Here is a 70,161-nt window from a genome sequence, read left to right as displayed (position 1 = left end):
GTACAGTGCATGACATTCATCTGCATGGGGAAGGCAGCAATCCAGGGGCAATACTTTTCCTTATACCACTGTGGTTTCCCGTGTCATTCCTGGAGAATCCTACCCAGGGCCACCTCCCACAATTAGTATTATCTGGGCCACTTGAGTACTTTTAAGAAACAGTAAAATTTTCCCTCCCTGAACAGGAATTTCCTGGAGGTGTACTGATGGCAGAAGGAGAAGAAAAACTGATCTTCCTGTCCTCATGTGTCACCAATATTTAGTGTATTACTTCGTCTCCTGCTTCCTTCACTTGTTTCCACCTCTTCTGTTGAAAAGCCATGTCAAAAGATATCTGTCCACTAGACCAGCTGTTGTTCCCAGATTTCCTCCTCTAGGTGCTCTCTGGTCATTCAAGTGTCTCTCAACTGACTGGTTTCATGCTTTGAGTTTCAGGGAGTTGTCTTTCTGAAGTTCATATTAATATATCAGTAATCAGCATCCTAATTTTGTTTATATCTATCACAGAATTACACTTTCTTATGTCTTTGTCTAGAACTGTTCCTGTAAAGAAATCCCTTGGGGATGGGGGACATGTCAGATGCTGCTGGGACATCACAGGGAGCTGAGGAAAGAGCTGTGATGTTTATTAAACTGTTCCAATGTTCAATTTGTCTTTGTTGGCAAGAAGCCTTTCTATGCCTCTGAGTGTCACCAGTCCCTGAGCCCAAAGGACACAAACCTGATGACTTGTGGTTCCCACTGCAGGGGCTGCACTTGGACCTTGGCTCTGCACAGGAGAGCTCTTCATCCACTTTCCCTCTTTTCCTCCCTCTGGGCATGGAGGCAGCTCCTGACTTCAGCCTGTGACTCCTGTGTGTGCAAAGAGCAAATCTGGGCAAAATCGGGGCAGGGAGGGTTTGGGGGGACCTTGGGATCAGTGCTGGGCACAGAAGGAGTTTTCCATTGCTCTGAGACTCTCTGCTGTGCAAAGCAGATTTAATATCCAGCAGAGGAATGACTTTTGCTTTTGATGGAGCTGTGCCTTCCCTTGGCTTTGTTGGCTGGCAAGAAATGAACATCCCTCTGTGTCTGGGGCAGCTCCTTCTCCAAGGAAAGCAGGTGGGAGTTGGAGCCCAGGAGCTGAAACCTGCAGGTGCAGCCTGGGCTGGAGGGAGCTCAGATTTGCATAAGGCTGCTCTGAGTGCCAGGGCTTGGATGGGGGAAATGGCAGGGTGGGGGTAGGGACAGAGTCTGATGGATTGTCAGCCACAAAGCATCTTGATTCAGCTTCACCAACTTTAAGCCTGATCTATTTTAAGTTAATCAAAATGTTCAAGAGGAGAGAAGTAGAAGATTAAGACACAGAAAGAGAGAAAGACAGAATAGATACAGAGAAGCACACAAAGGTACCAGCTCCTGGATTCCAGTGGTGTTCAACTGGAAATTCCAAGAGGAGGTAGAGTCAAGATGTGTGCTTGCCTTGTGGTCAGCCTTAAATTCCCCTTGGTCTTCCTGGGCCCTTCCCCCAGGTGGGACCTGGGGTCATTTGGTCACTCAGGAGCTGGGCTGGGGCTCCAGAGGTGGCTGTGGAGCATTGCCTGTGCTGTGCCAGGGACTGGCAGACACTGCTGGGCTGGGATAGAGGCTCTGGGGGGATTGGGGTTCCAGGGCAGGGCAAGGCTGGGGTTCCAGGGCAGGGCAAGGCTGAACCTGTCCCTTCCTCCCCTACACATCAAATGTTTCCAGCCAACAATCTCCTCCAGTCTGTCAGGCAGTGCTGGAGGTGAAATCCCAGTATGGCCATTGGCGCCTGTAGGAGAAAGACAGTTCTTTTCCATAGGAAGGAAAGCACAGAGCCCCACTGTTTGGAAGGCAGGTGAGAGCCTCACTAGGCCAAGGCCAGCCAGACTTTTCAGAAATAGCAGATTTTGTCTGGGAGCAGTCTTTGGATTTAGGGAATTTTGCAGACAATCCCAATTTCGGCCATGGGCACCTGGAGAAGCAGGACAGTTCTTTCCCAAAGGAAGGAAAGCATTGAGCCTTCCCCAGTGTTTTAGGGACAGATAAGCAGTGACCCTTACCAAACAACTGCCTGCCAGATTTGTCCTGGCAATATGTCCATGGGAACAATCCCTGGATATAAGGAAATGGAGGTGAAATCCCAATTCAGGCCATGTGTGCCTAGAGAAGGAGAGTTCTTTTCCATAGGAAGGAAAGCCCCGAGCCCCAGTGCTTCAATAGCAGATGGGAAGAGACCCTCCAGGTGCCAAGCTGTCAGGCAGGCCCTGGAGGCCAAACCAGCCAGACCTGTTCCATGTTCCCTTGGTTCCTTGGGGCCCCACAGTGTCCCAGGGGTCTCCGTGGTTCCCCAGGCCCCACAATGTCACGGGACTCCTCTGTTCCATGAGGCCACAATGTAACAATGGACCTTTCGGCCCTGGGGATTGTGGTGTCACAATGGTCTCCTTTGGCTCCACAGGGTCACAATGGAACAATGATGACACGAGGCCCTGCAGTGTCACAATGGTCCCAATGATTCCATGAGGCCTTGCAGTGTCCCAGTGATCTTCATGGTTCCCCAGGCTCCATAGTGTCACGGGACTCCTTTGTTCCATGAGGCCACAATGTCACAATGGAAATTTCGGCCCTGGGGTTTGTGGTGTCACAGTGGTCTCCTTTGGCTCCACAGGGTCACAATGGAGCACTGATGACACGAGGCCCTGCAGTGTCACAATGGACCTTTGGTTCCATGCAGCCCTGCAGTGCCACAAAGGCCTCTTGGTTTCACGAGGCCCCACAGTGTCACCATGGTCCTCTTGGTTCTGTGGGGACCCCCAGGGTCACAATGGTCTCACTGGTGCCGTGAGGACTCCCAGTGTCACAATGCTTTGCTTATTCCGTGGGGCCTCATAGTGTCCCAATCATCTCCATGATCCCATGAGTCGCCTCAGTGTCACAATGGTCTCCTTGGTTCCATGGTGCCTCACAGTGTCACAATGGCCCCGTGTTTCCATGAGGCTGTGAAGTCTCTTCATGGTGTCTCCGTGACTCCATGAGGCCTTCCAGTGTCACAATGGACCTTTGGCTCCCTGGGGTCATGCAGTGTCACAATGGTCCCTTAGTCCCATGAAACCTCAAAGTGTCATAATGGTCTCCACAGTTCCATGAGGCCACACAGTGTCACAATGGTCCCTTGGTCTCACAGGCCCCACAGTGTCACAATGGTCCCTTGGTTCCATGGTTCCTGTGCTGGTGCATCCCCCCCTCCCCTTCTCAGGCCGCCCTGCCAGCTGAGAAATGCTCGCTGGCCTCGGCCTTGGCCAGCAGCCCCTGGGCTCAGCTCCTCTGGAGCTCAGCACAAACACGCTCTGCTCCAGCACTGCTGCTGCCCAGCCCGCTCCTGGCTGCTTTAGGAGCAGCCCTGGGAACTGTTTCTGTTCCCTCAGTGGCACAACATCCCTGTTCTCAGCCTGCCAAAGAAAGCTGCTGATGCCAAGTGTGGCCAGGGTGAAACATGGCTGGGACTGCAGCCCCTCTCTTGGGGCCCTACAAACAGCGCTCCAAAAGGAGCCCTTGGAGCTCTCCTGGGCCAGCGACTCCCTCTGAGTGGGGCCTCTCCGAGCCGGGAACTCTCCTGTTTGCTGCACTCGGGGATCCCCAACAACGAGGGAGCCTGGGCCGATCCCCCCACTCCTCCAGGCTCAACCCTTCCCTGCTGGGGAGATGCCAAAGCATCCCCAGGGAGCATTTCCCTGCCCTCAGGGGAATTTCTCACAGGTGACTTGCACTGACTCTCTGTGTCTGTGTGCACACAGGAGTGCCTGTGCTGGGGAAATGTGGCAGAAATGCTGCTCCATGAGGGCTTGGAGTGCCTTGGACAGCTGAGCCAGTCAAGCCTGTAAGTGAGGTTAAATCACAAGGTCTAAGTTAAGTTAAACACTGCTAAGAGTTGTCCTTTTGCTAAGTTTTATATAAGTTATAAGCTGAGTTAAATATTTTTAAATGTTATTCCTCTGTTAAATTGCTAAGTTGTAGGTTATAAGTTAGGTTAAATACTGTTAAGCTCTTTTCTTTTGCTAAATTGTGACTGTGAAGCTATCATTTAAGGTTAAGGTGTAAGTTAAGTCCTGTTAAGTTTGAACTCTGTTAAGCTTTTAGGCCATATTCCTTTTATCCTTGCCCTCACTGCCCTTTTGTCACACACACACACACACACACACACACACACACACACACACACACAGAGACAGTTCTCGATTCATTTCTGGTTTGATTGCCTGGATTTTGTTTGGTTTTGTTGTTGCTTTGTTTCCTTGCTGTGCCTGAAGTGTCCAGTCAGGAGCAGAGTGACTCTTGCCAAGGAACTTTGTGCTGCTGTCACTTTAATAATAAATTTGGTTTTTGCTGGGGATTTTTTCAGCGCTCCCAAGCCCTCGTTGGTCACAGGGTGAAGGAGCCCTGGCCGAGGCTCTGGCCCTGGGGGACACGGGGACGCTGCCGGGGGATCCCTGTCCCCCTGTCCCACCCCCACAGCCCCGGCCCCCATCCCCATGTCAGGCTCTGGGGTCGATCTCGTGGAACATCCTCTGGGGGAGGCTGCGGCACCGGGGGTGGGGGGACCCGGGGGGACAGGGGACCCCGCTGTGCATGAGCAGAGTTGGACTTCTCTGGGGGAATTGGGAGGGGAATGGGGCAGAGTGACCTCCCCAGTGACCTCACACAGCCCCTGTGCTATCACACAGCCTCTGTGATGTCACAGAGACAACTCTATGATGTCACCCTGTGATGCCATACAACAGTGCTGTGCTGTCACAGAAGACTGTGATGTCACAAAGTCACTGTGTGAAGTCACAGTCTGTTCTGTGATGTCACAACCTGCTCTGTGATGTTACAACACTCTCTGATGCCACAGAGCCACCCTCGATGATGGCAGAGTCTGCTCTATGGCCTCACACCCTCCTCTGGGACATCACAGCCAGCTCTGTGATGTCACATCCCCCTCAGTGATATCACAAAATTCTCAAGATCTCAGTTACATTGAAACATTGAAGTTTCTTGAACTTTGAAGAGATCCCTGTTAGGGACACTGAGAAAGTGTCCCCAGGTTCCAGTCAGAGCAGAACACTGGAGGCACTGATGACAGCTGGGGACAAGCAAGGGGAAGGTGCCTCTGGTGCTGAGCAAACCTGGATGTGTTTCAGGAATGCAAAGGGCCCAGGCCTGAGCCCCAGACCCTGGCAAGGCAGATCCTGGCCCTCCCTCATTGCTCAGGGCTCTTCCCGGGATGGGCACTGGGGTGTGGGGATGTGCAGTGCCAAGGGCAGGACCATGGGGCGGCCCCTGCCAGGCTGCTGAGCAGGGACAAGGAGGCACTGAGGCCCCAGGGCTGCAAGGGTCACTTGTCCCCTCGTGGCCTCAGGCCCAGGGCCAGCAGCCATGGCCAAAGGGCTGCACAGGTTGGCTCTGTCAGGGCCTTGCAGCTGCTGCACATCCCTGAGCCCTCTGCAGCCCAGGCTGTCCCACGGTGTCCCTGCCCTGCGCCTCTGTCCCTGCAGGCTGTCGTCACCCCCGGCTGCCCCACCTCGCTGGCCCTTCCTTTGCTGGCAGCTCTGCCTCCTGTTGCCCCTGCCTGGGCACACAAAGCCTTGGGCTGCTCCAGGCTCATGCTGGGGACGTGTTGCACCACAGCCCTGCCCTGGGAGGGAAATTCCTTTCTCCTCCTGTGTCCAGTCTGGACTTCCCCAGCTGCATTTGTGGCATAATTTCTCTCCCTGCCTAATTCCCGCTATGGAGAAAAGCTCCACCATTTCCACATCCACCCTTCAAGCCCTGCCAGGCCACTCCTGATCTGTCGTCAGTCTCTTCACAGCTGAGCCCAGGCACATCAGCCTCCATACATGGGTTATGTCCTTGAGGCCTGAAAAACCCAGCTCAGGAGATCTCTGGGCCCTCTCCAAGGTGTTTGCAAAGGAAAACATTCTGCTCATATCACCAGAGGCCAAGGCCAGGCAGAACTCTCTGTCCTGGCAGCTTTTGTCTGGGAGCAATCCTAGGATAGATGGAATTTTGGCGGCCACATTCCAGTTCCTGCCATGGCCCCGTGACAAGAGGGTCAGTTCTTTTCTGCAGGAAGGAAGGCACAGAGCCCCAGTGCTTCTGAGGCAACTGAGATGCGACCACCAGAGTCCAAGGCCAGCCAGAGCTGGCAGGTTTTTTTCTGGCAGATACCCTTGCATACAGGAAATTTTTTAGGGGAAGTACCAATTTTGTCCATGGGTGTCGAAAAAGAGGGACAGTTCTTTTCCATAGCAAGGAAAGCACAGAGCCCCAGTGGTTCATGGGCAGATGAGAAGCAGCCCTTGACATTCCAAGATCAGCCAGACCTGTCAGGTGGCCCCTAGGAGTCCAAGCCTGCCAGACCTGTTCCTTGTTCCCCTCATTCCATGGAGCCCCACAGTGTCCCAATGGTCCCTTGCTTCCAGGAGGCCCTGAGGTGTCACAATGCCCCCTTGGTGACACCAGGCCCTGAAGGGTCGGAATGGTCTCCATGGTTCCACAAGGCCCCACAGAGTCATGGTGGTCTCTGGGTTCCATGGAGCCCCACGGTGTCACCATGGCCCCAAAGTCCCAATGGACTCCATGGTTCCACCAGGTCCTCACTGTGCCACCATGGTCTCCACAGGAAGGGAACAACCCAGCCCCAGCGTTGCAGGGGCAGATGAGCCACAGCCACCAGAGGCCAAGGGCAGCCAGATCAGATGGTGCTGGCAGATTTTGCCCTTGGATATAGGGAATTTTAGAGGTGGAATGCCAGTTTCAGACCTGGTTGCCTGGAGGTGAAGGACAGTTCTTTTCCATAGGAAGACAAGGACGGAACACCGGTGTTTCAGGGGCAGATGAAAGGTGACCATCAGAGGCCAAGGGCAGCCAGACCTCTCTGTTTGGGTATATTTTGTCTGAAAGCAACCCTTGCATGTAGGGAATTTGGGAGGTGGAACCCCAGTTTTGGCCATTTCTGCATTGTTAGATGGTTCTTTTCCATAGGAAGGAAAGCCCAGAGCCCCCGTGTTGCAGGGGCAGAAGCAGAGAGAGAAAGCTCCTGGGAGGCCGAGCCAGACAGACCTGTTTGTCCTGGCAGCTTTGTCACTGAGAAATCCTTGGACCTAGGGAATTCTGGAGGAGGATTCCAAACTTCGGCCATGCGCATCTGGTCGAGATGGATGGTTTTTCCCATAGGAAAGAAAATCGTGGAGCCCAGGTGTTTTGGAAGAAGATGAGAGGTGGTCACCATAGGCCAAGAGAGCCAGACCTGTCTCTCCTGGCACCTTTCATCTGGGGGAAATCCTTGGATATTCAGAATTTTGAAGGTGGAATCTCAGTTTTGGCCATGGGCACCTGGGCAGGAAGAAGAGTTCTTTTCATCAGAAAGGAAAGCACAAAGCCCCAGTGTTTCAAAGGCAGATAAGGATCATCTCTTTGGAAACCAAGGCCAGCCAGACTTGTCTCTCCTGGAAGCTTTCACCTGGGAGAAATCCCTGGATATAGGGAATCCTGGAGGCAGATTCCCAACTTTGGCCATGGGTGCCTGGATGTGAAAGGTGCTTTTTTCCCATAAGAAAGAAAAGCACAGGGTCCCAGTGTTTCACAGGAAGATGAGAGGTGGCCCCTGGGTGGCCAAGCCAGCCAGACCTGTCTGTCCTGGCAGATTTCATCTGGGAACAATCTTTGCATAGAAGCAAACTAAGAAGAGGAATCCAAATTTTGGCCATGGTCACCTGGAGGAGAGGGACAGTTCTTTCCACAGGAAGGAGAGCACCAAGCCCCAGTGCTCCAGGGGCAGATGAGCAGCAGCCCTGGACATGCCAAGGTCAGCCGGACCTGTCAGGTGGCCCCCAGGTAGCCCAGCCAGCCAGGCCTTGATGCCTTGAGAGGCCACCTAGAGCAGAGGCTGGACAGTGTTACAGGAGTAAAGTGGGGATTTATTAAAAAGGCCTTCAAAGGATTCACCTGGGCAGTACAAGGGCATGGCTGAGGGTACACCCAGGATGGATGCCAGGTCACGTGTTTACACACTTTTGTAAGATTTGGTTCCTTTCCATATTGAGGTTAATTGTCCAATTACACCTTCAGATTATGCAGCCCCACCCTCCCAGTCTGCTCTCCTCAATTTGCTGCTCTTTTCACTTTTTGGGCCCAAAGCTGCAGCGGCGTCTTTGGTTCTCGGGCAGGAAAAGGATTGTTTTGTCTGACTACACTGTAAGAAAACTTGCTGACACTCTGCATGAAGTTCAGAGTTACAGATACAGGACAGAATTGGGAAAATATGGAAGCTAAAACTTAAGGCATCAGCCTGTCCCATGTTCCCTTGGTTCCATGGGGACCCACAGTGTCACAATGGCTCCTCTGTGACACTCTGGGCTGCACAGTGTCACCCTGGGCCCTTGGATCCATGGGAGCTTCCCAATGGTCCCCTCTGATTCCACGAGGTCCCCAAAGTGTCACAACTGACCCATGGCTCCATGAGGTTCCCCAGTGTCACCAGGGTGTCCTTGGACCTGCCTTGTCACAACTGACCCACAGCTCCATGAGGTTCCCCAGTGTCACCGTGGTCGCTGTCAGAGGCTGGATGAGATCAATGTCCCCAGACACCTTGGGCTGAGCTGTCAATCAGTCACTCTGCTGGGACAGCGCTGACCCAGCTCTGAACACCTGAGATATCAGAAGTCCCAGCTGGGGGGAGGCCCATGAAGGCCCAGGGGCTTAAAACCAAGGAGCACAAGGTCAGCCCCTGGTATGGACTCTGCCTTCTCCTGGGGTTTGTGTCTCGCCCACACTGGAGCCCCAGGAGCTGGGAGTCACATGTGTGTCTTTCTGTGGAGCTTCTGTCTTCCTGCCTCTCTCTCTCTTTCCTCTTCTTCTAATGCTCTTTATATGGAACATTTTTGGGTACCTGAACAACTTCAGTGTTTAGGGCTTTCCAGGCTAAATGGGCTGAGTGAATGAAGTTACAGCTGTGACAAGTGATTTAATTTGGATTGGATTTGTATTAAACGCTTTTCAAAAGTTTCTTGTTCTTTTGTACTTTGCCAGTAAAATTTTGGTGGTCCCGAATGGGCGCTGAGGGGCACTTGGGGGTCCCGGAGGGTCTGGGGGACACTGATGGGACAGATGGGGGCGGTACCGGGGTTCTGTGGAGCGCAGGGCATGACGGGCGTTGTAGTCCCGGCTTTAATGGGGCTCTATGGGGCCGCAGAGCATGACGGGAGTTGTAGGCAAAAGAAAAGATGGCGCAGGCCTCAGGCCCCGCCCCCAAAGCCATGATCCCTGGCGCTGATTGGTTGGAATCGTGATAGGCGGGTGCCTCGGGAAATGGGAGGCGGAAGGGGCGGGAACAGCCCATTCAACCCCTCCAGTCCCTCCCAGTACAGCCCAGTTCATCCCCAGGAAAGCCCAGTACAGCCCCACTGCCCCTCCAGTCCCTCCCAGTACAGCCCAGTCCCTCCCAATACAGCTGAGTTCATTCCCAGGCCCTCCCAGTCCCCCCAGTGCCATCCATATCCCGCTCCAGTGTCCCCCAGTCTTCCCCACAGCGTTCCCGTCCATTGTGGGGCAGCAGCGCAGACGGAATGTCCTGCGGCCCAAACCTCCTGCTCCTGCCACACAGTGCCAGCCTTCTCCCCCTCCTCCTCCTCTCCCAGCACGGCACAAATTCCAGCTCGGAGGAGGCTTCCCCAGAGAGGGCTCCGGCTCCTGTCTCAGCCCGAGTGTCCCTGCAGAGGAATAGGGCATCTTTCAGGCACTTCCACAAGCTCAGGGTTCCCATTTCATGGGAAATCTGGGATGAAAATGGCCTTTTTCAGAGAGACAAATGCAGAGGAGATGGATTAGAAATTATTTGGGAAAAGTGACCCTTCTTCCAGACAAAGTTCACCAAGTCATTGCCTGCATTTCTCCTTTTCAGATTCTTACAGTCATCTCCTGAAAGGTCCAGATTGTTCTGGTGCTTTTCATGAACTGATTGAACTCTTGATATATATCAGTGCATGAGATGTGGAAGCTTCTAAACTGAACACAGAAACAAACTCCCTCTGTCAGCCCATTTTCATCTTCTACATCACTTTCAAGCTGTCCATAGGGGTGTTGGAATGATTATCACACAGCTCTCCATTTCTGGCTGCAGGCTCTGGAGATTCTTTCTCTGTATTCAGTTAGGCTTGCATTCCCTGACAATTCCTGGTAGTCCATCATGTTTTCTTAGGGTAGAACAATAACAGTGAAAATCTCACCAATGGCACAACTGCCCAGCCCACAAGGAAAAGAAAGAACAAATTGTAAAGTTCTTCAACTATTTGTCCCGCTTTTCTGCAAGAGTCGAGCTGCACACACGGTGTGGAAAGCCAAGAGAAGCTGCAGCTGGTGGCACATCTTGTGACAGAAGCTGCTCAAAGCTTCCTCGTTCTCCAGCCAAGGTTCTTGGAAACAGCAAACAGGACTGTGGAGAAGATTCTAGGAAAACTGAAACAGCTTTTAAGAAATGAAATGCAAATGGAAAGAAACAATCCAAGATGTTTTTCTCTGTTTATTTTTAGGCTGCCCTTTTCTATCTTTCATTACTTCTCCTTCCCATTAATTGCAAATGGATCTCACTTCTATGATCCACGAGGTGGCAAGTTTTAGACAGTGTAAAATACCACGAGCTACACAAAGTTTGCCTTCCCCTGTTTTAGTTTGTTTTTTTCTTTTTTTGGAAATCAGTGCTGGGGACTAAGTGCAGTTCTTAGGTCAGGTACAAATTCAGCATTCAGGGAATGTGCTCCAAGAGTGTTTGACCCTCAGCAGGGACAATGCACAGCCGTGACCGAGGGGATTCCTGTGCTCCTGGGCAGGAGTCCAGGCTCTGGGTCTGGGCTGGACACGGCAAAGTTCCCGTGTTTGGACAGGCTCAGGGGCTGCCCCGGGGAGCGCGGGGCTGGGCGCGGGGGCGAGTGGGCAGCGGACACACGGACACGGGGACACACGGACACGGGGACACACGGACATGGGGACACACGGACATGGACACACGGACACGGGGACACACGGACACGGGGACACATGGACACGGACACACGGACACGGGGACACACGGACATGGAGCTTCAGCTGCCGTGGCAGCGGCAGCGAAAGCAGCGAAAGCAGTGAAAGCATCTGGCACTGGGGCGAGCTGGTGATGAGCCGGGCCAGCGGCAGAAGCCGGGCCGTGCCGGGCGGGGCTGAGCCGGGGCCCGGCAGGGTGGGAGCTGCCAGGACGCCTGGAGGGAGAGCGGGCGTGGGGCCAGCGCAGGGCGCAGAGCATCCCGGGCTGGCTGAGGGGTTCCCGACCCCCGGCACGGCATCAGCCCCACTGACGGCATCGTGCTCCTCCCGCAGCCCCACGGCACCAGCGCAGCCCTGGAGATCGCGCTGCTGGACAAGGTCTCCTCTGGCTGTGCTGGTGTCATTCAGCTCCTGGAGTGGCTTCAGCTCCCCGACAGCTTTGTGCTGGTGCTGGAGCATCCGGAGCGGTGCCAGGACCTGTCGGGTTTCCTGGCGGAGCGGGGGTTCCTGCCGGAGGAGGAGGCGCGGGGGCTGCTCCTCCAGGTGCTGGAGGCCGTGCGGCGCTGCCCCAGCTGCGGGGTCCTGCACAGGGACATCAAACCAGGGAACATCCTGCTCGACCTGGCCACCGGGCAGCTGACACTGATCGACTTTGGCTGTGGCACTTTCCTCCAAGACACAGCCTACACCCAGTTTGCAGGTGAGCCCTGCCAGGGGATGCTCCTGGGCATCTCATGGCCCAGCCGAGGTGCAGCACCGGGGCTTCCCCTATTGCAGCCGGGATGGGATTAATGCTGGAGCCAGGTTGATTTGAGTGGGGGTGTGAGGGGGTCCAGCTCCCATCCCTTCTGACAGCCTTCAGCACCCACTGTGCCCTGGGCTGGGGCTGGAGCTGGGGCAGCCAGCCCGACAAAAACCCCCATGGGGGTAGCAGAGAGGCGGGTCTGACCCCGTGCCCCAGACGGTTTGGTGTGCAGGCAAGGAAGGGCTTGGACTGCTGTGCTCCCCTTGTTTGCCTTGGCTTATTAACAATTTGTGGGGCCATGGAAGCAGGGAGGAGAGGGGGTTTTCTCCACCACTGGGTGAGTTTCTTTTGTGTGTCATGGTTGTGCCTTCCCAGGGCTTCTGCTGCCCTCTTCCAGCACCAGTGGCTTCTTTTCCAGCCCTGTGTCTGTACACAAGTCCCAGGCGCTGGCGAGAGGGCAGCGTCACACCGTGTGCCACTGGGGCAGCCCCCGCATGCCCAGGGGTGCTGGGGCCAGGCTCTGGGAGCAGCAGCATCCCCCTGATGAACTGTGTCTGTGTTCCACAGGAACCCTGTCCTACAGCCCACCACAGTGGATCCACCAGCAACGCTACCACGGCAAGGCAGCGACGATCTGGTCCCTGGGCCTCCTGCTGCACCACCTGGTCATGGGAAGCTCCCATTCAGGAGGGGCCAGGAGATATCTGGGGGCAGATCTTGTTCCCAGGACGGCTCTGTCAAGGTGGATCCTTATCTCTGGCTCAGGGGCAATACCAGTGCTGGGAGACAGCAGCAGCTCGTGCGCGTCCGGCTCTGGCAGCTGCTGAGGAGGTGGCACATGTCCTGCTCTCCTGCTCTCCTCCAAACAGAGAATCCATGGGGAAGTTTAGGCCCACCTCTAAGCACACCCAGCATGGCATGGGCACGGGAACAGGGGGCAACTTCTGCAACTGACTGGTGATTGCTGGTTTCTCTCCCCAGAGTGCCAGGATGTCATTAAGAGGTGTTTGTCCATGCAGCCCTTGAACAGGCCATCCTTAGAAGAGATTTTCCATGATCCTTGGGTGCAGGGTGTTCCTCTGCCCTAGAAGATGGGAGAGATCCACATGCACAGTTGGATCCAGGGGCCTGGCAGGTAACAGCTCCACACATCTCTTGGCACTCAGTAGCAAAGCCAACCAGACAGGTTTTGTCCTGCCTGTAGCTCTGAGCAGGGGTCAGCAGAAGGGAACACGCAGCTCTTGGGCTGTAGCTGAGCTGGAGACCTGGTGTGGAAAGCACTGCGGGCCACCATCCCCCTGGTTTTGCCTGCCATGGTTCATGGATGGCTGGGGCCCTGGGCAGAGCCCTGACAGCCTGGTCTGGCCCAGGGAAGGAGAAGGAGCCCCTGGAGAAGCTGTCCCAGGTGGGGCTGCTGCTGCTGGGGACAGTGAGGACATCAAGGATGACAACCTCTTGCACCACCTGACCACCGGCAGGCTGAAGATGATGGACTTTGATTCTGACACCTCCTCCAAAGCCAGGTTCCACAGGGAGTTTGCAGATGAGTCCACACACAGGGGGATGCTCCCAGATTTGGGCATTGCACAGCCTGTCTGGGAACCAAAGGTTCCCCCTTTGCTGGGGCGGATGCAGCTGATCCTTCAGTCGGCTGCCAGGCTGCTTTTGGCAGGGCTGGGGCATGGGCTGGGGTGGGTACGAAATGGGAGTGGGCTCCTGGCCCTGCCAACAGCCCCCAGCACCCACCGTACCCCGGGCTGGGGCTGGGCTGGGGCAGCCAGCCCGACACAAACAAACCCCCATAGTGGGAGCAGAGGTGGGACTCCAGACCCTGTGCAGGGGCTGCTTTGCTTTGCAGGCAAGGAAGGGCTTGGGCTGCTCCACTGCCCTTGTTTGCTTTGGGATCACCATGGGGGCAGTGCAGGGGAAGGGAGAAAGCCTGGGATTCCCTCCCCCATGGTGGGTTTTTCCCTGGCATGCAGGGGTTGGGCCTTCCTTAGGGCCCTGACAGAGATAAGATTTTTGACCTTTTTTCTTGTTCCCCTTTTTCTCTGTAATCTATTTTCAATAATTTGTTGTTTGTTTTTATAGAGGAAGTGTTCCAGGTGGGGTCCCGTCTGGATCAGGACGTGCTTGGGAGCAGCTGCAGCGTGGATGGGCCGTGCCCTTGGAGAAGGCTGAGGGCATCGTTTGGGACCAGCTTTTCTTCCAGTGGGGGATGGCGTGAGGTGGGTCCTGTCTGCTGGGGATGGTGGGGTCAGAGCTCTGGGGAGATGGCAGCGAGCACAGGAGCGTCCTGCTCTGGGCAGCTGCTGAGGGCTGGAGGTGCCGTGGCTGGCTGCAGGCTGGGCACATGTCCTGCCCTCCTGCTCTGCTCCCAAAGGCAGCAGTGATGGGCAGCTCTGGGCACAGCTCTGGCACGGCCAGCATGGCCTGGGCACTGCGGGCGGCTGGGACAAGGGGACAGGAGCCTTCAGCTGACGGGGCTTTCTGGTTTCTCTCCTTGCAGCCGGGCTCTGCGGGTGCTGAGGCTGCTCTGGGCTCTGCCAGGGCCCTGCTGGAGCTCAGCACGGGGCTGCAATCAGCCAAAGGAGAAATGGGGTGACCTGCAGCACAGACTGGCTTGAGCATTTCAGCAACACAGCTCAAGAAAACATGCAGCCACCCAAAAAATAAACTTGTTCAATAACTTCTGAAATGAAATCAATCTGGGATGACCCCAAATGACTTTTTGCAGCTTGCTCAAGCAGTAGCTCAGCCCTTCTCTGAACTGTTCTCTCTTCTCCCTGCCTTTTACTTCCCAACTGCTTCCTCTTTTCCCCCATTGAGTTCCCAGCCTATTCCAGTCTCCATCACACTGTTCCCTTCCTTGGTGCCCCTCGCCATGAGGAAGGCCAAGCCCCAGGCTAAGGGACTCATCCTGTCACTGGCTGAGGAGCAGCAATGTCTCAGAGGTCTGGTGGGATTTTAGTGTCATTCAGAGCTGCTCTCCAGCCCCCAGCTCTCCTCACTGCTGAGTTCCCGCTCCTTTTTCCTTGTCCTTGCAGCAGGATGAGCTCTGTGAATCCCCTGAAGCCTCCCCACTCTTTCCAGCCCACGCACCCACCTCAGCTAGGTTGAAGCAGCAGCTTCTCTGTCTCCTCTGGCACACCAGTGCAGTCCCCTGTGCGGGGAGCCCCAGCCCCAGAGCACAGCACTCAGCAGTGCAGTCGGGGCTGGAGCAGCTGCCCTGCAGCCCTGGCCTGGCTCTTTGTGGCAGGGAATGCTCCCTGTTTGCAGCTGTCCCTGCAGGATGGCCCCAGGGCAGAGCCCAGCTGGGCTCCCACTGCAGCCCCTGAAGCTTGGGGCAGACAGTGGTCCCAGAGCTGAGGTTCACGGGGAGCTCCCGGAGCTGTGCCTCTCACTCTGTTGCCGTGTCACCGTGCAGGCTGGCTTGTACGGGGTGAATGTACCAGCCCTGGTTTGACTGACAGGGGCCGGGCCCATCACATCTCTCCCAAGGCTGCAGGCATTGCCCAGGCCAGAATCTGAAGGGGCACAGAGATCAGAGCAGTGAAATCATCCAGACCGGGTTTTCAAAGGCCCTTTAGAAGGAAGGGCTTGAGAATAAACGTTCTCTGTTTGCCACATGAACATCGGGGAGAGTGGTCTCTTTGGCTCCAACCCACTTTCCTCCCTGAGCCAACGTTACCCACCCCCTCACACGTCCCCCCCGTGCCTTCCCACTGCCTTGTCCTGTCAGGACTCCCACAGCCCCTCATCCCTTTGTGGCCCCGTCCCCTCAGGGTCTCCCCAGCCCGGCCAACCTGCCCGGCAGCAGCGCCACAGCCCCACAGGAGCTCCAGAGGAGCCCCACCAAGAGGCACCTGGGAGCCCTCAGCAATCCAGCCAGGAACACACGGGCAGGAGGACACGGATGGCGCTTCCTGCCTGGGACAGGGCTTGTGGCCATCTCCAGGCACCGCTCTCACAGAGATCCCCACAGCTCCAGCCCCTGCCCATCTACTCTGTGGGCAGCACAAAGGCTTCATCAGAGCCACCAAAGGCCAAGGGGCTTCTGGCCATTTTCCCTGCAACCCTGCATGCCTTGGCAGCTTGCTGAGCCCAGGAACCATTTTCTCCCTCTTCCCCTCAGCCCTGCAGAGCCTGGGCAGCCAAAGAAAGATCCTGGGAGTCTGACTATAGCAACACATCCTATATTTATATGCTAAAGAAAAACAAAAATAAAGAAAAGAACAATCTTAAAGAAATGAAACATTCCTGCTGGCTGGGGTGGCTCCAGCAGACAGAGCCTCTGGAATCAACTCTCTGCAGAGCTCCAGCAGCGCAGCCAGCCGAGCCCCGACAGACGAGGCCGTCTCCTCCATGCCCTGCAGAGCCGATCACGCAGGTTGTCAAAGGTGGAATATGGAGCACTCTCTGCTTCCTGGAGGATATACAATGCTTGAACTGCCAGGCTTGCCACGGTGACGCTGTTGTCATTTTCCAAGCCTTCAAGGGCTGAAAGAGAGAGGAACAGAGCCATGGTCAGTTCCCACATCTGAGGGGACCCGAGGGGACTCTGTGCCAGGGCCATCCCAGCCGGCTCTGGCCATGGCCAGAGGGACCAGGGACCAGCTGGATCAGCCCGAAGCTGCTGGCCACGAATCCCCCAGGTGCCCTGAAAGCTCTGTGTGCTCTGCCCACGCCGGCCCTGGTCCGCACAGGGAGCAGAGCCCTCCACAGCCGGGGCAGGGCTCGCAGCTCCCCTGGCAGCCCCCGCTGGCAGCCCGCTGCCCTCACTCACCCTCAGAGAGGAGCTGGAGCTCTTCCTTCCTCCCCCTCAGGTGCCGCCCGGCCGTCCCTGGGAACACAGAGCCTGTCAGGCCCAGGGCACAGCTCCCTGCCAGCGGCGCCGCCAGCCCTGTGCCCACACGCCCTCCTGGCCCGGCTCGTGGCTCACCCATGAACCTGACGGCCGCCTCTCGCAGGGGCTCCTGTGGGCTCTGCAGGTAGGGCAGGGCCCGGCGCAGGTGCTCGGCCACGCTGCTGCTGTCCTCTGCCAGCTGGAGAGAGCGGCAGGAGGGAAGGGTTGGCCCCGCAGCCCCCCGGGCCGGGGCTCCATGGGCACCCGGCTGGGGCCGCAGGAGCCTGGAGCAGAGCCCGCGCGGCCTCGGGCTGCAGCAGCGGGCAGGGGCACAGCTGCCAGCCCGCACACTGAGCACCGCGCTCAGGGGCTGCTCCAGGCTGGGGCTGCGGCTTCCCGGCCCTCCTTACCAGGCACTCGGGGAACTGCCACAGCTTCTGGTTCTGAACCATCTGTCCAAGATCCCTCCTCTTCAGGAACTCGGCCGCACAGAGCAGTGTTTCCTGAGAAGCCTGGAGAGCAGCAGAGACACGGAGATGGCCCCACAGCCCAGGGCGCAGGACCCCGTCCCTGTGCCAAGGCCAGCAGGAGCTGCAGCCTGCGAGGCGCCAGGGCAGGGCCAGCCCAGCCCCTGCCAGGGGCCAGCGGCAGCTGCCGAGTCCTCACCTCTGCCACTCGCTGGTTCTCATCATGGCAGTGCATGGAGAGTGGCAGCAGGCTCTGGCGCACGTGTGCCTTCATGACCTTTCTCTCCTCTTCTGGAAAAAAATCCAGCATCTCCTTGAAGACAAACAGGGAGCACAACTGCACCTGGCTGTCCTCCTGTAGGAAAGGAAGGAAGAAAGACCTCAGCATCAGCTGCTTCAGGCCCACCTGGGCACAGCCTGTGAGTGCACAGGGTACAAAGTGTGCGGGCAGCACGCACTGGCCGTGGCTGGAGGCGCAGACCCTTACATTGTCAAAGAGTGGCAGGAGTGCCTCAGCCAGCTGCAGGGCGATGGTGCTGGTTATTGGGGCACCATTGCAGAGGAACAAACCCCTGAGGAGAACCGTGGTCATCCTGAGCATGGTGCTGTCATCTTCCTTCAGGAGTTCCACGAGCCTCTCATGCAGGCTCCACATCCTTATGGCCATCTATTTGTGGAACACAAGTGTGTGAAACACCATCCTGCTGCCACAGGGCCCAGGGGCCCAAGGCCTGTGCCAAAGCCCTGGGGCAGCTGCAGCAGGAGGCAGGAGAGCTGGCAGCAGCTGCCCCAGTGCCCCAAGGCCAGCCAAGCCCCAGGGACTGCCTTTCCCAGCCCCACGCTGGCAGCACGGCTTCAGCCCCTGCGCTCTTCTCACCGAGACACTGGTGGTGCCGAGCGCCACGAGGCCTCGGAGTGCCAAGCGACGCCTCCCCCTGCACTCGCCCTGCAGGTGCTTGGACAGGAACTGCAGGACGCTGTCCCGGCACTCACTCAAGTTCAGGTGCTCCAGGATCTGAAAGGCACAGGCCGGTGACGGGGGAGCGGCCGGCGGGAGCCCAGAACCGCCCAGGGCCGGGCCCAGGCAGCAGCACAGGGCGCGGGCTCCGTCCCAGGCACTGCGGCCAAGAGAGGGCAGAGAGCCGGGAGGCAGCTCAGCGAGGCAGCGCCGGCCTTCAGGCTCACCTCCACAAGGAACGCCAGGGTGGCCAAATCCCGGCACGGCGTGTCCTTGCTGAGCAGCCCGAGCAGGTGGAACGCAATCCTGGAACACGCGGCTTCGGATGCGCGGTGCATTTCTCTGACAGGAGGAAACACGAGTCAAAGCCCTCAGCCAGCGGGGGCAAACCTCTCCCAGGACTGCCTCACAGAGGTCTGGCCTTTCTCCACCACCCTGCAAGGGGCAGCTGAGCCCTCTGGGAGGTTGCTGCTCTTGGGCACGCTCCTCTCCCAGCCTTTTGCAGCCTCCTTGGCCGTCCCTTGGTGACAAGGCCTTCTGGCCCACGGCCACGGGGACTGTGTGGGGCACCTCGGGCACAGGGCACACATGCCGGGGACAGCTGGGGAGCAGGGGGTCTCACCTGGCCAGCACGCCCACAGCACAGTGGTGGGTGTCAGCACAGAGCAGTGTGTCCCAGCCACGCTTGTCTTCCATGGCCACCACCACATCCTCATAGTGAAGTTGGCAGAGCAGGGCCTTGAGGGTCTGCTCTGCAAAGCTGTGCACAGAGCAAAGCTGAGGTTACACTGGGAGCACTGGCCCCTGCCCTGGGCACATGGCAGGGACAGGAGGACTGGCATGGAGCACCTGCTGGGGCTGGTGGCAAGGCCGTGTTGCTGCTGGCATCCCTTCCAGAAGGTATCGACCTCCTCTGGCACATCCAGAGTGCTGAAGAGCACTTGGAAGAGCAGATGCACAAAGAGGCCGGGGAAATGCACGGTGACTACATGTGGCACACAGGGCAGCTGGAGGATCTTCCACATCACCACGGTTGCCTGCAAAGGACAGAGCAGCCCGAGACAGCGCTCAGTGCCGAGGCGTCCGTGTGGCAGGGCCCGAGCATGGGAGGGAGATGCCCGGAGAGACACAGGGGGAGCACCGGGCCTGGTGGCCCTGGAGCTGCCCCGAGGCCAGGTTTCAGCCCAGCGCCTGAGGCAGGGAGACGCCGTGGGGGAGGGAGGATGGAGAGCTGCTGGAGAGGTGGCCTTGGGGCCAGCAAAGGCAGAAACTCACAGCCAGGGCAAGGACAGCCGTGTGGTCCCCATCGGAGGTGCACATGCTGTGCTCTGGCCAGCTCCCCAGCACATCGAGGAGCACGAGCATGGCCGGCTCTGCAGTCCTCAGCGAGCACATGATGCTCTTCCACATGGCCAGAGCAGCTCTGCGGGGTCAGAACTCTGTCTCAGAGGAGTCTGGGACACAGCAGCGTGGCCTGGGCGGCAGCGGGGAGCTGAGCTGCTCTGCCAGCCCTGCCTCTGCCCACTGCCCCTCACTGGCAGCACGCAGGCAGCCCAGCCCTGTGGGCACTGGCCCCTGAGGGGCAGGGGGGAAGCATGGCAGCACGCTGGGGGGCTGGCAGGGGCCAGGGCTGGCAAAGGGAGCAGCCAGAGGGCCCTGGAATTCTCTGTGTCAGACACCTGGGACAGGCTGCACAGGGGGAAGGGCTGCTGAGCCCCAAGCCCTCTGGGCAGGTGGGCCCCGTACCTGTCACACAATGGGGCCACACGCAGGAGAGCCATCACCACGTCAGAGGGCTGTGCCTCTGTCAGATCCAGAAGGGGCCTGTACAGATTGTATTCAGGAAACTCATTGGCCACGAGCCACTGGTGGATGAACCTCACCATGGCCGGCACCTGGAAAAGGCAGGGGAGACTTGGAAAGCTGCCGGAGGAAGGAATGTGTCCAGCTGCCCCAGAGAAGTGCTTCCCTTGCCACCACACTGCCATGGCCTCAAAGGCTTTCAGGGAGCAGCAGGTGTGGCTTGGGAGGCCAAGCAATTGCTGGGAGGAGAATAGCCAGGCCACAGGCTGCTTACTTGCTTTGGGCTGGAAGGACCCTCCTCCACAAGCATATCCAGCAGGGCAGCGCTGGTCTTGGTTTTGAAGATGGGAGAGTAGACTCTGAACACGGTGCCCATGGCGCTGCTCTCTTCCTCCCGAATCTTCTTCATGAATTTGCAAACCATCTGCAGCAGAAGGGCAAGAAGCCCGGGATGCTGCATGGAGTGCTCCGAGCACGGTGCTGGGCTGAGCGGTGCCAGCAGGCCCAGCCCAGGTGGGGATGGCTGCAGGTACCTGTGCTGTTCTGCGGAAGCGGCCCCGGGTGCGTTCCTGCTCTCGTGTGCGCTGCACGGCTGCACCTGGCAAAGAGCGAGCGCAGCCCGAGCTGAGGGGCTGCGGGAGAGGCCGGAGAACACAGCCCAGCCCTGCGCTGCCCAGGCAGGGACAGCCCCGTGACGGCCCAGGGCACGGAGCACGGCTGTGGGGTGTCTGGCCAGCCCCTATTCCATCCTGTCCATGGGCATGGCCCCAGGGGATGGCATGGCATGGCATGGCATGGCATGGCATGGCATGGCATGGCATGGCATGGCATGGCATGGCATGGCATGGCATGGCATGGCATGGCATGGCATGGCATGGCATGGCATGGGGCCAAGCTGGCTGCAGGCACCAGCCCTGTGGCCCAGCTCTGCCACTCACCCTTCCGCCGTGGCTGGAACTGCTCCAGCTCTTCAGGCTGCTCTGCTGGGGCAGATCCAGGGCCTTCTTTCTCCTCCTTCCCCCAGGCCAGCTTGGGCACGCTCGCAGGTCTGAGCTCTACGTCGCTGCCTGGATTCATGGCTGCTTGCAGAAGGTGAAAAGGAAAAGGTCCGAGTCAGCAAGTGCTGCAGTCGTGCCTTGAGGGCACCTGCAAGAGTGAAGACTTGGGAAGGCTACAGGACGGCAAGTCCTGCACTCTGGTCCTGGGGGCTCCAGCCACAAGGACAGGAGACTCCTGACAAGGACAGTGAAAAGCAAATGCCACAGTCTGCCCTCGAGGGCAGCTGCAGAAGAGATGCCTCGGGAAGGCCAGGGGTCACCAAGTGCTCTGGTCTGGCCACGAGCTCACCTGCAGGAGTAATACCTCAGGAAAGCTCTGGGTCAGCAAGGAACGAGTGTCTGTGCAGGGCTCCTCACAGCACCGCTCTCTCGCGTCCTCTCTCGTCGTGTGCACCGAGCACTGTGGAGTGTAACTGTAACTTGTAACTGCCAACACCTCTGCCAGAGCGTGTCACCAAGGGCCCTTGGAATCCCTGTCCCGTTCCATTCCACGGTGACCATGCTGCACCGTGTCACCAAGGGCCCTTGGATCCCCTGTCCCGTTCCATTCCACGGTGACCATGCTGCACCGTGTCACCAAGGGCCCTTGCACGCACTGCCACCTGCCCTGGGGCCACCCCCAGCCCCCCAGAGTGGCCCAGGGTGGAAGGAATGCCTTGCCCCAGGTGTGTCAGACAGCCCAACAGGATCTTTAGGAAGGGCTCAGCCCATCAGCAAACGCTGCCCTGCTCTGCGGGCTCAGAGCAGCAGGAGCCCCCGCAGCTGCCGACGCAGCCGCGGCAGGAAGGGCACGGGGCCTCCACAGAAGCTGGCACGGCCTCCTCGGGACACGTCCCACATGGTGGCCATCCTGAGCACGGACATGGGACACAGACCGGGAACGTGTGGGCCAGGGCAGGAATGCTGCTCTGAGCCCTGGGGCCCGGGCAGCGCTGACAGCAGCAGGTGAGGCACAGTCCCCGCCCAAGCAGAGTTCCCCCTGTCAATCATGGTAACACCTCACCCTTCTTTTCTTTATAAAATTCTGTGTATTGTTCTCTGTCACCCATCTGCAAGGGCCCTTTGCAAACATGGGGACAGAGGACAGTGTGCATCTAATTTACACTGGAGCTGCAGCATTCCCCTCCAGGAACTGTTAGGGGAGAACTCAGGCCACAGGCATAATGATTCTTGGTTACAAATTCAACTTATGTCTAAGAGCAGAAAGTTATTTAACCCTGAGCCCATTTAACCCTTACAGAAAAACCCAATTTTAAAAAACAACTTTTCAGCACTTGATCCTTCAGTGAAAAACCCAACTCCCACAAAACAGCCTGTAAACAGAAAAACTGTTTGTAAACTTGAGAAATAATTTGTAAACAAATCAAATCCTTCTATGAATTGTCCATTAGGCAGGTGATCATTTGTAATGCTGTCTGTGGTTTCCAGTGTCCATATTTTAGGCAGCTGTATCGTACTGTTGTAGGATTTATTGTAAAACATGAGAACAGACTCAGAGGGGAGGAAGGTGTACCCTCAATCCAACCCCTTTCCCCTTTTTTCTTTGTATAATAAATAATAACAGGAACAGAACATGGATTTTGAATACTATTAACTTATGCAAAGTTTCATCCAGGTTTACTGATAACATTTTTCTTTACCAGCCAGGTTCAGGGTGAAGAACTTGATTGGGAGATGTTTTGATCAGGGCAAGGAACTTGGTGGGGAGACATTTTCTGTATTTATATTTTATCTAGTGCAAACCATATACTTTTTTCTCTTTGTTAGAAGTTAGAAATTTTGTTATTGACTTTAATAGCTGACTTTTAAAATGATGACAAATGGCAGAATTCACTGAAAAAACTTTACAACTGCAATTTGCTTATGAAAAATCCAAGCTCTGTGTATACCTCAGTGGATATTCTTTGAATCATACCAGTTTATCTTGAAGCAATGCAAGAATAATTACTCGAATATTAAGAAAAGACATGTTAATTCACATACTAGGACTTCTTTAAGACAATGATTTACTAAAATATGAATATCAATCTAATATCGATATCCAACTGAGACAGACAAAATCTCTCTAAGAGTTTAAAGTTAGAAAGTGTATGTTTATTGAGACAGCCGGGCATTACGTGGGATAATTCCCTAATGCACACTGCAAAAATCACAGGTATTACAAAGCTTTTTTATTTACAGAAGTCTTGAATACACAAAATATGAATGCATATTCATATCCCTGTCACTTCCTCTGATCCGCTTCACATGCTAATTGGCAAAAAGGCAATTAAGCATGTGTGGTTCTGTTCCCTGAAATGACTCAGGGGTCCATTTTGGGGAGGGATCTCCAAAATGAAGAAGTAAAATAAGTCTTCCTCGTTCTGACCTTTCTGCCTTTCGCATGCACACATGACAAATGAATCCATGCCGTTTTCCTGTGCTTAATGGATTCCTAAAGAATGGGAAGTCTGCAACTTTTTTTATCATCTTCACTTTTGGCCCTGGCCCACACTTGGAAGGAGTCAGATAAACCCGTGTGGGCATTTCCCTTCCCAAGGGGCTCCTGGGGAGACAGAGGAGACAAGAAGGATTCCCCATCTCATGACATTCCCTTTTTTCCTTCAGTAGCTCTATTGCAGTCACTGCATACAAGAGTTTACTTGATCCCTTTGGTGCCAGGGAGCACCCAGAACTTGAACCTTACTGGATCCAGCCCTGTCTGCCTATCACAGAGGGAAAAGATAAAGAACCTGGGTGGGGGTTGAGCCAAAATGGCATTTTGCCACTTCTGATCTGCTCCCAGCTTTTGCAGCAGGGCAACAACCCCATCTCTGCAAACCACTCCCTTTTGCAAGGCACACGTGGACCTCGCTGGTAGCTCAGGGCTCCTGAAGGGGCTGCTGCAGTTGGCAACTGGAGCTGTTGTTGAACTTTTCACATTGCTAACCCCCCCCTGCCAAATGCCATCAAGTGGCTGAGGAAGGACACAAAAATATTACCCTGGAGGGGCCAAAAACTTGGAAAAGGATGAAAGAAATGTTCTGATGATGACAATGTCAAAAAACCACAATTTATTTTTGACAGCAAATGAATACCCACAGCCCTCCAGCCCTCCCAGACCGGCAGGCCGAGCGGGGCCGTTTCCATGGCATGAGGAGCTGGCAGCCTGCAGAGAGAAACCAGAGAGCCACGGTCAGTCACAGAAGGCTCCTGTGCCCCTGTCCCACCACGGCCTGTGCCTGGGCCAGGCTGCTGTGTGCTCAGAGCCCAAACCTCCTGACCCATTCTCCGTTTTTAGAGAAGGGCAGAGTGGTAAGCCACATTCCATCTCCTCTGCTGAAGCACAGCCCAGCAGCCTCCTCAGAAGCTTCCAGGGCGGAATGCCCGTGTGCCTGGTTTCCTGGCTCCCCGGCAGACCAGGGGTTAAACATTGGGTGTCTCCTGGATTGTCCCCGGAAAGAGCCCATCTCTGCACCGAGCTACCTTTTTTCATTTGGAAATTAGGTCTTTCTTTCTCTGCCATCTGTGGTTTCTCCAGCCCGGGATGCAACCACCGGTCATTTAAAACTTTAAGAATCTTTTTGTACAAGCACAACTGACTTGATGTATATTTTACATAAGCACGAATTATTCCATAACATATATTACAATGGGGCTGCAGAGATCCCCCTGCAGGTCCATGGGGATGCAGAGATCCCCCTGCAGGTCCATGGGGATGCAGAGATCCCCTGCAGGTCCATGGGGATGCAGGGATCCCCTGCAGGTCCATGGGGATGCAGAGATCCCCTGCAGCCCCTGGAGGAGCCGGGCTGGAGCTCGGCGATGCCTGAGAGGAGGCTGTGAGCCCGCGGGCAGAGGGGCCCCGCTGGAGCAGCCTGTCCTGGCAGGACTGAGCCCGTGGCACAGTGACCCACGCTGCAGCACTCGGAGGGGGCTGTGCCCAGGGGATGGACTCCGCTCCGAGAAGTTCCTGGAGAAGTCTCGGCCGGGAGAGAGCGCAGGGTGCAGCAGGGAACGACTCCTGTCCCTGAGCAGAGGGAGAAGCCCCGGGGGATGAGCTGAGCATGGCCCCATTCCCTGTCTCCTGCCCTGCCGGGGGAGGAGGTGCAGCTGGGAGCAGGGAGGCGTGGGGAAAGCTGCATTTAAGGCTCTGCACTGACTTCTCCTTCTCCTGCTCCGAGTCTTTGGAGTTTTCTGACAGAAATCTCTCCCCCGCCCCACTCACCCACAGGGCTTCGGGCAGGTTTCCCTTTTCGGGGGAAATCAAAGCGAAGCACTGATGCGCTAACGAGGGGCAGGAGAAGTGAGGCTCCTGGGCTTCCCGCAGAGGCGGAGGCACGGGAGGCGCAGGGCCGGGAAAGCCGTGGCGGGAGGCGCGGAGAAGTTTGTTTGTGTGGGCAGCTCAATCCCGGCTCGGCCCGGGCCCGTGCCGGGGCTGTTCCTCATCTCCGGCTTTCCCCTCACGCAGCCCGGGGGCGCCGAGAGCGCGGGGCGAGGCGGGGCCGTGCGCAGAGCCCGCCCCGAGCTCGCTGCCATTGGCCGCCGGTGCCGTCAGTCGCGGTTGCGGCGCGCTGATTGGTGGGAGCGGGGCGCGGCGCGGCCCCGGCGGCGGGCTGAGGGCGGCCGTGGCCGCGCAGCGCCGCCATTGGCCGAGCGGCTGTGCGGGCCCGGCAGCGGCGGCAGCGGCCGGAGCGCGGTGAGGCGGCGGCGGCGGAGCTCGGAGGCGGCCCCGGCGCAGGTGGGAGCCGCGCTGGGCTCTGCGGGGGCTCGGGGCCGGCTGCGGGCGGAGGGGGCGGCAGGGGGCTCCGGCGGCTCGCCGGTGCCGTGTCCGGCCCGTGCCGGCCCCGGGCTGAGGGCGCTGCGGGAGCGGCTGCCCGCGGTCTCCTTCCCGCCGGGGCCGGGCAGGAGCCGCTGCCGGAGCAGCGCTGGCTCGGCCCGGCTGCTGTGGGTAGGACAGAGGGGCTGCCCCGCGGCCGGCAGCGGGCGGGGAAATTCCCGTCGCCGGAGGTTCGTGTGCCCGGGGGAGAGCGAGGAGTCCTGTCAAAGTGACTTTATTGCCGAGCAGGGGCAGAGGCCGTGGGGCATTTGCCGTGCGCTCTCTGCCGTGGCTGTAGTCCGCAGCCTCCTTTTTATCCTCATTTTCCCGGCCGCATCTCCCTCTGCCTTTGCCCACCGGCTGAGTTCCTTGGAAGGTTCCGACTTCCCGATGCACCTGCTGCCTGTCCTCGTTAATGTGCACCCTCCTTTTGTAGAACAGCCGATATTCATGGCTCTGTTAAGTCTTTGTTCTTCTCGGCGAATTTTGGGAATGTAGCGGGACTTTGAGCAGCTGTCTGGGTCACTTTGTACCATTTATTGGAACTGATGGTTTCTCCCCTTATCTACAAGTGCCTGGCCCTATCTCCAGGCAGATTCACTTCTTGACTCTGTTTTGTTCTTCCCGGGTCCTCTTTGGTTTTGGGATTATTCTCGGTGCCCTCATTCCCTGTCCTTTTGTCGCCGTTTGTGGATCAGGAGGCCTGGCTGCCACCTGCATGCCCTGGCTCAGCTGCTGGATGAGCTGCACTGCCAAGGTGTGGAGCATGGTAAAAAGATGAGAGTTGCTGCAGCACAGAAGAGGAGAAGCAGCATTCCTTTAACCCCTGGTGTGCCAGGGAGCCAGGAAACCGTGTCCCATTCCCATTCTTTCCATGTTTGGACCAATACATAAACTGCTCTCCTATTTCCTTTGTTAGCTTTTTCACCACTTTTCCCTTGTAATTTCTTTACCAGCAGCCGTTTAAGCCATTTAGTTTTCCACAAACTGCTTTTTTTTCTGCTCACAGGTAATCTGATCCCATCCCCTGGTGAAATGTTGTGTTCCTCATTTCAGTGGCTTGGTCGACAGGAAGGTCAGGAGCTGGAGCTGTTTGGTTGGTTCTTATTCTGAGGACAGCTTGTAATCAAATGATGCCATTGTAGTGATAAATGGGTTCTCTGCCTCCTGATATGAATTGGTTTGGTTTCTCAGGGGCTGGTCCATGGTGTTGTAGGATTTTTTCTGGTGGTCCTTCAATACTTTTCCCTGTTTTTGGGTGCTCCCTTCAGTTGGGGCTGCCTCAGTTGACTGCTTTTTTCTAATTACATCATCAAATACTTGAATTCCAACTGATTTCCCTGAACTTGTTCTAGCAAAACCCCCAGTGCTCTGATACACCCTGTACAGCACATACAGTGACAGCAGATGTTGGAGTGGGCAGAGGGATGATCCCCCCCTTATTTTAGTGAAGTTTTCCCAACATTCTCCATTTGCTGTTTCCCTTTGCAGCTTCAGCCATTTCTGTTGCAGAGTCAGAGATCCTCAGCATGGGCTCTGCCTTCAGCTGTGCAGATTCCATCTGTGCAAGCAGGCAGAGCTTGGGGTGTGGGGCAGAGGGAATCAGCCAATTCCTGCCCCAGGCAAGAAGAGCCAGGTACATTGTCCCCAGTTTGCCCCAGCAGTGTTAATTTGCATTTCTGAAGCTCCTCCTGGGTGCCTGGAATGCAGCTTCTCTTCCACAGCAGCCTTCAGCAGCCTCAGTTGTGCCCCCCCCCCACACCTGCTGCTTTTATTTTTTCCTTCAAATCATCTATTTATTGTTTATGAGTTAAAGGGTCACCTTTAAATCTCATCTAGTTTTGAAAATTTTGAAAAACTCTAATCACTTGGTTTTTAAAATTTTAAAAGTTTAATAATAACAAAATGGTTATAAAAATAATAATACAATTAGAGTTAGGACAATTACAAGACAAAAAGAGCAAAGAATTACGGACGTCCAGATGCTCTCGGACCCTAAGTCAAGAAAAGCTTGACTTGTGAACAAAGGAATCACCCTTAAACCAAGACACTTGTTGCATATTCATACATCCTTCATGGTTATGCATACATCCTGTTCTAAACAAGAAACTCTGTTGTATGTCAACTGTTCCCTTTAATCCCCTGGCGTCTTCAAGTCTGAGCAAGGCCTGAAGAAATTAGCTTCTCCTGATAAGAAGCCATAAATTCCTCTCCTTTGGAAGATTTAGGTGTTCTTCGAAGGGAGCATCTCATTCCTAAAAAGAAAACTCCCCCCACATACATAATCTCTATTTTAACATAATGTTGTAACCTAAAACTACACTTAACACAATATGTAAGGGAATTAATACAGCACAACTTTCTAACATGACACATATAATATTCATTGTAACATTTGTGAAAAGCCAATCATAAATATGCATTTTTCACAATCCCACCTCTTACTGCTCAAGCCAAATGATTTATAAAGAATATTTCCTGTCCTCTTGCATTCTTTGGACTCTGTTGGTAATCAAATAAAACATGGGATTAAACAAAGAAGAAATATCAAAACACTTGTAACACATAAAAGGAAGAATCCTAATTTCTTCCACCATCCCATTCTCAATACATTACCCCACCTGCTAGTTTTTAACGTTATTTTCCCATTTTTGGACTGATACCTGGGTCATAATTTTTTTCTGATATCCTTTGTTTTTTCCAGGATGACATCCTCATTGCCATCTATTTTCAACAATCTGTACACCCCATTCTTTAGCCAATAAATAGCGTAAAGCCAACCTATTTTAATGCATTGCAGGTGATGTTTGGCTTTGCAGACTCCATATTAATTCCAATGCCTGAGCAGCTTTGTTTATTATCTTCTCTATAACTGCTTGGAGTCATTTAATATGACTGAGGATATAATTTGGGGTTAATACAGAGCTAGACTGCTGTGCTTGTTTTACCTTTTTTTTACTACTTATCTCTTTACTGAATCTTGGACTATATTGGACTATATTTCTAAGATCAAATGTAAAACAAATCCATCTCTCCTTTTGGACATTCCATGCCCCAAGTATTACTACTTTTTCCTAAGTTCTTTGTAATGTGATAATTTTCCCCCTTTTTCCTGAAGGTACTTAATTTGGATGGGTTATAACAGTGGCTGTTGACATGGGTGTGTGTAACAAAAAGGAACTTTGGTTTCTTTCCATGTGATACTTTCTGTAGCATTTGTGACACGATCTTGCTGCTATCTCAGAAGGGAAAAGACAACAAATGAGAGACAGAAACAGGAATGACAGAGGTCTGGCGTGGCTTATACCCCCACCTCCCCTGCCTGTGGGGCTGCTGCCCACAGCAGGTACGTGTGATCTTCTCGCTGGTGAGTACAGTGCTCAATCCAGGCTTGCCCTCTGTTTCCCTTGTCACTCCTTTTTTACTCATTTCCAGGCAAATTGTTTTTGACACCTTTTATCTGTGGTTTTCCACCATTCCTCAGGTATCTCTCAGTCCACAGGCATTGATAATCCCCATCTACAAAAGCAGTTTATTACTTCAGTTTTTGAGGTCTTTCTGTATAGGGGATTGATTCAGTACTCAATACTTCTTGCCACGAGAACATAGATTTTGTGAGCTACAATGCCAATTATTCTCATAATTTAACCATTCACTTATAACCCAGCTGCCATGTCCAATATGGGGATGAATCAAATAAAGTATACAGCATAGTATTAATGGCAATTTCCCTTCTTGCCTGTACAAGTCACAGGCTAAGGCCAGACTATCAGAACTCTTTGACTCAAACACTCCCGATCCTCCTGTTTGAAGTGGCAGTGTTCCTCTGCCAAGGAGGTGTCGGAGGCGTCTCAGGGCTTATTCAGGCAGGGCTTAGAACCAGTGATGCAAGCTTTGCCTTATTTCTCAGTTAGGTGTTATTCTTTGTACCTGCCTTGGATCATTTGGGTCTTCCCAAACCATTACCACCCAGTCCTGGTTGAAAGTCAATTTGGTATCACCTGGTTTAGATGTGATAGTCCATTCCTCACGTTTCTTCACAAAATCTTTTATTTTGCTGGCATGAATTCACCCTCTTTTCCATGGTTGGGATTGCTGCTTTAGTAGTACCTGGAAAGGACTTCTTAATAACACAGTGTTAAAAGAAAAACAATACTGCATTAACTTTCACCATTAGTTTTCTTCAAAACTTTCTGGGTTTAACTAAAAACTTTTTCTACAGCTGCTTCTTCTTCTTGTATCCAGCTGTGCTAATTGCTGCAGAGGCCAATTCTTCTTCTTGTGAGCTATAACTAGTTAAATAAAAAAAAGACTAGGCCAAATTTAACAGGAGATGTATCACATCTCTTGGTTTTTTGCTTTTTAGGCAACATCCAACTGTTTTAGTCTTACGGAACCATTCTTCAGAACAAAAGCCTCCTTTCCTTAATAACAAAAATCAGAAGAAAAAAAAAGAAGTCTTGTTTAAAAAAATAAAGCACATTGTGAGACTCAGCTATCTCTGCTTTGATCTTACCTCTATTGGTGGTCCCGCTCTCCCTCCTTTTCACAGCTTTGTGTTTGACTCTGTCCTTGTCACCCCCCTCCCCTTGTTGTCACTCTGTCTAGCAGGAATGGGGGAGAATTTACAAATAGCGACGGTATGGGGACTTTGGGGTGTATTTCGCTCTCCCTCTCTTTCTCTTTCTCTCTCTTTCCCTTTCTCTCTCTTTCTCTTTTTCTCTCTTCTTCTCTCTTCTCCCTTTCTCTCTCTTTCGCTCTCTTTTTTTCTCTTCACATTTCAACATCCACATTCCAATATCAGTCCACTTTCTAACATTAGTCCTACATCCTGGAGAGGTGAGTCTGCCAATCACCTCTCCCTCCTTTTTCAACTTCCTTACAAATTTAATTACTTCTGTTATGTGTGTTCTGCAGGCCTTTAATTCACAGCACCCTCCACCAAGGGCTACCAGCTACCCAGAGCTGACAGTGCTAAAACTAAAGACTTATTTTGCTGTCACAATTTTCCATTCACAAGCTTGAAAGGGTTGTAGGAACAAGGTAAACAACAACTTACTTCTGAAGTGATCTTGCCTGCAATAAAAAATTTAAGGCAATCCTTGTTAGTGCAATATAATTTGCAAAGAAGCCAAGGTTTGATTTGGGAAGGGCATCTGAGGACACAGAGCATGAGTTTTACAAATCTGTAATTTGAAGAGGGAATAGACAAAATGTGGATACAGTGGGGGAGACAGCAAGTAAGGAATTTATCTCTGCAATACTCTCTTTTTGACTGCCAGGAGACACTCTCTGAAGGGGTTCTTACAGTATCAACAATTACTGGATGGGAAGAGGCACTCTTGAATTTAAGCTTTGATGTCAAAGTAGGAAACTGCCCCTGAGCACTGCAGTGCTGGAGCACCCTGCCTGCAAACTCACCAGAGGCAAGCCACTGCTGCCACGCTGCAGGGCTGCCTGCAGCACAGAGGGAACCATGGCCAAGCCCTCCCTGCAGGCCTGGGCAATCCACACAAGGAATCACAATTGCTTCATAGCTCTCTAACTCATTCAAGAAATAGGAAACTGTAGTAAACAGAGATCTCCCTCACCATCTTTTTCATATGTGTGTGTCACACACCCACTGTGATGCTGGAAGTAACAAATTGTTTACATTAGAAGATACTGAAACTTTTTCTTCATCTAGCTTTGTAGGTTCCCTTTTCTGTATGTAGCCACCTCCCATTGTGGGGAAAAAATGAGCCCTATTTTTTACAAGTGTTTTGTATGCACAATTTTATTTGCTGTTCTAGATACACTGCAAGTAGTTAGCACTTCCAGAAAAACTAGCTAACAAACAAAACAAAAAAACTAAGAAAGCAAAACACATTTGGGTACATGAAAAAGGACTGGTTGGAAGGAAAATTGTTTCTCATTGACCTACCAAGCGGTTGGTGTTACCTTTAGTTTAACTTTACACACTGAGAACACTTGATTGAACAGCCTGCATTGACTCAAATTAATAGCAGGTTTTGCTATGTCACAGCTGCAAACTAGTTTTTCAATCCTAGAGTACAGTAAGTTATGTATTTCAAGATAAAAATCACAATGCAAATTGGAAGAACTTTATTACTGCATGAGGTGTGCACACAACTAATGTACCTCTAGAAGTCAGTTTATGACTTTCCTCTACTAGGATTGCAGTAGCTGCTATAGCTTGAATACACACTGGCCAGCCTTGATTTACTGGATCCCACATCTTTGATAAATAAGCCACGGGTCTCTTTACTCCTCCCCACTCTTGAAACAAAACCCTATGAGCTACCCTCTTTTTTTCATTTACATACAAATGAAAGGGTTTTGCTAGTGAAGGTGAGCTTAAAGTTGATATTTGGGCTAGTTTTAACTTCTTTTTTCTTAGTTTTTCATTATCCTTTTTGATCCATTTTATATCATCTCCCTCTGTCAATTTTTTTTATTCAAAAATTTTACTGCCTGTGTATATCCTTCAATCGACAATCTATAATATCCCAATAATCTGAGTATCTTTCTGATTTCCCCCTTTGAAGAGGGAGGGGGAAGGGATAGAATCCCTGTGTTTCAGTCTGGGTTGAGCTTCCAACTACCCTTACTAAGCAAGTGTCCAAGATATTTTACCTCTGATTCTACAAATTGCAGCTTCCCTTTTGATACCCTTAATCCTTTTTCCCCAAGAAAATTCAAAAGCTTTGTAGTAGCCTCTCTAACTTCAGCTTCAGCTTCCCCAGAAAGTAAAAGATTATCCACATATTGGATAATTTGTATTCCACGGGGAGTGGGGAAAGTTTGTAGTATTGTTTCTAAAGCTTGTCCAAATAAGTTTGGGGATTCTGTAAGCCCCTGTGGTAGTTTTGTCCATCTTAATTTCTGTTTTCTCCCAGTTAGTGAGTCCTTCCATTCAAAAGCAAAGATAACTTGCTCTCCTGGGCTAATGGGCAAGCCCAAAAGGCATCTTTAAGGTCCACTACACTAAACCACTGATGCTGGGGAGGAACTTTACTGAAAAGAGTATAAGGATTTGGTACCACTGGATAGCGGGTCTGAGTTCTTTTGTTAACCTCCCTTAAGGCTTGTACCAGTCTATAGCTCCCGTCAGGCTTCTTTACTGGGAGTATTGGGGTATTATGGGGAGACATACAAGGTTCTAATGTCCCATCCTTTGTTAGTCCTTCTATTACTGGCTTTAAACATTCCTGTCCTTCTAAAGATACAGGATGCTGCCGTACACATATGGGACAGTTTTTTTTCCTCAGTTGTAATCTTTATGGGGTCAATATTTAATCTTCCCCTATTTCCCTCCCCAGCCCAAACTTCCTTGTTAATTCTTCTTCCATCCTCCTGGCCTAGTTTTAAAAGTCTAGCTGTCATCTTCCATTCTTTTGGAACAACCCCTATTCCTAATTTCACTTGTAAATCTCGTCCCAATAAATTGCTACCTGCCCCTGGGACCAAGAAAACATCCCTCATCCAAAATCTAGTTTCTCCCTCTATTACCACATTTTTAATAACGGGTACTGTGGAACTCTCTCCTTTTGCTCCTGTTACTTTTACAGTATCTATGCTTACACTATAATCTTATGGAATATTTTACAGAAAAGTTATTTCTGCCCTTGTGTCTACCACAAACTCCAATTTTTCTTCTTGGGGAACGACTTTTAAAGCTATCATAGGCTTTACATGGTATCTGTCCCCTGGAAAAATAGAGCCTCTGACATCCTTATTCTTCTTCGGTGCCCATCTCTTTAGAAATTCTCAGATCTGTTACCCTCTTAGGACAATCTCTCTTATAATGACCTTTGCCCTTACAGTAAAAGTAGACATTCTTACAATATTTCTGAAACTTTGCATTGGGATTTTATTCTTTCCTGTTCCCCTGTCTCTACCACTATCATATCTAGGAATAGGGCCTGTGGGTTTTTTATTGCTTTCTTGCAATCGTTTCCTTGTATGGTGACTGCCACAATCTTTGCTTTTAGTTTGGCTTTGGCTCAGACTTTCTGAGCTTCCTTTAATGAATCATCTAATAATCTGTCATGCCAATCTTCAATTTTTTCCATTATCTGGCCAAGCACAAAGTTAATCCTTAACAAAGCTTTTTTCACATCAGTCTCAGGATCCACTCTGGAACACTGCCTCCTATTTCTCCCAAGTCTGTCCAACCACTCAGCCAGAGCCTCCCCCCTCCCCTGCTGTGCCCCAAAAGTCCCCTCAGCACTTTGCCCTCGAGATGCTGCCCCCCTATTCCCCCGACAATCAAATTTGATACTCATTCATATGTTTTCTCCCCTCCTCATAATTTTTACCCCACTCAGGAGGTGTGTTTGGCATTTGCCCTCCTCGGGGGGCCCTGTGGATTTTCTTTAGTCCAGACTTTTATGCCTGCAATTCTGATCATTTGCCTTTCTTCTTAAGAAAATAGTATCTTTATTATCGACCACATTTCTTCCCAAATATAAATGTTTGAACCTAAAAATTGGTCTAATTGTTCAGCAGTGCTTATGAGATCCTCCAAAATCCCTTTGATTTCCTTTTTAAAATTCCTGACCCCAGAAGAAGTCAAAGGAGCATTCACAAAGCCGGCTCCACGCCCTCCCATCGGGACCTCTCTTAGTGGAAATAGATCCATTCCTTTAGCCCAGTCTCTCTCTATAGCCTTTCTCCCGTGCTGTGAGGAAGAGTCCGGAGAATGTTGCCTCCTAACTGAACTCCCTGTGTTCCTGTAAGGGGCGTCCTCCAGACAGAAAGAGTTTCTCGGAGCTGGGGCTGCGGTTCCCGGGGAGCGGAGCTCCGGGCAGGAAGGGGCTGAGGGCAGGGCCCAGCGCCCAGCCCTGGTCCTCCGAAGGCGGAGCCCGGGCAGGGTGTGCTGCCGGAGCCGCCGCAGGAGGGGCAGTGCCGGGGGCACCAGCCGGGAGCGGGATCGGCCCGCCCGCGGTTAGGGGCGGCTGGGCCGGTGCTCCCGGCAGAGGCAAAGCAGCAGCGGCGGTGCACAATTCTGCAATGAGGGCAATCTGGCCACTGGGTGAAACATGTTGGCCCACGAATTCCTTTGGCATGGCCCTGTTGAACATTCCCCTACAATTCCAATTTCTTTTGTGAGTCTGAAGAGCCAGAGCTGAGGCATCAATATTTTTGGGTTTTCATTTTCTCAAGTTTTGCTCTCTTTCTCCTTTCCATAACACATCATGGAGGCTGTCTGGGGTCAAAAAGTCCTACAATGTTCTGGCTGGAACAGAGAATCCTCAATCCAGGCTGTGTAATTCCCTGTTAATCCTCAAAATTGTCTCAGCTCCTTTTTGGTCCTGGGAAATGTTACTTCTGAGATTGCCCAGACCCTCTCTGGATCAATGCACCTGGAATCTTCAGTCCCAGTATTTCCCAAATATTTAATATTTTTCTCCACCATTTGCGGTTGTTTTTTTTTTTTTTTTTTTTTCCCAATACTCAAAAGATATGTTTAGCCAGGAAATTCAGCCATTTCATAGAGGCTTTGTCTACCACTTGTTCTTGTCCTCCTCATTGGAGCCATCTGATTCCCTGACTGGCAGGATAGGAGTGCTGTAGGGAGACATCCCTGGCTCCAAAAGCCCTGCCTTTAGCAGGCTCCATACCAGGCTGTGAGCCCTTCCTTCCCTCCCCTGGAACAGGGTGTTGCTTTTAGACACCACTTGTCCTGGTTGCTTCCAAGTAATTTCAAGAGGCTCTACATAAAATTTTCCTCTGGGGCTGCCCACACCTCTGGGTTCTCTTCAGCACAGGCCTTGCCAGACATTTGACACAAAGGTACAGCAGCAATAGCCTGCGTATCACCTTTTACAATATTACAATGCCACCATCAAATTCCTTCCTAGTTAATTACAATCAGAGTAGGAAGAAAAAGAAATTAGTTTATTTCAAACCTATCCCCCACAGCTCCTAATAGCGATTGAACAAATGATTGATACCAGTTCAGCTTTGCCATTTATTCCCTTAATAATGAAAACATTCCTTTACAATTTTCCCCCGTTAGGTGTAATATTCAGAGTGGATGGAGAGGCCCCTGTGTCCATCAGGAGAGGCCTCCTCTGGATGCAGACGCAGCCTGAATGTTCTCCAGGGCTCCAGTGTGGTGGGTCCCCGGTGGGATGGGAGCTCAGAGAGCCCTGACAATCCATGTCCATGCAGGGGTGGACTTGCTCCTGCTGAGGGTGCTGCTGTCTGTGCTTGCAGTGTCCTTGTGGGCTGCAGCTGGAGCCCTGACTCCTTCCCAGGGGCTGTTTGGGTGGGCTCTGCCCTGGCCAGGAGGGCAATGCCTCTGCCAGGTGCTTGTGGCCGACCCCGTCATGCCCTGGGTGCTGGGGCCCCCTTGGGCCCTGGGGTTGATCCCTCAGGGGCTGTGGGAACTCTGCCGTGGCCTTTGCCTTCAGCTTGGCCTTTTGCTCATCCCTTCTTGCCTTCAGCTGCTGTGCCTTTGTGCCCAAGTGCTGCAGGGCTTCTTCTGCCACTCCTGCAGCCCGGGTCACTGCCTGTGGGTGCTCATCCTCTGAGAGCTGCTGAGCTTTCTGCAAAACCTTTCCTTTCTGCAGGGACCCAAAGCAAATCCTGAACAGCAAATCCTGATCCTTCCATGTGCACTCTGCATTTCCCAGCTGTTCCTTTGTGTTTCCCCTTATGCTCAGGGTCCCTGCCCAGCCCATGTGGCAGAGCCGGTGCCTGTCCTGCCGCAGTGTCCAAAGGCGGCCCCCCCGGCGGGCAGGGCCGGCAGCTCCCCGGGGCCGGGCAGCGGCCGGGGCGTCCCGCAGCCTCCTGGGGGCCGGGGGCCACTGCCGGCCCTGCCCGGGGCTGGTGGGGTCAGGCAGCGCCCGGCGCTGAGCCCCGGCTGCCCCACAGCCCCGGCCCGGCCCCGCAGCTCCCCACAGGCCCCAGCCCGTGCTCCCGGTGCCGCACCTCTGCGCCCGGTGCTGCCGCTGCCACCGCAGAGAAACCCCTGGCATCCTGACCTCCTGCTTTTCCTCTCCTGGAAACCGGGGATGGAAAGGATCTGGATCAGCTGGCAAATTTCTAGAATAAGACCCTGCTGAAAATCATCCCAATCCTGAGTATTTTTCTCCTTCTCCTCTTTTCCGTCATCCTTTTTATTACCACATAGATTCCTCCTGCTGCCTCTTGCTGTAATGATATTGCTGCACACTCCCCTTCACCTGATCCCTTCCCAGCACACCAACACCCTCCATTCCCTTGTTTTCCAAATGCCTTCTCAATTTCCCTTATTTCCTCCCTGGGTGTCCATGTCCTTAATTACCTCTGGGGGAATGTGCAAACTACCTCAACATTCTCGAAAGGAACCCTTCAGAGACATTTTGGGATCATCATCCCTTTGGCCAGGCCCCCTCCCTGTCTTTCCCTTTTCTCCCCTCCATGGGTGCCCTGCCATGTTCACTCCCCGAGGATCCCAGGGCACTCACTGATGAGATTTTCAGTGCTCTCTCCCTGCTGACTCTTCACAGACCCCCTGATGTGTCACTCCTCTGTCTCCTGGTCACTCCTGGGTCCCCAATCAATCCCCGGTGCCGCCACCAGCCAAGGGAGCCGATCACCCAAAGTGGGTGAGGCACCTTCAGCTGCACTCCCTGCCCGCCGCCCCGGACAGTGTTGGAGGACACAGCCTCCTTTTCATCCTAATTCTCCTGGCCACATCTTCCTCTCCCTTTCCGCATTGACTGAAGTACTTGAGAGGTACAGACTTCCCAATCCACCTACTACATACTCCCATAATATGCTCCCTGTTTTTATATAGCAAATGATATTCCTGGCTCTGTTAAGTCTTTGTTTTTCTTCTGGAACTTCTGAGCAGGACCTTGGCTGAGGAGCAGTCTGTGTCATCAGTTAATAACATTTTCTGAGACAGATTGTGTCTGCTGTCACTTCCTTATGTACAGGTCCCTGGCCCTATCTCCGAGCAGCTTCAGAGCATCTGTTTGTAAAGACACTTTCCTCTTGTTCCATCCATGGGGTCCCCCGTTTGTGGGACATCCCCCCTGGAGCAGGGTGTCCCCTCTGTGCTGCAGCCCCAGGGCTCGGGCAGAGCTCAGCCAATCAGAGCCCGCGGCGCTGATGACTCACCAGTTGCCAGGCAGACTCGCAGCTCCCCGCGTTCCCCACCTGGACCCACCTGCGCCCCCCCTCGGCCCCATGGCCCCGCGAGGGGAATTTGGGGAGGTGGGAGTGGGGCAGCGCCAAGGCCGGGCCCCCCCGCGCTGTCCTGGCGGGAGCGGCTGCAGTGGGGACCGAGTGCGGGCGGGAGCGGCCGAGAGCCCAGCGCTGCCCCAGCCCGACCTGCCCCAGCTCCATCCCTGCCCCTGCGCTGGGATGCTGTGGGTCTGGGGGGAAGAGGGAGCCGGCAGTGGGTGCTGGGCCTGGGGCCAGGAGGAGAAGGGAAGGAGAAGCAGGCTTGAGGAACAGAATGGTCAAAGGATGCAGGTGGCAGGAGAGGGTGGGATTGTGCAGGAGAAGGAGGAATAGCAGGAGGAAGAGGAGTGTGAGGAAGAGTAGAGACACAAGAGGAGGAGGAGAAGGAGCAGAAAGAGGAAGCAGCAGAAGGTTCCACCACTCCCTGTGTCTGCAGCCTCCCCCAGCCCCAGGAGCGCTGCTCCCTCCACATGCAGCAGGTGACTGTGGAAGTGGATCCATGATTTTCACGGGGTGAATCTTTGTGTTTCTGAGCTTGCTTGGGCTAAATGTTGGTGCTTTGGTTTTATATGGGAGCTGAATCTTTATATTTTGGAGGAGGTTTTTGCTGAGCTGTGATGTTTGGGGAGGTTTTGTTCTGTGTCTTAAAGTTTGTGGGATTTTTGGGCTGAATCTTGGTGTTTTGGAGGTTCTTACAGACACAAGATTCCCAATGACTTCCTGAGATGAACTTGGGAAGAAGGAACTTCCAGTCCAAGGTGCTCTCCTCTTGTTTTTCCCTCAAACCAGGATTTGTCATTCCCTGGGTGTGGCTGGATGGAGGAGGAGGAAAAGCCCCGGAGATGCTGCAGGAGGAGGAGCTGCAAACCCAGCCCAGGGAGCTGCGGGGAGGAAAGAGCCCCCTGAGCCAGGAAGGTGGGCGGAGATCCAGGCGGAGCTCGGAGCTGGTGGAGAAGCCTCATGGCAGGGAGAAGCCCCACAAGTGCTTGGAATGTGGGAAGGGTTTCAGCTGGAGCTACCAACTGATCCAGCACCAGAGGATCCACACTGGGGAGAGGCCCTACGAGTGTGGGGAGTGTGGGAAGAGGTTTCAGACCAGCTCCAATCTCCTCCTCCATGAGCGGATTCACACAGAGGAGAGGCCCTACCGCTGCCCCGACTGCGGGAAGGGCTTCAAGCACAACTCCTACCTCACCGTGCACCGGCGCATCCACACTGGGGAGAGGCCCTACGAGTGTGGGAAGTGTGGGAAGGGTTTCAAAGACATGCCTGGCCTGAATGAGCACCAGGTGCTCCACACTGGGGAACGGCCCTTTGAGTGCTTGGAATGTGGGAAGAGCTTTGGGAGGAGGTCAGGCCTGAGAAAACACCAGCGCATCCACACTGGGGAGAGGCCCTACAAGTGTGGGGAGTGTGGGAAGAGGTTTCAGACCAGCTCCAATCTCCTCAGACACGAGCGGATTCACACAGAGGAGAGGCCCTTCCGCTGCTCTGACTGCGGGAAGGGCTTCAAGCAAAACTCCAACCTCACCATGCACCAGCGCATCCACACCGGGGAGAGGCCCTACGAGTGTGGGAAGTGTGGGAAGGGCTTCAGTCACAGGTCTGACCTGGTCAAGCACCAGGTGATCCACACTGGGGAACGGCCCTATGAGTGCTTGGAATGTGGGAAGAGCTTTGGGTGGAGCTCACACCTGCGAGCACACCAGTGCATCCACACTGGGGAGAGGCCCTACGAGTGTCCCCAGTGTGGGAAGAGCTTTCGGACCAGCTCCAGTGTCCTCAAACATGAGCGGATTCACACAGAGGAGAGGCCCTACCGCTGCCCCGACTGCGGGAAGGGCTTCAAGCAAAACTCCCACCTCACCATGCACCAGCGCATCCACACTGGGGAGAGGCCCTACGAGTGTGGGAAGTGTGGGAAGAGCTTCTCCATGAGCTCAAACTTGACCCAGCACCAACAGAGGCACCACTAAGGGAAGCCCTGTGAGTGCCCTGAGTGAGGGAAGAGCTTGGAGTGAGGGAAGAGCTTGGTGTGCTGCTGCAGCTCCATCCCCCATGGGAGGATCAGGCCTGGATGATCCCCAGTGACCCCCGTTGGGCAGAGCCCTGATGATGCGTGGTCCTGGTGATCCCTGTTGGGTGTGGGGAAGGTGTTGGCTTTTTCTCCTTGTGCTGCTGTGATTTGGGTGGGTTCCCATGGATGGGGGATGGGAGGTGAGTGGGGGGTCCTGGTGCACTGGGGGGGCTCACTGGGGGGTCCCAGTGCTTTTGGGGGGATCGGTGAACAGGGGAAGCAGGTATTGGGGGGGTCCCAGTAAACTGGGGGAGACCCTGATGATAACAGGGGGTCCTGGGAGATAATGGGGGGGGGCGGGGGGGGGGCGGAAAGACCAAACCCTAAGGGACTCCCCTGGTGCTGGTGAACCCCCCGAGCCCCCTCAGTGCTTGGGGTCCCCCCCAGTCACAGCACTGTTCCTGGGAGTCCCACAGCTCTGGGGGGATCAAAGGGGAGGGGATGGAACCTCCGTCATGGGTGGGGGACACAAAGGGGAATCCAGGCCCAGCGCTTGGGGGGGTCGGAGCACGAGGGGGGCCCGGTCCCTGTCCCGGTGCATGGGGGTGGTGCTGCCCGGGGGATCCCGGTGCCTGGGGGGTTCCCAGAGTTCAAAGGGGGTTCGGTCCCTATCCCGGTGCTTGGTGAGGGGGGGGCAGTTCCCGGGGGGCTCCCACTGCTCGGTAATTGGGGGGTGTTGGAATCCAGGACATTCCTCTGGCTGCCAGGATGGCTCGAGACCCTGGCAGTGGGCTCAGAGACCTTGGCACGGTGTCAAGAACAACAGTGGCTTTGGTTTTAGCCCCTGGAGAAAATTGCCAACTTTGTATGAGGAATTACAAAATACAAGGGTTTGAGTAGCGTGGTAGGTGAATTAACACAGGGTGGAAAAGTAAAATTTTAGGGTTTTACAATACGGGGTTTAAGGGAAGAAGATGGAGGGATTTGGGTGTGTCCTGACTTTCTGCTCCTTCTTCTTGCCCTCCATGTCTTGCTGAGATGATGACACTATTCTATTCACTGTCCAACATAAATGATAGATATTGGCACGTTATTGTAAACATAGTACAGGTAGTTTTTAGTGTAAAAGGTAAACAGCGCCCTGAGGGCAGGGAGGCTGCCACAGACCGAGCTGCCAGACAGAGCTCAGCAGAGCAGACAAAGCCTGTTAGAGCCAAGGGAAAATAAACGGCCCTGAGAAGCAAAGCTCCGCATCTCGACTCCTTCTCTGCCCGCGCGGGCTGGGAGAAAAGGACTTTTCACAATCTCGGGGTCATCTCGACCACCAGAAAACTGAGGGAGGGTTTCCACTCGTCCCAGTGCCCGGTGAGGTGGGGTCAGGGCTCGACGGGGTTCGGGGGCACTGAAGAGGGTGCGGGTGCGGTTTTTGGGGGGTCCTGGCACCCCCCTGGGCAGGGTCAGTGCTCAGCAGTGGGGGCTGCCTGGGGACCCCCCGGCCCCCAAATCCCAGCCGGGTCTCCTGCAGGGCACTGAGGGGAGGCTCGTTCACCCCCCTGCCCCCACCAGCGTCGCCACACGCCTTCCCAAAGTGTCCCCAAGTGCTCCCAAAGTGCCATCAGGATGTCCCCGAGTCTCTGCAGAGGTGACGCCGGCCTGATGACAGCCCAGTGGTGATGTTGCTCTGTGCACAGCAGCCTCGGGATGTCCTCCATGGCTCTTTGGCACTGCTCGGCCACCACGCGGCCACCGTGGCCAGGAGAGGGACAGAAGAAGAGGGTGTTGATGTCCCAAAGTGTCCCCAGCAGGTGACGTGTGGCCAGGCGGGCACTGGCCTCCCACAGCTGCTCAGCCTCGGCCACTGTGGCCACCAAGGCCACACGGAAATCAGGGGACACCTCCATTGTCCCCTCCAGGGCAGCCTCGATGTCCCCGAGCCGGCGCTGCAGCTCCCGGGGGAACGCGGTGGCTTCGTCACACGCGGCCACCGAATCCCCCAGCAGCCCCAGGTGCAGCTGCAGCCGCTGTCCGCTCCTGGTGGCCGCATCCCTGCAGGCGTCACGGAGCTTGGTGGCCCCCTTGGCCAGCCGGGCCCAGCTGTCCATGAGCCTGTCCAGGACACACTGCCAGGCACTGGCAGGGCTCTCACATCGGCCCAGGTGGTCCCTGGGGTGTCCCCGAGGTTGGCCAGGGTCCAGCCCAGGGAGGGGACAGGGTGGTGGCCCAGGGAGGGGACAGGGCGGTGGCACAGGTAGGGGACACGGTAGTGGCGCAGGGCGTCCTGGAGGTGAAAGATCAAGGTCCCCACAGCCACCTGCAGGAACTCTGGGAACACGGCCAGCAGCACGTCCCTGTGCGGCCTGGCCACGGTGGCCGTCAGTTCTCTCAGGGTGGCCACCAGCTCGCCCAGTGTGGCCACCACAGCCACCATCGCCTCCAGCAGCTGGTGGGGGGACAGCTTGGGAGGGGACAAGGGAGGTGTCAGGGACCTGGAGGCACTTGTGGCCTCCTACAGTGGCCCCTGTGCCCTCCCAGGGTTCCATTGTCCCCTCCCTGGAGGGCTCTGCTGTCCCCTCTGTCCCTTTGCCACCCCCTCATCCCCCACTGTCCCTCCCTGTTCCCTCCTGCCACCTTCAGTCCCCTCCACCCCTCTGCCCCCCCCGTGTCCCCACTGTCCCCTCCTGCCACGCCTCTGTCCCTCTGCCACCCGTGTGCCCCCAGTCCCCTCCCGCCCCCACGCCGGGATTGTCGCACCTCGTGGGGCTCCATGGCTGCTGGGGACACTCCGGGGAGGGGACACGGCCGGGGACACTTGGGGACACGCGGGAACATGGCTGGGGAGGGGAAACAGGAAGAGGTGACATCATCGCCCTGGCCGTGCCCCACCTTTGGCCGCTTTTGGGGAGTCCTGAGGAGATTTTGGGGAAGTCCTAGGTGAGCTTTAGGGGGTCCCAGGTGAGGGTTTGGAGGGTCCCAGAGGAGAATTCCCAATGATTTGTGGTTTCCCAGCTGCCCAGGTGAGGTCTGGGGGTCCCAGGAGAAGTTTGGGGGTCTCAGGTGAGAGTTTGGGGGGTTCCAGGTGAGGTTTGGGGGTCCCAGGTGAGGTTTGTAGGGTCCTGAGGAGATTTTGGAGGCGTGCAGGTGAGCTTTAGGGTGTCCCAGGTGAGAATTCCCAAAGATTTGGGGGTTCCCAGCTGAAAACAGCTCCGGGGGACCGAGGGGGGAGGGGCTGGGGAGGTTTCGGGGTGTGTCCCATGGGTGGGGGAGAGGCAGTGAGGGAAGGTACGGAGGAATTTGGGGGGGTGGGAGCGGGCAGGACGAACCCCCAGACACTGACCCCGCCCCCTTGGGCCCCGCCCCGTGTTTTAGCCCCGCCCCTCGCTGCTGGACACGCCCACCGAGCGCCCCGCCCCCTCAGGCCCCGCCCCTCCCCATTCCCAGCTCCGCGTTCTGGCCCCGCCCCTCCTGAGGCCCCGCCCCGATCAGCCTTGGCCCCGCCCCTGAGTAGATATTTTTTTCAATGGAAACCAAGAATCGCCACAAATCGACCCAAAAATTCAAACCCGGGGGAGTGGGGGAGCAGGACCACACCTGTGATGTCACGGGGGAGGGGCCAGGTTGGATTTTGGGGGGTTCTAGGTGGGCTTTGGGGGCGTCCAAATGAGTTTGGGGGGTCCCTGGTGTTCCTGGGTGGGTCCAAGTGGGTTTTGGGTGGGTCCAGGTGGTTTTTGGGGGGATCCAGGTGTCCTTGAGGGAGGTTCAGATGTCCCAGGGGTGATCCAGGTGTCCCTGAGGCATTTCCAGGTGGTTTTGGGGGTGTCCCAGGTGTTATTCAGGGGGATCCAGGTGTGCCTGGGGGTTTCTGCTGTGTTCAGGAGGCATCCAGGTGTTCCTGGGAGGGGTCTCAGGTATCCTGGGGGCAGTTCCAGGTGTTCCTCCATAGCTCCAGGTGTTTTCTGGGGGGGATCCCGGTGTCCTGGGGTGATCCAGGTGTGTCTGGGCGGGGTGCAGATGCCCAGGTGTTCTGGGAACTGGTGATCCAGGTGGGCAGGAACCCAAACATCTGGGTGGGCTGAGACTCAGGTACGAGGGATCCAGGTGAGAGGAAAGCAGGTGTGAGGGTTCCAGGTGCCCAGGTGTGGGTGGGACCTGGTTATCCAGGTGTGATGTCACCTGGTTATGACATCACCCACCTACCCAGGTGTGACATCACCTCTCCACTCAGGTGTGATGTCACCTGGTTATGACCTCACCCCCACCCAGGTGTGACATCACCAGCTCACCCGGCCATGACATCACCTGTCCACACACCCCTCCTGCCCAGCTGTGACATCATCCAGGTGTGTGATCTCCAGGCTCATCTGGGTGTGACATCACTGTCGTGCCCACCTGTCCCCTCCCCTGTCACCTCTCCAGCCCACCAGGTGTGATGTCACCAACTCCACCAGGTGTGATGTCACTGCACCAGGTGTGATGTCACTAAATCCACCAGGTGTGATGTCACCTCACCAGCTGTGATGTTCCCCCCGTCCCCAGGTGTCTCATCCCCCAGATGTGATAATGTCACGCACGTGACATCACCGTGTCCCTGCACAGGTGGCTCTGTGTCCCTGCACCCACCCAGGTGTGACATCACCCGTGCTGAGGTGTGACATCCGTCCCCAGCTGTAACATTACCTGTGCCCAGGTGTCACCCAGGTGTTACTCAGGTGTTACTGAGGTGTGATGTACCTGTGTCCAGGTGTGCCAGGTGTCACTCAAGTGTGCGAGGTGTCACTCAGCTGTCACTCAGATGTGGCTCAGGTGTTGCTCAGGGGTCACTCAGGTGTCACTCAGGTGTCACTCAGGAGTTGCTCAGGGGTCACTCAAGTGTCACTCAGGTGTCACTCAGGTGTGCCATGTGTCACCCAGGTGTCACTCAGGTGTGCCAGGTGTCACTCAGGTGTCACTTAGGTGTGCCAGGTGTCACTCAGGTGTGCCAGGTGTTGCTCAGGGGTCACTCAGGTGTCACCCAGGTGTCACTCAGGTGTGCCATGTGTCACCCAGGTGTCACTCAATTGTGCCAGGTGTCACTCAGGTGTCACTTAGGTGTGCCAGGTGTCACTCAGGTGTGCCAGGTGTTGCTCAGGTGTTGCTCAGGGGTCACTCAGGTGTCACTCAGGTGTCACTCAGGTGTGCCATGTGTCACCCAGGTGTCACTCAGGTGTGCCAGCTGTCCCCGCACAGGTGTCCCGGTGCCTGACGAAGCCGTCCCTCCCCAGGAAGGTGCGCTCGCAGGTGCTGCGGGTGCAGGGCCGCAGCCCGGGGTGGGTTCCATGTCTCGGCAGCGCTGTTTCATCCCGAAGCGCTCGCGGCGCTGCGCGCAGGTGAAGGCCGCGGGCCCAGGTGCGGGTTCAGGCGCCGCTCGCGCTGCGCTGCGAGAACGCCTTCCCGCAGCGGCACAAAACACCTCGGCCGAGCCGCACCAGCTCACCTGGGCGGCAGGTGAGGGCTGCGAGGGCCGGGACCCGCCCCCGCCGTGCGGGGCGCGCTGCAGGCGGCTCCGGGATTCGCCATCCGGGCGGGTCTGCGCGAAATTCCCAAATATTTGTGTGCGATTCTGGCGGTTCTGTGCAAAATGCCCAGCTCTTTGGTGAAATTCTGCCAGTTCTGGTGGAAATTTTCATTTGTATATTAGGACTTTCTTTCTGCTGCCATCTGTGGTTTTGCAATCTTTCCCTGGCTGCAGCTTGTGGTCTTTTATAACTTTGAGAATATTTTTATACAAGCACAACTTATTACCTGTACACTTTATGTAAGCACAAATTATTCCATAACATATATTACAGTAGGGCTGCAGAAATCCTCCTGCAGATCCATGGGGATGCAGAGATCCCCTGCAGATCCATGGGGATGCAGAGATCCCCTGTTGGAATCTGTGGTATTGATGATTCCGAGATTGTAGAAAGTTTCTGTCAGCCCGGTTGCCAAAGAAGAAGCCATAATTGGTCTGTGCTGGTTTCAAGGTTGTTTATTCTGTTTATCTCTAACATGTTCTGCTGCCCTGCCGCAGCTCTGTCCTGCAAGGCAGCGTGTGGGGCTCTGCCCTCAGTGGGATGTTACAAACATTAAATACCAGAAAGTACGTGTGCTATATTTACAATAATGTGCCAATATCTGTCACCTGCGTTGGACAGTGTGTGCCCGGCCTAAACCAACAGAAAAATGCCAACACTAGAGTGAAACGAGGAGGGCATGAAAAAGAAAAAGGACAAGACACACCCAATTCCTTCCATCTTGTCCCCTTTGGCCCCCTAATCTAGAATCCTAAAATTTTACTTTTGGACACGTGCCACACTTTGTTATTACTTATATCAAACACTCAGAGCTTGTAATTCATCCTGTAAGATTGAAAACTCTTCCATGGACAGAGATCAGAGACAGTGTCTATGGGGGTTCTGTACAGGGGGGTTCCTGACCCCTGCCAGGGACCCAGGACTTCAGGGCAGCCAAAGCGACGCCCTGGACTGCCACAATCCCCCTGCGGGTCCATGGGGATGCAGAGATCCCCTGCAGGTCCATGGGGCTGCAGAGATCCCCTGCAGGTCCATGGGGAGGCAGAGATCCCCTGCAGCCCCTGGAGGAGCCGGGCTGGAGCTCGGCGATGCCTGAGAGGAGGCTGTGAGCCCGCGGGCAGAGGGGCCCCGCTGGAGCAGCCTGTCCTGGCAGGACTGAGCCCGTGGCACAGTGACCCACGCTGCAGCACTCGGAGGGGGCTGTGCCCAGGGGATGGACTCCGCTCCGAGAAGTTCCTGGAGAAGTCTCGGCCGGGAGAGAGCGCAGGGTGCAGCAGGGAACGACTCCTGTCCCTGAGCAGAGGGAGAAGCCCCGGGGGATGAGCTGAGCATGGCCCCATTCCCTGTCTCCTGCCCTGCCGGGGGAGGAGGTGCAGCTGGGAGCAGGGAGGCGTGGGGAAAGCTGCATTTAAGGCTCTGCACTGACTTCTCCTGCTCCTGCTCCGAGTCTTTGGAGTTTTCTGACAGAAATCTCTCCCCTGCCCCACCCACCCACAGGGCTTGGGGCAGGTTTCCCTTTTCGGGGGAAATCAAAGCGAAGCACTGATGCGCTAACGAGGGGCAGGAGAAGTGAGGCTCCTGGGCTTCCCGCAGAGGCGGAGGCACGGGAGGCGCAGGGCCGGGAAAGCCGTGGCGGGAGGCGCGGAGAAGTTTGTTTGTGTGGGCAGCTCAATCCCGGCTCGGGCCGGGCCCGTGCCGGGGCTGTTCCTCATCTCCGGCTTTCCCCTCACGCAGCCCGGGGGCGCCGAGAGCGCGGGGCGAGGCGGGGCCGTGCGCAGAGCCCGCCCCGAGCTCGCTGCCATTGGCCGCCGGTGCCGTCAGTCGCGGTTGCGGCGCGCTGATTGGTGGAGCGGGGCGCGGCGCGGCCCCGGCGGCGGGCTGAGGGCGGCCGTGGCCGCGCAGCGCCGCCATTGGCCGAGCGGCTGTGCGGGCCCGGCAGCGGCGGCAGCGGCCGGAGCGCGGTGAGGCGGCGGCGGCGGAGCTCGGAGGCGGCCCCGGCGCAGGTGGGAGCCGCGCTGGGCTCTGCGGGGGCTCGGGGCTGGCTGCGGGCGGAGGGGGCGGCAGGGGGCTCCGGCGGCTCGCCGGTGCCGTGTCCGGCCCGTGCCGGCCCCGGGCCGAGGGCGCTGCGGGAGCGGCTGCCCGCGGTCTCCTTCCCGCCGGGGCCGGGCAGGAGCCGCTGCCGGAGCAGCGCTGGCTCGGCCCGGCTGCTGTGGGTAGGAAAGAGGTTCTGCCCCGCGGCCGGGAGCGGGCGGGGAAATTCCCGTCGCCGGAGGTTCGTGTGCCCGGCGGAGAGCGAGGAGTCCTGTCAAAGTGACTTTATTGCCGAGCAGGGGCAGAGGCCGTGGGGCATTTGCCGTGCGCTCTCTGCCGTGGCTGTAGCCCGCAGCCTCCTTTTTATCCTCATTTTCCCGGCCGCATCTCCCTCTGCCTTTGCCCACCGGCTGAGTTCCTTGGAAGGTTCCGACTTCCCGAGGCGCCTGGAGCCTGTCCTCGTTAATGTGCACCCTCCTTTTGTATAACAGCCGATATTCATGGCTCTGTTAAGTCTTTGTTCTTCTCCTCGAAGTTCAGGAATGTAGCGGGACTTTGAGCAGCTGTCTGGGTCAACTTGTAACATTTATTGGAACTGATGGTTTCTCCCCTTATCTACAAGTGCCCGGCCCTATGTCCCGGCAGATTCACTCCTTGACTCTGTTTTGTCCTTCCCGGGTCCTCTTTGGTTTTGGGATTATTCTCGGTGCCCTCATTCCCTGTCCTTTTGTAGCCGTTTGTGGATCAGGAGGCCTGGCTGCCACCTGCATGCCCTGGCTCAGCTGCTGGATGAGCTGCACTGCCAAGGTGTGGAGCATGGTAAAAAGATGAGAGTTGCTGCAGCACAGAAGAGGAGAAGCAGCATTCGTTTGACCCCTGGTGTGCCAGGGAGCCACGAAACTGTGTCCTATATCCATCCTTTCCATGTTTGGACCAATACATAACCTGCTCTCCTATTTCCTTTCTTATCTTTTTCAGCACTTTTCCTTTGTCATCTCTTTGCCAACAGGAGTTTGAGTAATTTAGTTTTCCACAAACTCCTGTTTTTTCTGCTCACAGATAATCTGATCCCATTCCCTGGTGAAATGTTGTGTTCCTCATTTCAGTGGCTTGGTCGGCAGGAAGGTCAGGAGCTGGAGCTGTCTGGTTGGTTCTTATTCTGAGGACAGCTTGTAATCTAATGATGCCATTGAAATGATAAATGGGTTCTCTGTCTCCTTATTTGATTTTGTGAGAAACGCCAATCACTTGGTTTTAAAAATGTTAGAAGTTTAATACTAGTAAAATGGTTATAAAAGTAGGAATACAATTAGACTAATAAAAATTTAGAGTTAGGACAATTGCAAGACATTAAAAAGCAAAGACTTACAGATGTCTGGATGCTCTCTTGGGCATTTAAGCCACAACAAGCATACCTTGTGAATAAAGGAATCGCCCCTAAAAAAATACACTGTTGCATATTCATATATCCTTCATGGTTATGCATACATTTTATTTAAAACAAGTAACTCTGTCTGTTGTATGTCAGCTGTTTTTTTTAATCCCCACGGCATCCTCCAGTCTGAGCATGGCCTGAAGAAATTAACTTCTTCTAGTAAGAAATCCATAAATTGCTCTTCTCTGGAGAATTTAGGTGTTCCTTGAGCGAATTTAGGTGTTCTCATTCCTTAACCACCCCCCCCCCCATGCATATTTTCTCTTTTAACTACTAAAGCTTCATTTTATCTACAAAGCTACGTTTACCATACTATTAAAATGTTAATACAGCACAAGTTATCATTATAACATAATACATGTAGTAACTATCTGCACAGAGCCATATAACATGCATTTTTCACAAAATCATTTTGGTTCCCAGGGGCTGGTCCATGGTGTTGTAGGATTTGTTCTGGTGGCCATTCATCTTTTCCCCATGTTTGGGCGCTCCCTCAAGCTGGGGCTGCATCAATTGACCATTTTTTTCTTACTCCTTCATCATATACTTGACTTCCAGCTGATTTCCCTAAACTTGTTCTAGCAAAACCCCCAGTGCTCTGATACACCCTGTACAGCACAGACAGTGACAGCAGATGTTGGAGTGGGCAGAGGGATGATCCCCGCCTTATTTTAGTGAAGTTTTCACAACATTCTCCATTTGCTGTTTCCCTTTGCAGCTTCAGCCATTTCTGTTGCAGTCAGAGATCCTCAGCACGGGCTCTGCCTTCAGCTGTGCAGATTCCATCTGTGCAAGCAGGCAGAGCTTGGGGTGAGGGGCAGAGGGAATCAGCCAATTCCTGCCCCAGGCAAGAAGAGCCAGGTACATTGTCCCCACTTTGCCCCAGCAGTGTTAATTTGCATTTCTGAAGCTCCTCCTGGGTGCCTGGAATGCAGCTTCTCTTCCACAGCAGCCTTCAGCAGCCTCAGTTGTGCCCCCCCCCCCCCCCCCACAATCTGCTGCTTTTTTTTTTTTCCTTCAAATCATCTATTTATTGTTTATGAGTTAAAGGGTCACCTTTAAATCTCATCTAGTTTTGAAAATTTTGAAAAACTCTAATCACTTGGTTTTTAAAATTTTAAAAGTTTAATAATGATAAAATGGTTATAAAAATAATAATACAATTAGAGTTAGGACAATTACAAGACAAAAAAAGCAAAGAATTACGGATGTCCAGATGCTCTCGGACACTAAAGTCAAGAAAAGCTTGACTTGTGAACAAAGGAATCACCCTTAAACCAAGACACTTGTTGCATATTCATACATTCTTCATGGTTATGCATACATCCTATTCTAAACAAGAAATTATGTTGTATGTCAACTGTTCCCTTTAATCTCCTGGCGTCTTCAAGTCTGAGCAAGGCCTGAAGAAATTAGCTTCTCCTGATAAGAAGCCATAAATTCCTCTCCTTTGGAAGATTTAGGTGTTCTTCGAAGGGAGCATCTCATTCCTAAAAAGAAAACTCCCCCCACATACATAATCTCTATTTTAACATGATGTTGTAACCTAAAACTACACTTAACACAATACGTAAGGGAATTAATACAGTATAACTTTCTAACATGACACATATAATATTCATTGTAACATTTGCGAAAAGCCAATCATAAATATGCGTTTTTCACAATCCCACCTCTTACTGCGCAAGCCAAATGATTTATAAAGAATATTTCCTGTCCTCTTGCATTCTTTGGACTCTGTTGGTAATCAAATAAAACATGGGATTAAACAAAGAAGAAATATCAAAACACTTGTAACACATAAAAGGAAGAATCCTAATTTCTTCCACCATCCCATTCTCAATACATTACCCCACCTGCTAGTTTTTAACGTTATTTTCCCATTTTTGGACTGATACCTGGGTCATAATTTTTTTCTGATATCCTTTGTTTTTTCCAGGATGACATCCTCATTGCCATCTATTTTCAACAATCTGTACACCCCATTCTTTAGCCAATAAATAGCGTAAAGCCAACCTATTTTAATGCACTGCAGGTGATGTTTGGCTTTGCAGACTCAATATTAATTCCAATTCCTGGGCAGCTTTGTTTATTATCTTCTCTATAACTGCTTGGAGTCATTTAATATGACTCAGGATATAATTTGGGGTTAACACAGAGCTAGACTGCTGTGCTTGTTTTACCTTTTTTTTTACTAACTGTCTCTTTACCGAATCTTGGACTATATTTCTAAGATCAAATGTAAAACAAATCCATCTCTCTCCTTTTGGACATTCCATGCCCCAAGTATTACTACTTTTTCCTAAATTCTTTGTAATGTGATAATTTTCCCCCTTTTTCCTGCAGGTACTTAATTTGGATGGGTTATAACAGTGCCTGTTGACATGGGTGTGTGTAACAAAAAGGAACTTTGGTTTCTTTCCATGTGATACTTTCTGTAGCATTTGTGACACGATCTTGCTGCTATCTCAGAAGGGAAAAGACAACAAATGAGAGACAGAAACAGGAATGACAGGTCTGGCTTGGCTTATACCCCCACCTCCCCTGCCTGTGGGGCTGCTGCCCACAGCAGGTACGTGTGATCTTCTCGCTGGTGAGTACAGTGCTCAACCCAGGCTTGCCCTCTGTTTCCCTTGTCACTCCTTTTTTACTCATTTCCAGGCAAATTGTTTTTGACACCTTTTAACTGTGGTTTTCCACCATTCCTCAGGTATCTCTCAGTCCACAGGCATTGATAATCCCCATCTACAAAAGCAATTTATTACTTCAATTTTTGAGGTCTTTCTGTATAGGGGATTGATTCAGTACTCAATACTTCTTGCCACGAGAACATAGATTTTGTGAGCTACAATGCCAATTATTCTCATAATTTAACCATTCACTTATAACCCAGCTGCCATGTCCAATATGGGGATGAATCAAATAAAGTATACAGCATAGTATTAATGGCAATTTCCCTTCTTGCCTGTACAAGCCACAGGCTAAGGCCAGACTATCAGAACTCTTTGACTCAAACACTCCCGATCCTCCTGTTTGAAGTGGCAGTGTTCCTCTGCCAAGGAGGTGTCGGAGGCGTCTCAGGGCTTATTCAGGCAGGGCTTAGAACCAGTGATGCAAGCTTTGCCTTATTTCTCAGTTAGGTGTTATTCTTTGTACCTGCCTTGGATCATTTGGGTCTTCCCAAACCATTACCACCCAGTCCTGGTTGAAAGTCAATTTGGTATCACCTGGTTTAGATGTGATAGTCCATTCCTCACGTTTCTTCACAAATTCTTTTATTTTGCTGGCATGAATTCACCCTCTTTTCCATGGTTGGGATTGCTGCTTTAGTAGTACCTGGAAAGGACTTCTTAATAACACAGTGTTAAAAGAAAAACAATACTGCATTAACTTTCACCATTAGTTTTCTTCAAAACTTTCTGGGTTTAACTAAAAACTTTTTCTATAGCTGCTTCTTCTTCTTGTATCCAGCTGTGCTAATTGCTGCAGAGGCCAATTCTTCTTCATGTGAGCTATAATTAGTTAAATAAAAAAAGACTAGCCCAAATTTAACACAAGATGTATCACATCTCTTGGTTTTTTGCTTTTGAGGCAACATCCAACTGTTTTAGTCTTACAGACCCATTCTTTGGAACAAAAGCCTCCTTTCCTTAACAACAAAAATCAGAAGGAAAAAAAAGAAGTCTTGTTTAAAAAAATAAAGCACATTGTGAGAGTCAGCTATCTCTGCTTTGATCTTATCTCTATTGGTGGTCCAGCTCTCCCTCTTTTTCACAGCTTTGCCTTTGACTGTACTTCCTCACTCCCCTCCCCTTGTTGTCACTCTGTCTAGCAGAGAGGAGAACTCACAAATAGCTACGGTATGGGGACTTTGGGGTGTATTTCACTCTCCCTCTTTCTCTTTCTCTCTCTTTCCCTTTCTCTCTCTTTCTCTTTTTCTCTCTTCTTCTCTCTTCTCCCTTTCTCTCTCTTTCGCTCTCTTTTTCTCTCTTCACATTTCAACATCCACATTCCAATATCAGTCCACTTTCTAACATTAGTCCTACATCCTGGAGAGGTGAGTCTGCCAATCACCTCTCCCTCCTTTTTCAACTTCCTTACAAATTTAATTACTGTTGTTATGTGTGTTCTGCAGGCCTTTAATACACGGCACCCTCCACCAAGGGCTACCAGCTACCCACAGCTGACAGTGCTAAAACTAAAGACTTATTTTGCTGTCACAATTTTCCATTCACAAGCTTGAAAGGGTTGTAGGAACAAGGTAAACAAAAACTTACTTCTGAAGTGATCTTGCCTGCAATAAAAAATTTAAGGCAATGCTTGTTAGTGCAATATAATTTGCAAAGAAGCCAAGGTTTGATTTGGGAAGGGCATCTGAGGACACAGAGCATGAGTTTTACCAATCTATAATTTGAAGAGGGAATAGACAAAATGTGGATACAGTGGGGGAGACAGCAAGTAAGGAATTTATCTCTGCGATACTCTCTTTTTGACTGCCAGGAGACACTCTCTGAAGAGGTTCTTACAGTACAAACAATAACTGGATGGGAAGAGGCACTCTTGAATTTAAGCTTTGGTGTCAAAATAGGAAACTGCCCCTGAGCACTGCAGTGCTGGAGCACCCTGCCTGCAAACTCACCAGAGGCAAGCCACTGCTGCCACGCTGCAGGGCTGCCTGCAGCACAGAGGGAACCATGGCCAAGCCCTCCCTGCAGGCCTGGGCAATCCACACAAGGAATCACAATTGCTTCATAGCTCTCTAACTCATTCAAGAAATAGGAAACTGTAGTAAACAGAGATCTCCCTCACCATCTTTTTCATATGTGTGTGTCACACACCCACTGTGATGCTGGAAGTAACAAATTGTTTACATTAGAAGATACTGAAACTTTTTCTTCATTTAGCTTTGTAGTTTCCCTTTTCTATATGTAGCCACCTCCCATTGTGGGAAAAAATGAGCCCTATTTTTTTACAAGTGTTTTGTATGCACAATTTTATTTGCTGTTCTAGATACAATGCAAGTAGTTAGCACTTCCAGAAAAACTAGCAAAAAACCAAAACAAAAAAACTAAGAAAGCAAAACACATTTGGGTACATGAAAAAGGACTGGTTGGAAGGAAAATTGTTTGCTTGACCTACCAAGCAGCTGGTGTTACCTTTAGTTTAACTTTACACACTGAGAACACTTGATTGAACAGCCTGCATTGACTCAAATTAATAGCAGGTTTTGCTATGTCACAGCTGTAAACTAGTTTTTCAATGTTAGAGTACAGTAAGTTATGTATTTCAAGATAAAAATCACAATGCAAATTGGAAGAAATTTAGTACTGCATGAGGTGTGCAAACAATTAATTTACCTCTAGAAGTCAGTTTATGACTTTCCTCTACTAGGATTGCAGTAGCTGCTATAGCTTGAATACACACTGGCCAGCCTTGATTTACTGGATCCCACATCTTTGATAAATAAGCCACAGGTCTCTTTACTTCTCCCCACTCTTGAAACAAAACCCTATGAGCTACCCCCTTTTTTTCATTTACATACAAATGAAAGGGTTTTGCTAGTGAAGGTGAGCTTAAAGTTGATACTGGGGCTAGTTTTAACTTCTTTTTTCTTAATTTTTCATTATCCTTTTTGATCCATTTTATATCATCTCCCTCTGTCAATTTTTTATTCAAAAATTTTACTGTCTGTGTATATCCTTCAATCCACAATTTATAATATCCCAATAATCTGAGTATCTTTCTGATTTCCCCCTTTGAAGAGGGAGGGGGAAGGGATAGAATCCCTATGTTTCAGTCTGGGTTGAGCTTCCAACTACCCTTACTAAGCAAGTGGCCAAGATATTTTACCTCTGATTCTACAAATTGCAGCTTCCCTTTTGATACCCTTAATCTTTTTTCCCCAAGAAAATTCAAAAGCTTTATAGTAGCCTCTCCAGCTTCAGCTTCCCCAGAAAGTAAAAGATTATCCACTTATTGGATAATTTGTATTTCAGGGGGAGTGGGGAAAGTTTGTAGTATTGTTTCTAAAGCTTGTCCAAATAAGTTTGGGGATTCTGTAAGCCCCTGTGGTAGTTTTGTCCATCTTAATTGCTGTTTTCTCCAGTTAGTGGGTCCTTCCATTCAAAAGCAAAGATAACTTGCTCTCCTGGGCTAATGGGCAAGCCCAAAAGGGATCTTTAAGGTCCACTACACTAAACCACTGATGCTGGGGAGGAACTTTACTGAAAAGAGTATAAGGATTTGGTACCACTGGATAGCGGGTCTGAGTTCCTTTGTTAACCTCCCTTAAGTCTTGCACCAGTCTATAGCTCCCGTCAGGCTTCTTTACTGGGAGTATTGGGGTATTATGGGGAGACATACAAGGTTCTAATGTCCCATCCTTTGTTAGTCCTTCTATTACTGGCTTTAAACATTCCCGTCCTTCTAAAGATACAGGATAGTGCCGTACATGTATGGGACAATTTTTTTTTCCTCAGTTGTAATCTTTATGGGGTCAATATTTAATCTTCCCCTATTTCCCTCCCCAGCCCAAACTTCCTTGTTAATTCTTCTTCCATCCTCCTGGCCTAGTTTTAAAAGTCTAGCTGTCATCTTCCCATCTTCTGGAACAACCCCTATTCCTAATTTCACCTGTAAATCTTGTCCCAATAAATTGCTACCTGCCCCTGGGACCAAGAAAACATCTCTCATCCAAAATTTAGTTTCTCCTTCTATTACCACATTTTTAATAACGGGTACTGTGAAACTCTCCTTTTGCTCCTGTTACTATTACGGTATCTTTGCTTACACTATAACCTTTTGGAATATTTAACAGAAAGGTTCATTCTGCCCCTGTGTCTACCACAAATTCCAATTCTTCTTCTTGGGGACCCACTCTTAAAATTATCTCAGCATTCCCCACCTGGACCCACCTGCACCCCCCCCTCGGCCCCATGGCCCCGCGAGGGGAATTTGGGGAGGTGGGAGTGGGGCAGCGCCAAGGCCGGGCCCCCCCGCGCTGTCCTGGCGGGAGCGGCTGCAGTGGGGACCGAGTGCGGGCGGGAGCGGCCGAGAGCCCAGCGCTGCCCCAGCCCGACCTACCCCAGCTCCATCCCTGCCCCTGCGCTGGGATGCTGTGGGGCTGGGGGGAAGAGGGAGCCGGCAGTGGGTGCTGGGCCTGGGGGCAGGAGGAGAAGGGAAGGAGAAGCAGGCTTGAGGAACAGAATGGTCAAACGATGCAGGTGGCAGGAGAGGGTGGGATTATGCAGGAGAAGGAGGAATAGCAGGAGGAAGAGGAGTGTGAGGAAGAGCAAAGACACAGGAGGAGGAGGAGCAGAAAGAGGAAGCAGCAGAAGGTTCCACCCCTCCCTGTGTCTGCAGCCTTCCCCCAGCCCCAGGAGCGCTGCTCCCCCCACATGTAGCAGGTGACTGTGGAGGAGGATCCACGATTTTCACGGGGTGAATCTTGGTGTTTCTGAGCTTTCTTGGGCTAAATGTTGGTGCTTTGGTTTTATGTGGCAGCTGAATCTTTATCTTTTGAAGGAGGTTTTTGCTGACTTGTGATGTTCGGGGAGTTTTTGATTTGTGTCTTGAAGTTTGTGGGATTTTTGGTCTGAATCTTGGTGTTTTGGAGGTTCTTACAGACACAAGATTCCCAATGACTTCCTGAGATGAACTTGGGCAAGGAGGAACCTCCAGTCCAAGGAGCTCTTCTCTTGTTTTTCCCTCAAACCAGGATTTGTCTTTGCTAGGGCTTGGCTGGATGGAGGAGGAGAAAAAGCCCCGGAGATGCTGCAGGAGGAGGAGCTGCAAACCCAGCCCAGGGAGCTGCAGGGAGGAAAGAGCCCCCTGAGCCAGGAAGGCGGGCGGAGATCCAGGCGGAGCTCGGAGCTGGTGGAGAAGCCTCATGGCAGGGAGAAGCCCCACAAGTGCTTGGAATGTGGGAAGGGTTTCAGCCGGAGCTCCAGACTGGTCTGTCATCAGAGGATCCACACTGGGGAGAGGCCCTACGAGTGTGGGGAGTGTGGGAAGAGGTTTAGGACCACTGCCAATCTCCTCGTACATGAGCGGATTCACACAGAGGAGAGGCCCTACCGCTGCCCCGACTGTGGGAAGGGCTTCAAGCAAAACTCCAACCTCACTATGCACCGGCGCATCCACACTGGAGAGAGGCCCTATGAGTGTGGGAAGTGTCAGAAGAGTTTCATACACATGTCTGGCCTGATCGAGCACCAGGTGATCCACACTGGGGAACGGCCCTATGAGTGCTTGGAATGTGGGAAGAGCTTTGGGTGGAGCTCTGCCCTGAGAACACACCAGCGCATCCACACTGGGGAACGGCCCTACGAGTGTCCCCAGTGTGGGAAGAGGTTTCAGACCAGCTCCAGTGTCCTCAGACATGAGCGGATTCACACAGAGGAGAGGCCGTTCCGCTGCCCTGAATATGGGAAGGGCTTCAAACGAAACTGCCACCTCACCATGCACCAGCGCATCCACACCGGGGAGAGGCCCTACGAGTGTGGGAAGTGTGGGAAGAGCTTCTCCATGAGCTCAAACTTGACCACACACCAACGGAGGCACCACTAAGGGAAGCCCTGTGAGTGCCCTGAGTGAGGAAAGAGCTTGGAGTGAGGGAAGAGAGTGAGGGAAGAGCTCAGTGTTACCAGGTGATGTGATGTCATGAAGAATGTGTACCCAATGGGAAATTGTTACCAAAAACAGAGCCCTCTATAAGCCCCATACAAGTCAATCCCTGTATAAACACCTGGTAGACGCAATAAAATTGGCTTTGGTCTAAACTCGTATGTCCCCGTCTCTCCATGGTGGATAACCCTGTTGTGGGTGATCCCCGTTGGGTGGGGGAAGGCGCTGGAGGGATTTCTTTCCCTTCTCCGGGTGCTGCCGTGGTTTGGTCGGTAATAAATTCCCTCCCTGTGCCCAGGCCGGGTCTGTTGTCCCCGTGCCGGTGCTCGGGGCGGGATCTCTCCCGTTCCTTCTCTGCACTGCCGGGCCTCTCCTCAGCCAATGAGAGAACGCGGTGGAGAAGAGTCAGCCAATCAGCGAGAGCGGGGCTGATGACTCAGCAGTTGCCGGGCAGACCCGCAGCAGGCAGTGTTCCCCACCTGGACCCGCCCTCCCTGCCCAGTGCCGGCCCCGCCGTGGGGTCCCCCCAAGTCCCTCCCCAGTGCCCCCAGGAACTGCGTGGGGAAGGAGTGGGGGGGTCCTTGCCGGGCTCGAGGCCACGGGGAGGGGCTGCGGCCGCCGGCGGCTCAGGAGCTCTGTGGGCAGAGAAAAGGGGGTGACACCGGGCTGGGGGCCCCGGGGGAGCATTCACACTCCAGAGGAGGGGGGACACGACCCCTGGGACCCCCCTTTCCTGTGCAGGTAAACTCGATCCCCAGTGCCAGGAAGACGAAGCCCAACTCGGGAGTCCCCAGTTCTTGTCAGCATCTTGCTGCGGCAGCATCCAGCAGCATCTCTGGGTGGTCCGCAGGGGTCAGGATCTCCCAAAAACTCTCACAGACACCCAAGCCCCTCCAAGCACTTTCCTGGTCGCTTCCAGCCCACTCAGGATCCCCTGAAACCTCCCTCTTCATTCTGTCCTAACCTCCCCAGGACCCACTAGAGCCCCTCCTGTCCCTCTCAGGATCCCACAGCCTCCTTCTAGTTGTCCCCTACTGCCTCAGGACCCCTAAAGCCTATCCCAGTCCTTTCCCAGCCCCACCAGGACTCACCCATAGCCCTCCCAGTCTCTTCCCAGCACAACCAACCTCATCCCAATCTCTGCTTTTCCATCCCCAATCTCCATCTAGCTCCTTCAGGCTCATTCTATTCCCTCCCACTTAAACCTAGTGCACCCAAACTCCCTCCCAGTGCCCAACAGGACCTCCAGAACCTCATCCCACCCTTCCCAGTATTCTCCAAACCCCTTCTTAGCCCTTCTAAACCCCCAACCTCCTCTCCCAGTTGAAACCAGTCTCTCTCCAGCTCCCTCCCAGTTGCTCCCAGCACCCCCAGTTCCTCCCCCATACCCCAGTTCCGGCTCACAGGTTGTTCCAGGCTGACGTCGTTGGCAGGTGGAGGTGAGCCCTGCCCGGGCTGGGGTTTCCAGCAGCACCAGGAGCTGGTGGGTCCAGTCCCCGTTGGGGACCACGTCGGTGGCCACCACAGAGAGCTCCTGCTGGCCCTGGAACCACCTCAGCTGGATGGGAGCAGGCGGCCGGGGCCGGGCCGGGAGCTCGAGGGCAGCAGAGAGATGGACACGTTGGGGGGCACTGGGAGAGAGTGGGTGTAATAAATACAAAGGTCGTTGTTCATCAAAATGAGTGTTAAAGGAGACAAGAATTTGAACTGAGTAGGGAATGCAACTAGCATAGAAGACTGTGTAACTAATTATATACAAGTTGACTTTTAGGCCAAGGATAATCTGCAAGGAAGATGAGGAGCCTTCATTCCTGTGACCTCCAAGGGCAGAAAAAAAGACCCCCAGCAACCAATTGCACCGGCGCAGAGTGCATCGAGAGAAAATACGTCAACCGGGACGTATAAAACCAAAAAGGTCAAAGGGGGAAGGTGCTCCGTGGCAGAGCAGAGGCTCCCCGGCTGCCCAGCGCTGTTCTTTTGATTAATACCGCTTGCTTAATAAATTCTTGTTAATTGATTTATCGATAATTAGCCTCCCCAATTGAATTTGTCCATAGCAAATTTGGTGCCGTGACTCGGATAAGGGTGACCGGGTGGGAATTCCTAATCAGGGAGGCGCCCCGCTGCCTCTGCAGCGGCCCTGGTGCAGGCTTTTCCTTCCCAGACCCTTACCGACGAACCCAAATTCGGTATTGAGCACAAGGGATACCGGTAACCGCATAATCTTTGTGCACGAAGCCGGGCGAAGACGCAGGACAGCGTGAGTATAAAAGTGGGGATCTGCTCAGTTGGGTTGGGATCCCAGGACATAACGCGTGAGACGTCCTTGTAGGACGAGGCACGGGCAGAGCTCTGAGTAGTGCGGTTTGCAGAGCCCGCGAGGGGCTGGGCACCAACAGGGGCCGCGAGTGTGTGTGTGCCTGAAGGTGTCCTGGAAGATGGGACAGAGGAAAAGCAAGCCCTCTGCTTCCATGGGGACGGGGACCCCGGTAACGCTTCCCCAGATCCCCCCTGACAGTCCATTGGGTCTAATGATAAAATCCTGGGATGAATATCCTTCAAGGAAAGGGAAGGCTAGGGCAAAAATGATACATTATTGTATAAAAGAATGGGGAGGAAAACAAATCTGTAGTGATAATTTATTTTGGCCAGTGTTTGGAAACTTCGAGGACTGGATTTGCCAGGCATTAAACATTTATGTAAACTCTAAAGAACCTTTTGATATGGAAGAGAGCAAGTATGCTGCTCTCTGGATAGTGGGGGAAACAAGAGCAAAATGTTTTGCCTTAAGCACCCAGGGAGGGAAAAAGAAAAATAAAAAGCCTGAGGAAGTTCCAACTGCACCCCCTCTACCATACATACCTCCTCCTCCTCCACCCCGACCAGCACCACCCGCAGTCTACCCCGATTTAGATCAAGGGGGAGATTTTGATAACCAAGAGGTAGAAATCCCAGAGCCGGTCCCTGAAGAAAATTGCTGTGTTACTCATAGTCTAACAAGGGGGGAAAGAGAAAGGGAAGGGCAAGCTCTCTATCCATGAAGAGAAGTAGTTTTGGGATCATTGCAGCAAGCTGGGCCCTGGCATGTGCTTATCACACCCTGCTAGATACTGTAGGGCAGCAGATAGAGGAAGGGGGGCAGGGAGATAAATCAGCACCGATCCCAGTCACTCAGGCTGCAGCCAACAGCCCCGGCTTGAAGCCAGCAGCTAAACCAGACTGTGAGCCTAAGCCAGCAGCTAAACCAGACTGTGAGCCTCAACCAGTGGCTGTTGCTATGAGCACAATGGGCCAGTGATGCCTCAGGCCATCAGGGCAGAGATGCCACCTACAAGTGGGCACAAGACCGAGGGGTGGCTCTAACCATGGACAGTATTTCTCAGGTGATCCATGACTGTGAGACCTGTGCTGCCATCAAACAGGCCAAGCAGGTGAAGCCCCTGTGGTATGGTGGGCAGGGGTCCAAGTACAAGTATGGGGAGGCCTGGCAGATTGACCACATCACACTGCCCCAGACACGCCAAGGCAAGCGCTACGTGCTGACCATGGTAAAAGCCACCATTGGATGGTTGGAAACCTACCCTGTGTCTCATGCTACAGCCTGTAACACCATCCTGGGCCTTGAAAAGCAGGTCCTTTGGAGGCATGGTACCCCTGAGAGGATTGAGTCAGACCATGGGACTCATTTCAAGAACAGCCTTATCAACACCTGGGCTAGGGAACATGGTATTGAGTGGGTGTACCACATCCCCTACCATGCACCAGCTGCAGGCAGAGTGGAGAGGTACAATGGACTGTTAAAAACCACCTTAAAAGCATTGGGTGGGGGATCTTTCAAAAATTGGGAGCAGCATTTAGCAAAGGTCACCTGGTTAGTTAACAGCTGAGGTTCCACCAATCGAGCAGGTCCTGCCCAGTTTGAGGCCCTGAATATAGTAGATGAAGTCCCAGTGGCACATGCCAGAGGTTTGTTAGGGAAATCAGTGTGGATCAATTCTGCCTTGAGTACAGACAAACCCATTTGTGGGATTGTCTTTGCTCAGGGACCAGGTTGTACATGGTGGATAATGCAGAGAGATGGAGCAACACGATGTGTACCTCAGGGGGATCTGATTGTGGGGTGAGACTCATTTGCAAATATCTCTGTTTGCTGGATGTTGCTGCCAGTGTCTGTGCATGAAAACATACAGACATGAGACAGAAAGAAATGTGTAAGTGTCAAAGGTTTGAGCAAGTGAAATAGAAGGAAATGTGTAAGTGTTGAAGGTTTGAGTAATTGAGATGGAAGGAAATGTGTATGAGTAAGTGAAAGATGGAAGTTTTAACTTGATGAAGTTTTTACATGATGTTGAAGATATGGAGATAAGGGGTGGAATGTCCCAGGGTGAGGTTCTGGTGTTTGTATCTCCAATCGTGGGTTCTGTTCATGTTTGATATTCTGTTCTGTGCTTTCAGAACTGACTCTGAAAGTGAAGGTTTGTTTTGCCTTGTTATCAGCCGGCTCACCTCCCCCCATGCTCTGCTGTCTAGAAGAGGCCAGTGCTGGCTGGCTTTTGCTTTACTTGGCTTGCTTGGCTTGCTTCTGCTTTTGCCTTTGCTTCCTAGTTAGTTTAGCTGAGCAGTCCAGTTCTTTCCCTGGACTGTTTCTTCTCCTTTCCTCTTCCTGAATACCATCCAACCTGCTCCGGACTGGGATCTGGGAAACACTGAGGAGCACCGGGAGCCTGCGCTCTGTGATCCGCAGCAGCCATCCCGTGCCCAGAGCAATCCCCAGCGCCCAGACCCGGGCGACCACTCCCAGGAGAGACTTTCTGGATTTGTCATCTCTGCAGAGTGGTGAAAGAGTTTTGTTGTCATCTGTTGTTGTTCATTTTTTTAGTGCTGGGAAGGGTTTTGTTTGTTAAATAAACAGGTTCTTTTCCACTTCTCTCAGAGAAAATTCTTCCCGAATCAGGTGGGTGGGGAGGGGCCATGGGGGTTTCTTTTCTGGGGGCTCCTTCCAGAGGTTTTTCTCCCAGATTTGCTCTGAACTAGGACAAATATTTTGCTTCCCATTTCATGGCTGGAGAGAGGGAAAAAAAACAAAACAAACTCATTCTAATCATATTTTGCTTCCAATTACTTTGTGTTAGTATGGAGCAGTTACTGGCTTTGTTGTTTGAATTCATAGTGTCTTTTTAGAGTGGAGGCCTGTATGTGTTTCTGGTCCCTAGGGTTTTTTATAGATCTTAATCCCTCTATGGTCCCTAGGTTTATTTTCTTATCCAGGAATAGCTCCAGTATTGTCCCTAATACGTAGTTTTTGCAGTAGAAGGCCACTGACCAGAATATCCATCAGGTTGGGCTTGGGTGTAATGGCTTTCAGGGGTTTATGAAGGTGCTGAAGTCTGTTCCAGGAATGCATGGCTCATGGTTATGGTTGTGCAGCCAGTTTGTTAGAGGGGAAGCAGGGGATGAGGCTTTTCAGATGTTGCTTTCCTTCTTCTCCTCTGAATCTCTCAACTCCCTATTAGAGAATGTTCCGTTTCCCCTGACTGTTAAAGAGACCATCTTCCTGGTGTTTAATCTGGTAAGCTTTCGCTCTACAGTCTGCAGTCTCTCTAGAATGAGGGCTGAGATTTCTAGAGGGGCTGAAGAGACTCCTGACCCAGGAGTAGACCCAGGTGTGAGAAATCCTGAGTGGTGTGGGAAATGGGGGGGATGGGAATTGGCACATAGACCGTTGTCATGGTTTGACACTGGCACAATGCCAGTGCCCCCATGAAAATGTGATCCCTCCCTTGAATGCTGTGAAGTGGAATCTAGAATAGAGCAAAGCAGGCCCAAGCTTAATAACAGAAAAAAAACTTTATTAAACTACTACTACAAAAGAAAAGAGAAAACTAAAGAAGGAGAAAAAAAACACACAAAGATCAAATGAAAACCTTGCAAAACATTCCTCTCCCCACCACCCAACTCCAACAAACCACAGTGAGACACAATCTGGACCCCAATCAGGTTTCCACCCTCCAAACAATCGACACTCAGTCCATCAAGGGAACAGAGTCTCTCCTGTGCCACAGACCCCCCAAGAAACACACTCCACATCCTGTGTTTCCATGTCACACATGGCACCGCCCGGAGAAAAAGTTTGCCATGGTGACCCTTCTCCTTGCCATGCACAGTGCTCTCACCACAATGCATGGATGGTCACTGCCTTTAGGATTTTTCCTTTCAAGGATGCCCTGCCAAGAGGGGAGAAAACAACAGTTCAGTTTTTCATTGTTTGGGACCACAGTCCCCCCCATTTTCCCCTGGGGCCGAGGGCTCAAGAACAGAGATCTTCTTCTCTTCTCTTTCCTTTCCAGGGCAAGGGGGCGCCACCACAAACCCCCTAACCTTTTCTCTGTTCACTCCAATTTTGTCTTTTTCCCAGCCGAAGCAGGTCTCTTGACTCACTGGCATCCTCCCAAAACACAGTCCCTCTTGAAGGAGAAGATTTGGTTCAGGTTGTGGCTAACACGGAAAAGTCCAGCCAAAAGCCACTCCTTGTCCCCCTCCCCTCTAGAATTCCTCCTTCCAACATCCCAGGGTCCAAGGTGTCCCTCTTCCTCTCTTTCAAACCGAGGAGGGGAAAGGAAAATTCACAAAGCTTTCATTTTCTCAAGAAAGGGTTAAAAGTCTGAACTCCCAGGGATGGCTCGATGCCCGGACATCCAGCAACTCCCACACAACTGGGCACCTTGGAGCTCCCCCCACTCCTCCTTCCTCGCGGTGGAATTGCTGACAGGACAGGATCGCCGCCGTCTCTTTCTCTCTCCCCCTCCGGAGAGAAACCGGGGAGGGGGGGGGGGAAATGGAGACATCCCAGATTTCTTCCACCCTTCCATCTGCAGGGGCCAGCCCGGTTCCAGTCCTTCCACCACCCTTGGGGCCTACCTTTCAGGCCATGGGGGCTTCCCCTCCCCCACCCAGCTTGTGGCTGGGCAGGGGAGGTTTGCACTGCACGCTGACCGGAACCAAAGAGAGCGAGTTCCCCTGGGAATTCTGCTTTCAACCCCTCTGTGTTCTCAGAGGCGTGTCTACTTTCAATTGGTCAATATCTAAATTGACCTCTTCCTTCCGGAAAAAAATTCTCTTTCCGTGTCAAACCACGACACTTCCTGATCCACTGCCCCAGACAAGAGAGAAATCAAGGCACAGCCATGGTTTGTCAGGACTTGTTTGATCCGAATGAGCCCCATGATGAATTTGGAGCTGAGCCCTGGAATCTCACAGCCTGAGAGGAGATTGCACAAACCTTTACAGGAGTAAAAGTCAAGAGGAAACACCCAAGGTGTCTCAAGGCATTAATGGGACCCACTGAGGTCCATCCCCAACACAGAGTCTTTGTGGATTCCTTGGAAAAGAGAACTGGAGACCAGGATGGCACAAAAACCTCTCAGAAACTGAAAATGGCACAAAAACCTCTTCGTTTTGAAAGGACAATCCAAAGTACCCTAAGAACCTTGAGGATCTCAAAGCATTAATGAGCCCCACTGAGTGTCAGTACAAAGCTCTCATGGGACCCCTTAAAGCAGATAATTGGGGCCATGATTGCATAAACCTCTCAGAGACTCCAAGGCAAAAGCCAAACCCAAAGTCCTTTGAAAAGCCTGCAGTCCCTGGGAGCATGAAGGAGCCCCCAGGGCCATTCCTGACCAAGGCTCCCCAGGGACTCCTTCCAGCAAATCCTTGAGGCCACTGGGATGTGGGCATGGGGGGGATGCTGAGGGCAGGACCTGGGGCTGACAGTGCCCAGCCTGGCTGGGGCTGTGCCAGGAGGCCCCAGGGCCTCAGGACAAGGTGTCTCCTCACAGCCCTTGGTGGCACAGACCCTGCTGTGCCCCAGGGCACCAAGACTTGGCTTCTCTTTGTCCCCTCCTGTCATCAGTGCCTCCAGTTCTCTGCTCTGCCTGGGGCCTGGGGACACTTTCTCAGTCGTGTCTCTCGGTGGGACCCATTAAAAGTCCCAGAAACTTTGGAGCTGGATTGCGACTTGGAGTTCTGCAGAGGTTTCTGCAGCTCCCTCTCAGGGCCTGATGTTCAGGGCCTGAGCACAAAGCCCCAGAGGGTCATTAAAGTCCTTGTGCTGTGTCTGTGCTGCTGAGCTGGGCCGGGCTCCTGGCACAGAGGGTGAGCCTGGTAACGAAGCAGAGCTTCAAAAGCACATTTCTCTTGCTGAGCAGCTCTTCTCCCAGCCCAGCAGGGCTGGGGCACTGCCTGCAGCCAGCCCGGGCACAGCACAGAGGCACAGAGAGCTTCAATCAGTCAGGGCTGGGAAGGGGCTGAGAAGTGCCTGGGGCAGAATCACTGCCAGCCCTTGGCACAGGAACCTCTGGCTGCAGGACAATGCAGCTGCAGCTCCTGGAGAGATCTGCTAAAGCTGGAACATCCCAATGCCCACAGCCCCTGTGAGTGCATTCTCTGCTCATCTCCTGTGCAGAGCAGCCAGGGGTGCCCAGGGCTGTCCTGCAGAGCAGGGTCCTGCAGCCCAGGGCGCTGTGCTGGGCCAGGGACTCTGCTGCCTGCCAGGGACAGCTCTCAGCCGGCCCTGGAGCTGCTCCCAGCACTGGCCAGGAGCTGTGGGGGGAAGGAGCCACCCTGAGCAGGGCAGGTGCTGCTGCTGAGAGGGGCTGGCTGGGGCAGGGCTGCTCCCAGCTCCAGACCAGCCTGGGCACAGCTCCGGAGGACACTTCCCAAAGAAGGTAAGCCTGGGATTGCTGTAAAGATCAGGAGCTTTCCAGATGGTGTTTTCAATTTCGTTGTTGGAGAAGGATGGGAAGGTTGGGGTGATGACAAAAACTGTTCTGCTTTTTATATATTTTTCATATATTCATAGCTCTGCAAATTACTATGATTTAGTTATAAAACTATAATCCTTACATAAGTCTATTAAACTGTTAAGTAGCTCTTCTAAACTACTATTATGTACTTATATAATTGGAATCCTTAGCTGTGTCTACTATGTTTTCTTCCTATCTCTCAGATTTTACACCAATAAGCTGACTGTCTAAATACATTCCTGAAATACTGTATAGTCTAATTAGGAGGGAGTGGATCTACAAGAACAGCATTTGGTTTTTGACCAGAATATGAGCAGTCATAACAAAAAGTGGGGCAAAGAAGCCCTTTGACCTACTCCAATGGGTTGATCCAGGGGTGTGTAACTTGGGCAACTGAATCTCCTATTGGATGTTCCTGTTAAATATCCTAATTGATTAACCTTAATAATTGTTGAAATCAGTGGCTGGGTGTGCCCCATCCCCACTGGGACACCTGGAACCTTCCAATAAAAGTCTGTTTTTTTCTTTAATGTTGTAACACTCTTGCAAGTGCTTTTTTTCTCTTTTAATTGTAGATAACAGGGGGATGAGAGAAGCAGAACAGGAATTGTAGTCCCAGAATCACAGAATATTCTAAGTTGAAACGGACACACAGGATCATCAAAGTCATGTTTGAACATTTACAGAGACTCCAGAACGGTGACTTTGGGTGGTCAGTGTCTCTGCTGGGAGCCTCCCAAAGGGCCTTCAGCCACTCCTCAGCCCTGGGCAGCAGCAGCATCACCTCTGCAGGGCCCAGCAGGGCTCTCCTGAGCTGCCCTTGCCCAGCTGCACACAGAGCCTGCCCCAGCCAGGGCCCTGCACACAGGCAGGTTTCTGTAGGGCCGGGCCGAGGGCACACAGGGTGGGATGGGCTCTGTGAGCGCTGGCAGGGACAAGGCACCTCTCAGGAGGGGATGTCCAGGCTCAGGGAGATGCTCAGGGAAGCAGAGGGGGCTGAGCAGAGCAGTGCTGGGGGAACAAGCCCATCCAGCCCCTCACCTTCCCTCAGCCACAGGGAATCCTTTGCCTCTCACATCTCTCAGTGGCAAACTCTGAGTGCAGCAGGAATGCTGGGGAGTTCTGACCTCAGAAGGCCAGCAATGATGTGTGGGTAGGAAAACAATTCCTTAAACCAACTCCTGACATCTGTTTTGTTTCCCTTAGAAGTATGAGTGCAGATGGTATCAAGCCTCTCTGCAATAGGAATTACTCCCCTAATAAATCCTGAATATCCAGCCTTGCCCCTCTGCTAAATGGCCACAAACACAGGGCAGCAGGACAAGGATGGCTCCTCGAGAGCCCCCACACACTGCCCTGGCTGCTTCTGGCACATTCAGCCAGCACAACCGGAGCTCAGGCAGGGACCTGGGTGAAGGTTTTCCCAGAGCAGGAACAAGGGTGGGTGAGTCCCAGCAGGACAGTCGGCAGGGAATGGCCCAGGATTGGCTCCAAGCAGCCTCTCCTGACTTGTCCCTGTCCCTTTCTCCATGAACAGGTGCCCATGTGCAGCCACAGCAAATGTCCAACAGCAGCTCCAGCAGCCACTTCCTCCTGCTGGCACTGGCAGACACGCGGCAGCTGCAGCTCCTGCACTTCTGCCTCTTCCTGGGCATCTCCCTGGCTGCCCTCCTGGGCAACGGCCTCATCATCAGCGCCGTAGCCTGCGGCCACCACCTGCACACGCCCATGTTCTTCTTCCTGCTCAACCTGGCCCTCAGCCACCTGGGCTCCATCTGCACCACTGTCCCCAAAGCCATGCACAATTCCCTCTGGGGCACCAGGAACATCTCCTACACAGGATGTGCTGCACAAGATTTTTTTTTTCTTTTCTGTGCTGCAACAGAACATTTCCTGCTGACCATCATGTGCTACGACCGCTATGTGTCCATCTGCAAACCCCTGCACTACGGGACCCTCCTGGGCAGCAGAGCTTGTGCCCACATGGCAGCAGCTGCCTGGGCCAGTGCCTTTCTCAATGCTCTGATGCACACTGCCAATACATTTTCCCTGCCCCTGTGCCATGGCAATGCCCTGGGCCAGTTCTTCTGTGATATCCCACAGATCCTCAAGCTCTCCTGCTCCAATTCCCACCTCAGGGAACTTGGGCTTCTTGTGGTTACTAGCAGTTTATCATTTTGTTGTTTTGTGTTCATTGTTTTCTCCTATGTACAGATCATCAGGGCTGTGTGAGGATCCCCTTTGAGCAGGGACGGCACAAAGCCTCTTCCACCTGCCTCCCTCACCTGGCTGTAGTCTCTCTCTGTCAGCACTGCAGAATTTGCTCAGCTGAAGCCTGCCTCGATGTCCTCCCCATCCCTGGATCTGGCCCTGTCAGTTCTGCGCGATGAAATCCTGCTCAGCGTGGGCAACTGAGCCCTTGAAGTACTTAGTGTCATGTCAAGGCTTGCTTTCCCTCCCAAAGCCTTCCCTTGGCAGCCTTGGGCAGAGGATTCATCCTCCCTCCCTCCTCCTTCCCACAGACCTGCTTGGAACCACTCTGGGCACGTTCCATTCTCTGTGTCTGTCCTCAAGTGCAGTGCCAACCTGGGTCAGTCCTGGCTCTGTCCTGAGCTCCCAGGAGCTCGCAGGCTGAGATGGCAACGCTCAGCCACACCAGGGCCCTGCCCCTGCCAGCAGCACCCCCACAAGCAGCAGCAGCAGCAGCAGCAGCAGCAGCAGCAGCAGCAGCTGCAGTCGCCTCTCAGCTGTTAGTGCCCCTGCACTGCAGCCCCTCCCGCTGGCACCAACGTTCCCTTGTGGCCTTGGAGACAGTCATGAATCCATCCATGTGGTCACAGAGCCATGGAATCTCAGAGTTCCAGGTTCCTGGAAGCCTGGAGTCATTGAATCCTGAGAACCACACTCAGAGGAGGAGGAGGAAGAGGAGGAGGAGGACGAGGAGGACGTGGAGGACGAGGATGAGGAAGAGGACGAGGAGGATGAGGATGAGGAGGAGGAGGACAAGGATGAGGAGGAGGAGGAGGAGGACGAGGAGGAGGAGGAGGAGGACGACGAGGAGGACGAGGACGAGGACGAGGACGAGGACGAGGAGAACGAGGACGAGGAGGAGGACGAGAAGGAGGAGGAGGAGGAGGACGAGGACGAGGACGAGGACGAGGAGGAGGAGGAGGACGACAAAGAGGAGGAGGAGGACGAGGAGGAGGACGAGGAGGAGGAGGACGAGGAGGAGGATGAGGAGCCGGAGGACGAGGATGAGTAGGAGGAGGACGAGGAGGAGGAGGACGACGAGGAGGAGGATGAGGAGAAGGAGAACAAGGAGGAGGAGGAGGAGGAGGACGAGGAGGAGGAGGAGGAGGAGGAGGACGAGGAGGAGGAGGAGGAGGACGAAGACGAGGAGGAGGAGGACGAGGACGAGGAGGACAAGGACGAGGAGGAGGAGGACGAGGAGGAGGAAGACGAGGAGGAGGAGGAGGAGGACAAAGAGGAGGAGGAGGACGAGGAGGAGGAGGACGAGGAGGAGGAGGATGAGCAGGAGGAGGACGAGGAGGAAGAGGTGGACGACGACGACGAGGAGGAGGAGGACCAGGAGGAGGAGGAGGAGGAGGACAAAGACGAGGAGGTGGAGGACGAGGAGGAGGAGGACGAGGAGGAGGAGGACGAAGACCAGGAGGAGAAGGACGAGGAGGAGGAGGAGGAGGACGAAAACGAGGACGAAAACGAGGAGCAGAAGGAGGAGGAGGAGCAGGAGGAGGAGGAGGAGGATGAAGAGGAGGAGGAC

At 53.3% G+C, this 70,161-nt stretch overlaps 1 protein-coding gene across 1 annotated transcript; it reads left to right on the top strand.

Moving 5' to 3' along the window:
- The first annotated feature begins 37,123 nt into the window (after positions 1–37,123).
- On the top strand, positions 37,124–57,751 carry LOC146764128 (uncharacterized). Its single transcript, XM_085565660.1, has 3 exons — positions 37,124–39,519; positions 39,604–39,822; positions 56,847–57,751. The coding sequence occupies exons 1-3, from the start codon at positions 38,642–38,644 to the stop codon at positions 57,517–57,519; spliced, it is 1,770 nt and encodes a 589-aa protein (XP_085421786.1). The 5' UTR covers positions 37,124–38,641; the 3' UTR covers positions 57,520–57,751.
- Positions 57,752–70,161: the final 12,410 nt, after the last annotated feature.

This window comes from Lonchura striata, chromosome 36, assembly GCF_050655825.1.
Source record: "Lonchura striata isolate lonStrDom1 chromosome 36, ASM5065582v1, whole genome shotgun sequence".
NCBI lineage: Eukaryota > Metazoa > Chordata > Aves > Passeriformes > Estrildidae > Lonchura > Lonchura striata.
This window is presented reverse-complemented; position numbering and strand designations above follow the sequence as displayed.

Bases quoted from the DNA above. Each gene is read 5' to 3' on its own strand.
- LOC146764128 (XM_085565660.1), top strand. From the start codon at position 38,642: ATGAACTTGGGAAGAAGGAACTTCCAGTCCAAGGTGCTCTCCTCTTGT. The intron at 39,520-39,603 runs GTCTGACCTGGT...CTTTGGGTGGAG, and splicing joins GGGAAGGGCTTCAGTCACAG to CTCACACCTGCGAGCACACC. The intron at 39,823-56,846 runs GTGTGGGAAGTG...GCCTCATGGCAG, and splicing joins ACTGGGGAGAGGCCCTACGA to GGAGAAGCCCCACAAGTGCT.